Source organism: Heloderma suspectum, chromosome 3 (assembly GCF_057233095.1).
Source record: "Heloderma suspectum isolate Gila_16-S chromosome 3, 16-S_ref, whole genome shotgun sequence".
NCBI lineage: Eukaryota > Metazoa > Chordata > Lepidosauria > Squamata > Helodermatidae > Heloderma > Heloderma suspectum.
In genome coordinates, this window is record NC_139460.1 from 316363973 (window position 1) to 316436061 (window position 72089).

At 42.7% G+C, this 72089-nt stretch overlaps 1 protein-coding gene across 1 annotated transcript; it reads right to left on the minus strand.

Moving 5' to 3' along the window:
• Positions 1-2215: 2215 nt before the first annotated feature.
• On the minus strand, positions 2216-37792 carry LOC146351583 (uncharacterized). Its single transcript, XM_084845706.1, has 4 exons — positions 37612-37792; positions 20060-20116; positions 3353-3391; positions 2216-2554 (listed from the first exon to the last, which is right to left on the minus strand). The coding sequence occupies exons 1-4, from the start codon at positions 37790-37792 to the stop codon at positions 2478-2480; spliced, it is 354 nt and encodes a 117-aa protein (XP_084701832.1). The 3' UTR covers positions 2216-2477.
• Between the last annotated feature and the right edge of the window lie 34297 nt (positions 37793-72089).

Genomic DNA, 72089 nt, shown 5'->3' on the forward strand with positions numbered 1-72089 from the left:
ATTGTGGTTTTGAGTAACCTCCAAGCATTTTGAAGGGATATAATCCTCTTGATTCTCCCTTTCAACTTCCTTTTCACCAGTTCCCTTATTTTAGAGAAGTTTCCTCTTTTGAAGTAAAATGCGACTGTGTTGGACTTCCTGGGCAATCTTCCACTTAAATATATATTAATTTGATAGCACTGTGGTCCCTGTTTCTAGTTGGTTCAACATCATTTACATCTCATACTAGATTCTCAGTGACACCACTTAGGATTAAATCCAAGGTCACCTCCCCTTAGGGATGTACGAATCCCTTACCTGGCTCCGCGCAGGGGCATCCGCGGTGGGGAAAAGAACAGTAAAACTGTGGTGCTGGAGAAGACTCTTACGAGTCCCCTGGACTGCAAGGAGGTCAAATCAGTCCATCCTAAAAGAAATCAACCCTGACTGCTCATTGGAAGGACAGATACTGAAACTGAAGCTCAAATATTTTGGCCACCTAATGCGAAGAGAAAACTCCCTGGAAAAGACCCTGATGCTGGGAAGGATTGAAGGCAAAAGGAGAAGGGGACGGCAGAGGATGAGATGGCTAGACAGTGTCACCGATGCAATGAATATGGACTTGAGCACGCTCCGGGAGAGAGCGGAGGACAGGAAGGCCTGGCGTGCTATGGTCCATGGGGTCACGAAGAGTCGGACACGACTTAATGACTGAACAACAACAACATTGTCATCACAGCGCTTCTGCAGAAGAGTCGGACCCTTTTAGGTTTTCTAGTCTGCTCGTCACTATGCCCTCTTTGACAAACAGAGCAACACCTCCTCCAGTACACCCTTCCCTGTCCTTCCTATGGAGTTTATACCCAGAGATAACCGTATGCAACTGGGTCTCTCCATTCCACCAGTTTTCCATAATGCCTGCTACATCTAGGTTCTCCATTAAAACCAGGCACTCCAACTCTCCCATTTTGGCTCAGAGGCTTCTAGCATTTCCATAGTATGGGCCCCTGGGATAAGGTTCAGCACAGGGCTGCCCCTATGTTTTAACCCAAATGTTGATTTTGGCAGGCTTGCTTTGCAGCCACAGCCATACTGCTCGTTGGATGGTTGAGAAATTTGTCCTGAGTACTAGATCAGAAGAGAGCCTTTTGCTGCTGCTTACTACCTAAAAATAGGACAGGGATTGGGCAGGTAAAGAAGGTAGCAGTGATGCTGGCTCTTAAACTTGAGATGGGGGAGGAGGGATGGAATGCAGGATACAGAAGTGGAAGGACGGAGCGCACAAACATGAGCAGTGGTGGCTATTGAGGTGGGATGGCATGTGGTAACCAACGGTCACCAGTGGGCAGTAAAAGGGGAGGGGGGAATGGCATTACCAGCATCCATTGTGAGGTGGTGGAGGCACGGGGGAGCTGGATAAGCACTTCCTGATTGATCAGCGGTGCCTAGCACAGGCCACATGTCACAGACTGTACAGCTTTGGACAAGGACATTGCAAGTGGCAGCCACACACCTTCACTGTACCATCTCAGCCACCCCCTGCCTCTACTGCTGCCTTATACTAGACAGCAGTAAGGATATCTCTCTTGGTTACCACTTAGCATCCAGTTATGTATATGACATGGTGCTTCACATTGCTTCTGGGATCAAATATGCCATGATATTTATTCCTAAGCATTTATGTGTTGGAACAGCAAGGCTGAGACTGAGGCATAAAGATTAAATTGATCAAAACATCACCACAATAATAATCCAATGACGCTTCCTATGTGTTGAATGCCCCCTGACCCCCGCTCTGAAGTGCTGTGGCTAAACAGCTGAAATAGGCTGTCTAGACACAAGTGCAGAGCAGCCGGAGCACGGAGGAGATGATCCCCTCTGCGCTCTGCCCCCTCTGCATTGAATAGTTGGTTGCCTCTGAGTTCAGAGGTGGACACCTATCCCCATAGGATTGCTCCTTTATTTTCTTAAATGATGAAGGATGATCCAAGAAATGAGCCAACTCTCCATTCCTCAGTAGTTGCATTCACTGTATAATACCTAATTTAACAGAGCATTGCAAACAACCTCTTCAATATCCACCTGTGTTGAAGCTACAGAGAGAGAGAGAGAGAGAGAGAGAGAATGCATGCATTGTTTTAATATTTATACTTTTGTTCTATACAAATTCATTAATTGGACAAATACTCCTAAAACTCATCTGTAATTACCAGCTAAATGCAGGACGAAATGTATTAGCGGTATATAATTTATTGGGGAGGAGAGGTAGAGGAGTATCAGGAATAAACACTACATATTTGGAACAACTTAACTAGACCTGTAAAGTTCACAGATTCAGAAGCTCTTCCAGCATAAAACAGCTAAAATTCCAAGGTCACTGGGAATATTCCTGGGGTATTCTGACATGGCTTATCTTTTCTCACATGCTTTTTTTTTTTCTTTGCAAAGAATAGCCACTTGCAGAGAATGGAAGCCTTAGGCAGGCCTTGTGCCATCCCTTATTCAAGTTCTTTTATACTCCTCTTTTTAAAGAAGCTGTCAAGTTCTTTTCTGGTGCTGACAGGGAAGGCCAAATCTGCAATACAGGAAGAGAGGCAAAAGAGAGAGAGAGAAACTTTTTGTGTTGATGTTTTACTAAGTGAGCTAAGGAGAATTTTAGAATCATGTAATTTACTCTGGAGGCATTTACTGTACATAGCCATAGTGATGGTAATTTCTTTCATTGTTGATGTGAAAAGATAACCATCAATCAGTTGTCAATTGGTCAATTGCAGCAGTGATGAAAAGAAACTGGTAGGAACAATCACTTTCAGTGGCTACCTAGACTATTTGGGGTTTGGAGGAAAATATGGGAACTGGATTAAGTAAAAGCAGGATGAGCCTCAGAGGCTAGCAGTATTAAAGAGTAGAGGATTAAAATGCAAGACAAACTATTTTCTTGAACTTCAGAGAGCTGTGAGAATGATTCAAAACACAGTAAATGGACAACACTCTTCAAGTGAGAGAGACAAATAAACACAAACCAGTTGTGAACTGGAGCCATTTGTTTGCAAAAGTGAAGAATCTGAATGTAAAATATAGCCACATGTTCCATAAGCTTAAGAAGAAGCTAAGCTGCACATGCCATCAATCCTAAAAGAATGCAGAGCTTGCTCTAGAGAGTTCCTATTTATGTGTGAGTGGCCCTCGCTACAGCTGCAAGTAGAAATAACAGAACACCTGAAAACACAGATGGGCCACACTTGGGTGCATTAAGGCTGCAATCCTATATGCACTTACCTAGGAGTAAGCCTCATGGAACTCAGTGGGACTTACTTTTGAGTAGGTGTGTACAGAGTTGCACTGTGAGGCTATCTGATGTTAGTGTACTCACAGAAAGAATAATCGTCCTGTGTTTCAAATACGCAGCTTTCTGTAGTGAACACATAAAATGAGACAACAAGTGAGCATTTGGTTACCCCCATCTATCATCTATCTATCCATTTAGATTCCATAGGCAAAATGTTCATTTTTATCTTGCTTGGGTTACTTTTTCTTCTTCTGGTTTAGGCATTATAACCCTCCCTGATTTGTAGGGTTCTTAATTTTCCTGTTATTGAATTTCATTTTGCTGTGGTAGGTTAAAAAAAGGATTACAGGCCCACCAGAAGGAAGAGATAGCATCACTTTGTAATCCAGCCCATGGTTTCCTAGATACCGTATTGTCTCTTCTGTTCCGCTATGTGAAAAATGTTGAATATCAACAATGGGTTTCAGTGCTGTATTGTTGAGTTTTGTATGAACTAATCTGGGGGGGGGGGGGAGAGACTACAGCTTTGGACAAAAGTCTATAGCCAGAGCATTCGTAATTCCCCATGCACAAGAGCTGACTCTGTCTCTGAGAAGACATTTTACTCCTTTGCTTTCTTATTTCTTAGAGTTTTCTAGTCCTGCTCTCAGGTGCTTGCTACCTATTAGAATGTCACCTGTCCGGGGCACTGTACTTGAGAAAATTCGGCAAGCTGTCAGCTGGTGTAGGTCTCATAAAGAGTAAAGACAGCTCTGTTCAGGGTTTGAAAGGTAAGCTTTTGCTTAACTCCTCTGCTGCCTTTGCTAATGGGATGCCAAGTTGATTGGCCTAGCTGTGAAACTTTGCATTCTCTCTCTGGCTTGTGAGCTAGTGTAGCAGCAATTTCAGTGTACCCCCAAAGACATCTGTGTAGAAGTGGGACATAGAATGGGAGTGGGGTGGGCATGATTGGGATGGAATGTGCCATACAAAAACGTAAAATGGCTGCTATATATATGAACTAATAGCCTCTGTATATTGTTAAGTGAATATGGAAGTACGGAGATGAGGCCTGACTTATGTCACATTTCCTTAAAAAAAAAAAAGCCGAACTACTATCCACCCTTTAAATGGAGAACTTGTTTTTGCCATGTGTAGATTGTGAAGTAAGGAACAGAGGTTTTGGTATATTGACAGCTGCTTGTGTGTGTGTTTGTCTGTGCCTGTTTGAAATTAAGTTGGCAGAGGATAACAAACAAGTTCTTTGGTCAATCATGCAGATGATTTCAAAATTTTGAAGAAATGCTTGTTGTTTCATTATTAAATGGTCATTTTTAACTATTTTATAGAACACTGCAATGCCAGGCATGGTTACTCAAAGTAAGCCCCACTGTGTTCAGTCGTGCTTACTCCCTAGTAAATGTATTTAGGATTGCAGTCTTAGAATTGACAATAAACAAGGCCATTTGTCAAGTTAGTAATAAGTTAGTGTAAGCCACATCACTGGCATTTGTACACTATTTTAGCACAGGGAGGATATGGGAATTCTGATCAATTAAAAGTCAGCTAGTACATAACATACATTGCAAATTATCTGTTTTTTTCCTATTTGAAATAATGATATGGTTTGAATATTTATATGCAGAATGCGTAGGGAGTGTGTCAAGTTTAGCTAAAGTACATTTCTATACCAGCAAATTGTTATCTCTATTCAAGGCAAAGGCACATTTCAAATTCTGTAACTTTAGAACTGCAAATGGGAAGGGAGTCAGTATGAGTATCTCCAGTTTCAGGCAAAACATAATACCAAAAAGCTCATCACCATAGCTTCATGCTGGCAACATGCAAGCATTCCTTGTTCTCACAAATGGTTCTTGCAGCGGGCATATGTTGGTCTGTAAGATCCTGTTCTTGTCTTATACAGCCTTGTTCTTTCAGCCCCCCCCCTCCCCCCTCCCCCCTCCCCTTTTACCCCAGGAATTAGAGGTGAGGGTAGATGATGGTTTCTTAACCCCTGTATTTAGTGCCAAGTAATGATGTGCTCCCTGTGAAACCATCTCTGACCCTCTGCTTGGAGTGGTGAGTTTGAGTTTTTCCCCTTCCTTACCCATCATTGTCAGTCAATTATAGGATGGAACTGAACCAGAAAATCTAGTACAGTCTGGCAATTAGTACAAAGGGTTTCCAATCTAGTGTAAAGACAGAGATGCAAGAGCCCCAGCAGCTAGAGAAATAGTTTTGATTGGCCGTGGACATTGCCTTTTAGTGCTGCTTGGTTACATTCTAAAGATACTGCCCCCTACCCTACAGGTCTTCTCCTTAAAGTACTACATTATGGGCCTACTTTTGAGATGTCTTTTTTTAGTGGGCATTCTTCCCCCCCTTTTTACGCTTCTGCATCTCCCATTTTCAGACTGTCATTTTAACTCATCAAATAGACACATTTTGACTTGCACAACAAAGAGCCAAGTTATCAACATTCACAGAAACTGACATTTTTAATTCAGGCTTCATTATGTCTTTGATTCATGACAATGAACTACAAAGACATTTAAAGTTTTTTCCCTTTATTTTTCTTTCTTTTAAATTCAGCATTTGGGATGTTTGTCTTTCTTCCAGCACTCATATTTCCCTTTCTACCTTTATCCTATCGTAATATATAATTACCACTATCAAAACCATCCGCTATTATCCGCTGTGACTTTTGACCTTTGCTTTTCTCTCTCCAGCAGCCTCCCCCTCCTGCCTAAATAAATTGTACAGGAAATTTTAATTGGCTATATTAAAATTACAGAATATGAAGGGGCAATGGAATTTGCATCCCCAATATTTGCATTCTGAGAGTTTGAGAACATGTTGTAAGTTAGTACCATGAATTGTTTAATAAAGGTAAATATAAAACTATAATCCTGTAAAATCTAGGTTTGAAATGTAAGGAAGAAAGCTGAAGGCTGATAGGGCCATAGCACAGAGATATGTTTTCAGATAAAGCTATAGCATTTGTATCAGCTACCACAGCATTTGCAAGGAATAATTTTGACAAGTATAAAAGAAAGCTTTCAGTTTAGGTATCAATGTGTTCTGTATTTATGAGTTACTGGTGAATTAAATTTTCATACTGATATATTGAAAGAGCCTCAGAACATGTTGGATGTCAGCAATGTAAACAAATACTGAAAACAATACAGAACATGATTAAAATAGATTTTGGTATTCTAAAACACAAACACACGCGCCTTTGGCAGCCAACTTCACAGAGAAGTTGTGCATTCATCTATAAAAGTATCAAAGTTCTGTTGACATAGCAAGACATTTTGTGTGTGCATGAGCCATGTGTTTTCTGTTGTTTGGATTTGGTAACTATGTTTTGGAAAGTAGAACAGTTGTAAAATTGCTAAAAAGTAAAATGTGTCACAGAATATTAAGAATGTGCATGTGTCTAATAAGCATGTTTGTGGATGTTTTGTTTTTTGCTTGCTCGATTTTGCAGATCTGTCCGGTTGGGATCCTTGAAGAGGGCTTCAGACACATGATACCAAAATATTCCATTCAGTAGTTAGTTGCTTTTGCTTTATCAGTGCCTAGAATAATAATAGTGATGATGAGATTAAAGTACTGCCCAGTTCAATTGGTGTGTATTGTTTCCAGAATTAGAGGGCTGGAATATGCCTGGAGGGCATCTACTCCAACTTTGGTATCTTCAGGATCATTTATAGATTATTTCAAATAGATTAGGCTGTATTATAGAACAGTATAACCAATAATAATCCAGATTATTGTATGTTTCTGGAAGGACCAAAGTGTTATTCCTGGAAGAAATGAACCAATATAGTATAAAAAACACTTCTGCCACTCAGTTTCTTTCTCATGCAAGAACTTCCAATTTGTACCTCAAACATAACCTGTCACCAATGGTTTCATTTGCCCTCTGGTTTTGACTCCTGTAAAGGGGAGTGCTAACAAGAATTACCTCTGATTATTATAAGTGATGATAAAGCAGAGGGATTGCAACAGAGTTATTCTGGTACCAAAGCTTTCCACAGGTGGCAAATAGTGTGTCCAGTGTAAGCTAGCTGTGTGTAGTCCTACCTAATATGCAGTCATGGGTCAACAGCTGCAGTTCCTGAAAGGTGTGTTGGAATGAGTTGGATGGCACTGCTATCTTCAAGGAGTATCTTCATAATATTATATTGGCACTCTGTCATTGCGAGTGCTGGCTGCTATAAGTAAACCTGCATTGTGAGTTAATGTCAGCAGAAATAAAAGCTGAAGGTGTACACCTTCACAGAAACATTGAAATGAGATCCCATCAGGTAGATGCCCACAGATTACCCATGCATCTTCCATCAGACCCTTGCAAGTAAGTCTGCTTTACATGAAAGCTGCCCTTTCTCTGGATTTAACCAGGAGGTCATACTTCCCAAACTTTTGCAGCAGACCACTGAGAGGAAACATCAACCTTGATTTCACTAACATCAAATCCAATTAACCTAGAGAAACACAGACAAGACAGAGGAACTGTTGGTCATTTATTCATCTTTCCAGCAAGATGATGTCAAGGCAGATGGATTTGCATGTCCTGTAAAGGATTAGGTTCACAACACAGGGATGCACATTGATCCAGCTCTGTAACTAAAGGCCCAAATGGCTTCAGTGGCATAACATTCCTTTCACCAGCTATGGACCCTCCTATTAGAGAAAGCCTGGCTATAGTTATCCATGCTGTGGTAATCTCCAGGTTAGATTACTGCAAGGTGTTGTATGTGGTGCTGCCTTTGAAGACTGCTTGGAAACTGCAGTTAGTTCAAAACACAGACAATAGGCTGCTAACTGGAGCCAGGCATTGGCAACACATTTTGCCACTGTCCACTAGCTTCCATTCCATTTCCGGGGACAACTCAAAGTGTTGGTGCTTACTGTTAAAACCTTTTGTAAAACCTCGTACTTGTGGGAATGTCTTTTCCTTTATCAGTCTGCCCATGCACTGAGATCATCTTTGGAGGTCCTTCGGCAGGTGCCCCAGCCATCTGACATGGATGGCCGCTAGAAAGAGTGCCTTCTCAGTTGTAGCACATAGGGATGTTAGAGAAATCCACTGCAGATTCAAATGAGGCCAGATTCTTTGGAATCCAGCCTCAGGAATCCGTGGTGGATCGGCCCCACTTACCTCCTCTCCTGGAGGATTCCACGCAGGACAGCAGGGCTGCTTGTTGCACTGGGAGCCCTTTGCCTCCACGCCAATCGCCATTTTTTTTTTAAAGTCAATCAGCGGGATGTGCCCATAGGCTTATATGCAAAATAGAGCCGTATATCTTGTGTATAAGCCTATGGACACATAGGCTTATATGCAAGATTCACGGCTCTATTTTGCATATAAGCCTATGGGGACATCCCGCTGATTCCCCCCCCCTTTTTTTAAAATGGTGATCGGTGTGGAGGCAAAGGGCTCCAGTTGATTCAGGTAAGCAGCCCTTGGCTCTGTGGAATCCTCATGGAGTGGAGCTGCTCCGTGAGGATTCTGGGGCGGAGGAATGGATCCCCCCCCACAGATTCCCCACTGGAACAGACAGTGGGGAATCCATACATCCCTAGTAGCACTTCACTTGTTAAACGCTCTTCCCAGAGAGGCTTGCCTGCAGCTAAGCTGATGTATCTTATAGGCCAGGCAAATGAGTTTTGGTTTTTCCAGGCTTTTAATCCCTGATTAATTTTATTTCTGCTAGGAGTGTATTTAATACTGACCTTTAGAATTTTATTTCTACTAGGGTTGTATTTAGTACTGCCCTTTAGTATTGTCAACTGTTTTATTGATTAATGTTTGTTTACTGTTTTATGACCTATTGTAAACGGCCCTGGAAACTATGAATTGAAGGGCCATATAAAATGCTATCAATCAATCAATGAAATGCACACATACAACCATTGTTTTATAAAGATAGTTAACTACAAGCACCCAAACCAGTGGTGATAATCTTACTACTCTGGCCTCACATATGCCACCAAATGCCACTCATGGTAACAAAGCAGCCTTGGTAGGGGTTTTTCCCCCCTTCAGTGGTCCAGGGAAGTGAATTTTCCAGCTTATACCATCCCATGCTTGGAACTGCAACTCTTAAAGTGCAATCTTATGGATGTCTACTTAGAAGTAAGTCCCACTTAGTTCAATAGGACTGATTCCCAGGCAAGTGTGTGTAGGACTGTAGCCTTAAGGTGCAATCCTATGCATGTTTAGACAGAGAAAAAGCCTACAACTCCCAGCATTCCCCAGATGAACTACCATTCATTCAGCAAAAGAAAACACAGAACTCCTCCCCTGCAACAGGTATCTCCAGATTCATGAAGTAAAATATTCTAGCTCAAATCTGCTCTTGCTGTCTTGCATTGTATGCCCAAGTCTACTTATTTTAACTAATAACTTAGGATATCAGAAGCATAAACAGATATTTTGTTTGCTGTGAAATTATGCTCAGAGACACTTATAGGGACACTTTGTACAAATACAACTATCGCTTACTCTATGGTCACTGCTTAAAAAATACTTTGATTACTGTGGCTGTGTGGAGAGCCAGGCTGTAGAGCAGGGATGGGGAACTTCCTTACCATGGGCTGGATTCAACCTGTGAGGCCTTGTCACATGCACTGCCCCCTCCCTCAGGGGAAATATGTCACTTTCTACCATTTTCATCCCAAAGGAACAATGTGACCGCCTAAATGCAGCAACTATAGACTTTTATCAATCCTTGTTACATCACAGGATCGCTCACATCAGTAGTTGCAAAATCAGACTCACTTCTTAGGGATTGCAGTAAGCTGCTGCAGGATACAATTGAAGGCCCCCAGAACAGTACTGGTAAGTGGCTGCAGGACCAGGATGGATGCTGCCATGGTGATATGGTAAGTATTCGCAGGAGCAATATAGGTGCTCCCAGAGTGAGGTAAGTAGCTGCACAGCCAAGATGGACACACATAGCCCAGTACAGGCAAGTATCAGCAGGATAGGGATGAAGGCCCACAGTGCAGGTAAATAGCTACAGGACTAGGGTGATTGCTGGGAAGCATTAATGGTAAATCGTTGCAGGATCAGAGAGAATGCTTGCATAGCGAGGCTAGCCATACATAGCCTGTACTACTTGCAAAGTCATGATGATCGCATACTGCGTTTGCTATAGAATTAAGCAAGTCTTTTCTTGTGCCTGTGTCTTTCTGCTTTCCTGACTGCTGCTCACTCTCTCCTATATTTCCTAGCAGCCACTCCTCTGCTTCAGCTTTTTGGCCTACTAATGAGCCTGCTGTTCTTGTCCCTTTTCTGCTACCCCTTTTTGTCCCTTCTAGTCTTTGTTCCTTGCCTGGTGCTTCTTCCAGCCACTCTTCCTGAGCCTCTTTGCTCTTGCTTTGTCTTCTCTCCTTGTGCTTCTGGCATTCAGGCTTTTATCCTGTGCTCTTGCCGGACTCCTCCTTGTTCCTCAGAGTTCATGAGCCATTTAAAGAGATTCCCTTTCCTTCTGTTTAATCAGCCTTAGTTGCGTCTAGTTACTATTGCTGGGTAACCAGGGACATCTGGGGGATTGCATAGTGACCCCCAATGACTCCTCACAGGCCTCTGCATGTGACCCTTCAAGGTCCTGATGGATGCTTCCTTCCCAAAGCCCCACTCCTCGGGGGAGGGGGAGGGAAGCCAGCTTCTTTGGGGGCCACCACTTCAAAGTGCCTGGAGTTCTTGAAGAAGTAGGTCCCCATTTGCTGCTGCAGCGGTGATGAAGAAGGAGTTGCTCTGGTGTGTGTGTGGGGGGGGCGCTTGTCTGTGTGTATGAATGGTGTATGTCTGTAGCCCTGAGTTTACACAGGCATGAACACTGGGTCCACGTTCTGAATCCAGTGAAAACAGAAGTTGGATTCACAACTGGAATAGCATCTACAGCCCAAACTGGCCTAGTGGATAGGCCTGCTTCACATGCAACAGTAAGTCAGGTTTAAAAAACAACAACCCTGGGTTACCATGAGCAAGCCAACATTCTAGTGCACACAGCTTGATTGCTCCCACTTAGCTCCTCCTGCCAGCAGGAGTGGCTCAACAAGCCAGGGACACTCTGTCCCTGGCGTGTTATGTCCACTCCCAGAATTCTGGCTAGTCTCTCCCCTGACAAGCCAAAGTTGTAACCCTGAGTTTATACTTGGGTTACAACTCTGGCTTGTCAGGGGAAAGACAAGCCAGAGATTGAGGTTCAGATGAAACATTAACCAAGACAGAGACAGAGTGTCCCTGGCTTGTTTAGCATCTCCTGCTGGCAGGAGGAACCAATGGCAGGAGGAACCAAGTGGGAGCGATCGAGCTATGTGTACTAGCACACTGGCTCACTCATGCTAACTCATTGCTGTTGCAGGCAAACCAGGCCATAAAACAAGGAACTTGGGGGGCCTGGCTCATAATCCTGCAGAGCTATAAATTCCCTGAATATTTTGAGACAAGTCTCTGTCTTTTAGTTGATATTGTCAAGCAGAAAGGCAGTTAATAAATGATGTAAACAGAAAACCTATCTCTGTGAAGATGAAAGGATCATGGGGATATGAACAAAGTGCTAGGTAAGTGAATAATAATAATGATCCCAAACTATGTGGGTCATGTGAGAAAGGAACCGACATCACATTTAGCAGAGAATGAGAGATCTAGAGCAGCCTTCCCCAACCTGGTACCCTCCAGATGTTCTGGACTGACCATTTGCCATGCTGGCTGAGGCTGATGGGAGGTGTAGTCCAAAAACATCTGGAGGACACCAGATTGGGAAAGCTGAACTAGGTCTTGCACAATGCCCATTCCTCTGACCACTCCAGTAGAGTGATATCATTCTGGTGTCCGCTGCATTTGTTAGCTTTAATGTCCTATGTCATTGGACCATTGATCTTGTTCGTTATTAATTGTTACAGTATAATTATAAAAGACTAAAACAATCAACTAAATAATGTTTACAAGGATATATCAGATTGATGAGAAAAGAGGAACACTGTTGACATTATATTGTTCCTTCTAGTATCTTTATATAAATAAATGTTTTTATTAATTTATCTTGTAGTTGTCATCCTCCTCTTATCCTGATATAGATAGATGAAACTGGTAAGTTTCAGCATTATTGCCACATTCCAGATTCTTTAATACCATGCTATGTCATTGATTTTTATTTATATGGAGCTAGCTACCATATGTACTGTACTTCGACATTATGCTCTTTAAGATTAAATGAAGTTTATTAAGAATTGATTTCCATAACCATGTACAGTTTGGTATGTCCTTGTCCCATTTTAACTGAAACATCTATTTATTAAGAACGTGTGTATCCACTCCTAGAACTCCTATAAAAAGCTCCAGGCAGCCCCATCATTTATTTTATACAATTATCCATTTAGATTTCTTCCACCTTTCCCCTTCTGACTTGCTTGTTTATTTGGTTTCATTTTCCAGCTTATTCTGTTCAGCGTATACAGTTCTTGTATACAATTCCCCTAAAGTCTACCCTTTTTGAGAAAAGTGTTATTATCCCATTATGATTCTCACTGGCAAAAGGACTGCAGAAGAGAAATTTTTATGAGCTTTGATTATCCTGTTGGGAAAGGTTGTTCGTGAAATGGGACTTAAATCATTTAGCCTTAAGGGATGGTAGGGTGCATTCACACCTTACCTTAATAATGTAATAATTGCAGTTGTCACTTAATATTGTCAGTGATGGGTTCCCCCCACCACCTGGATCATATCCCAGCAGAGTCATATTTTCTCTAGGAGCCTTGAAAGATGAAGCAGCATGTGTGGCTTTTGAGGTAAAAGCCTGATACGAACTTCTGTGCATTTCTGCAAATTTTTTGCTGCTGTAGAAAATCATCTCACTTTGAGGACTGGCAGATCTGAATGAAAAAGAATGAGCTCACATATTCCACCTGCAAGAATCTTGTCGTAGATCCCAGAGAGTGTTGCATCTTAACACCTATCAGTTCAAGTTCTCTTTACCTCATGACCATAGCTAGCAATCCTGCAAGTTCAGGTTATGAAATGATAGCTATAATAAATTACCAAGTGAACAATATAAAGTGTGAACTCGTCATAACTTACTGAGAGGCTTGACACATTGCTTCATGGGACGTGTAGTCTTAAACTGGGGGTGCTTCCAAATGGAAGGCTCCTAGCAGTACCAATCTACAGCAATTCAGTATTTTTTTCTTGAACGGATTTTCTGCAGTAAAAAAAAGATGGAAGAAGCAGTGGGTAGGTTACAAGTGGAAAATGACAACGTCTGGATCCCCTGTCAAACTGGGTGCTTTCTGGGTGAGCATAACCTTGCTGGCATGTGAAATGAGCGCAATTGTACGGTAGTTTGAACACTCTTTGGCACTGTCCTTCTTTGGAATTGGAATGTAAACTGACCTTTTCCAGTCTTGTGGCCACTGTTGAGTGTTCCAAATTTGTTGGCATACTGAGTGCAGCACTTTAACAGCATCATCTTTTAGGATTTTAAATAGCTCGGCTGGAATACTGTCATCTCCGCTAGCTTTGTTGTTAGTAATGCTTCCTAAGGCCCACTTGACTTCACTCTCTAGGATGTCTGGCTCAAATTCAGTGACCACACTATCATGGCTATCAGGGACATTAAGATCTTTCCTGTATAGTTCTTCTGTGTATTATTTCCACCTCTTCTTAATCTCATCTGCTTCTGTTAGGTCCCTGCCTTCTTTGTCCTTTATCTTGCCCATCTTTGCACAAAACGTTCCCTTGAGATCTCCGATTTTCTTGAAAAGATCTCTAGTCTTTCCCATTCTATTGTTTTCCTCGATTTCTTTGCATTGTTCATTTAAGAAGGCCTTCTTGTCTCTCCTTGCTATTCTCTGGAACTCTGCATTCAGTTGGATATATCTTCCCCTTTCTCCCTTGCTTTTCGCTTCCCTTCTTTCGTGAGCTACTTGTAAAGCCTCATCAGACAGCCACTTTGCTTTCTTGCATTTCTTTTTCTTTGGGATGGATTGAGTTGCTGCCTCCTGAACAATGTTATGGACCTCCGTCCATAGTTCCTCAGGCACTCTGTCTATCAGGTCTAATCCCTGAAATCTATTCCTCACCTCCACTGTATATTCATAAGGGATATGATTGAGGTCATACCTGAATGGTTTAGTGGTTTTCCCTATGTCCATGTGGAGAGTCGCCTCTTGTGCTGTTGGAAAAGAGTGTTTGCTATAATCAGCGTGTTCTCTTGGCAAAACTCTATTAGCCTTTGTCTTGCTTCATTTTGTACACCAAAGCCATGCTTGCCTGTTATTCCGGTGATTTCTTGACTTCCTACTTTAGCATTCCAATCCCCTATGATGAAGAGGACATCTTTTTTTGGTGTTGGTTCTAGAAGGTGTTGTAGGTCTTCACAGAACCGATCAACCTCAGCTTCTTCAGCATCAGTGGTTGGGTCATAGACTTGAATTACTGTGATGTTGCATGGTTTGCCTTGGATTCGTACTGAGATCAGTATATCATTTTTGAGATTGTACCCCAGTACTGCTTTTCCCACCCTTTTGTTGACTCTGAGTGCTACTCCATTTCTTCTAAGGGATTCTTGCCCATAGTAGTAGATATAATGGTCACCTGAATTAAATTTGCCCATACTTGTCCATTTTAGTTCGCTGATTCCCAAGATGTCAATGTTCAATCTTGCCATCTCATGTTTGACCACCTCCAGCTTACCTTGAGTAATTGATCTTACATTCCAGGTTCCTAAACAATATTGTTCTTTACAGCATCTGACTTTCTTTTCACCACCAGACACATCCACAGTTGAGTGTCCTTTCGGCTTTGGCCCAGCCGCTTCACTCTTTCTGGCGCTACTCGGAAATGCCCTCTGCTCTTCCCCAGTAGTATATTGGACACCTTCCGACCTGAGGGGCTCATCTTCCGACATCATCTGTTTTAGCCTTGTGATACATTCCATGGGGTTTTCTTGGCAAGAATCCTGGAGTGGGTTGCCATTTCCTTCTCCAGTGGACCACATTTTGTCAGAACTCTCCACCATGACCTGTCCGTCTTGGGTGGCCCTGCACGGCATAGCTTATGGCTTCACTGAGTTACGCAAGCCCCTTTGCCACAACAAGGCAGTGATCCATGAGGGGGCCTGTGGCCATGCTGGCTGGCAATAATGGAAGTTGCATATCATATTCTCCATCCTGTCCACATGGTTTATCTGCTTTGGGAGAATGAAAATTTTACTTGCAGTTTCTGCCTCCTTAGGGCGGATGGGGTGCTAAGACTTGTGAGCCTTAGCTCACTATTTCCCTGCTTTTTGGTGCTTGGTTGAAAACTGTGTAGCCCTTTTTTGTAAAGCGTAGGTTTTTGGTTTATTGAATTTCATGGCATTGTGTAATGGACAAATTGGTATTATACAGTTGACAGCCAAGACAGTGCCAGCCAGGATATTACACCATGTCAACTTATTATTATTATTATTATTATTATTATTATTATTATACCCCACCTTTTTCCCCAATACTGGGACATAAGGTGGCTTACAAACATTAAAACTTATACAATTAAAACATATAAAAATATACAAAAGTTAAAATATAATTAAACAATACAATTAAAATTATATTAAAACATTAAAACAGCATTTTAGCAGCTTACCCCCAGGTTCCAACTATTTCCCAAAGACCTGCTGGAACAAGAATGTTTTAGCCTGCCTCCGGAAACACATCAAAGAGGGAGCCATCCTAGCCTCCCTGAGAAGGGTGTTCCACAGCTGTGGGGCAGCCACTGAGAAGGCCCTCTCCCGGGTTCCCACCAAACGTGCCTTTGACAGTGGTGGGACTGAGAGAATGGCCTCCCCAGAAGATCTCAGGACACAGGCAGGTTCATAAGGGAGGATACGGTCTTTCAGATAACCTCGACCGGAGCTGTATAGGGCTTTATAGGTCATAGCCAGCACTTTGAATTGTGCCCAGAAACAGGCTGGAAGCCAGTGAAGCTGTTTTAACAAGGGAGTTGTATGCTCCCTGTAACCAGCCCCAGTCAATAGTCTGGCAGCAGCTAATATAAAATCAAAGCCAGGGTTATGAGTTCAAACCCATTTCTAAATAAATGAGCCCCAAAAATTATGCTCTCTTTGACTTACAGCATGATGATACTCATTTGAACTTTACAGTAGCCAGTGTCCAAATGAGATAAAAGCATTTAAAGAATGTATCATGAGAAAGAACCATTTTGCCTTTTGTAACTGTTTGGAGACTGCTTGAATGATGGTTATACTGGAATTAAGAAACCCTGGTTAATCTGCTTGGTTCTATGGAATGTGCCACCTTTAGGTTCACAACATTTTATCCTCACAATGACCCTCTGAGGAGGTTAGGCTGAGAATCTATGAGTCACTTTTGACAGAGGGAGGGGTTTTTTTGCTTTTTGCTTTAACCTGTTCTTTCTCCCTCAGGCATAAACCACTCTTCCTGAAATTTTCAGAGTACGTAAAACCAACACCTCCTTCTGGCACCTGTACATTTCAGGAAGATTGGTCAAACTGTTCCAATTTTATGAAGGTTAGAACAACCCCCCATCACCTCTTATAAGGATAGAATGCTTGTTTTACTGGCCTTAACTATAGCTGCAACAATGGCGGCTGGTATAATCTAACCCCTGTACTCTTCAGTACAACTTAAGGAGTCCTCCCAGCTTTTATCAAGTTCTGTTTGGCGGCTATTTGGCGAGCTGGTGGCGGGGTTTTATCTGTTGGGAAGTCAGAGTGCAAAGATAGTCCACCTCATGGATCAGTATCCCAGCAGAAGCGGGGGGCTCCCCACCTTTCTCAGCAGAGAGCGCCCACACCAACCCGCCAAGCAGTGTCGTTTTCTCTTTCTCCTGAGCCACTGATAATATGAGGTAAACGGCAATTCCCCCACCCCTCTCAACATTCTAAATGAGCTGCGATGGGGGCGGGAGAGAGATCACACTACCGAGCATGCTTGTCCGTATGGTTAGTCCCATTGACTATCATTACATGTTAAAAAAAAAAAAAAAAGCTTATTCTAAAGACTAAATTAAACGGAACTTGGAAAAAATAGTTTCCCACCAACTCTAATACAAGAAGAATACAAATCCTTCATTGTTTCTGGTTAAAATTTTCTGGTGTCTTCAGGAAGTGTGACTACAGAACAGTCACCAACACTTTTGACAGAGGGACGGTTTTGTGTGTTTTTTTACTTTTTTACTTTAAACTATTTTCTCTCCCTCAGAATTTCACCAGTCATCCTGAAATTTTCAGGGTATTGATAATCAACACTTTTTTTCTGGCACCTGAAATTTTCAGAAAGATTAGTCCAATTTTGATTTTATAAAGGTTAGAATGACCCTTCCTCTGATCATTGTTTAAGAGGGTGAAATCAAATGCTAAATTTACTGATGGGCCTTAACGTTACCATCACTGCTGTGATGGTATTAATATGCAGAAGGCTTCTGGACGTATACTTCAGCAAGAGGAATAAGCTGCCTAGGAAGGTGATAGGGTCTGCTTCCCAGCACCTTTAAGGAAAAGATTGGACATCCACAGGACTGTTAGAAATGCTTTAGATGCAGAATATCCTGTCTTGGAATAAAAACTGGATTAAATTACACTCCAAATTACAGTAGGTTTAATAATAAGCCTATTATAACATCTTCTCTTTTGGTTGCTAAATTCAGAAAATTGTTCTTGACTAACTATTGCCCTAGAACAGGAATAGGCAACCTTTTGGGGTCCATGGGCTTATTTGGAGGTGTTGGGGGGGTGTCCCAGGGAGACAGCTATAATTTTAGTCATTTTTCAGGATTTCCTCTTCTCCTGTCCCCCCTCCTCCCCCTGTGGGGAGGAGGATTTCTTTCCTCCTCCCCACAGCATAGGATTTCCTTTCCCCCCACAGCTGCCTCTTCTCCTGTCAACTTATTTCTGCCCCCTTGCCTGCCACGTCTGCTGCCACCCCTCCTCACCCGCTGGCCTCTCACCCAAACATCCACTTGCTGCTCACTTCTTCCTCCCCCAGCTGCTTGCGCTGCCACTGTCCCACTTGCCAGCCACTTCTGCAGCCACCCCCACACCTGCCACTGCCACCATCTCCCCCCCCCGCCATGCATATGTGCCCGCTCTCTCACTTGCTCACTTTTGCCTGTGCCTTCCTCACCTGTCCACCTGCTGGCTTCTTCCTCTCTTCCACTTGCTGCTTCTTTCTACTGCTGAATTCACCTCAGGAGTAAGGAAGAAGGAAATCTACCAACTTCCTCCTTCCTTGCTGTTGAGCTGAACATGGAGTAAGAAGAAACAGCATTAGAATCAGCAGTGGGGATGTGTGGGGAGGGAAAATGGGGGTCTTGGTGGGTATACCCAGGGTCCTGGCAGGCACCATGATGCCCATGGGTGAGGGGCATTGCTGAGCTCTGCCCTAGATCGTAGAGCAGGAAGAGTTCTTGGAGATCATATAGTTAACCCCTCTGCTCAGTGCAGGCTCTGCAATGCAGGATCCAACTACAGCATCCTTGACAGATGGCTGTCCTGCCTCTGCTTAATACCTCCCGTGGACGAGAATTCCCACCTCTTGAGGCAGTTGGTTCCACTGCTGAACAGCTCTCACCCTTAGGAAATTTCTCCTAGCGTTTAGCTGAAATTTGTTTCCCAATAATTCCCACCCTTTGGTTCTAGTTCTGCACTCTGAAGTAACAGAAAACCAGTCTGCTCCATCTTTTGCATGGCAGCCTTTCAGATTTTGAAGATTGCTTCCCTTAATGTTCACTTTTCCAGACTAAACATACCCTGCTGTTTCAATTGTTCCCTGTAGGACTTGGTTTCCAGACCCCTCGCCATTCTGACTGACAACTGAAGCATGTCCAGAGAAGAACAATGTCCTTCTTAAAATGCGGTGTCCAAAACTGAACACCATAATCCAAATGTGGCCAGACTAATACTGAATAGAGCAGAATTATTATTTCCCATGACCTGTTAATGCAGCCTAAGATTGCATTAGCTTTTTTTAGCAGCCACATTGCATTGTTGGCTCATTCCATTTGTGATCCACTAACACACCTAAGTCCTTTTCACATGCATGCCTACCAAGCCAAATGCCCCATCCTATACTCAAAGCCTTTAAGTTGTTGTGCCTAAATGCAAGATTTTATATTTACCTCTGTTGAATTTCAACTTGTTACTTCCAACCAGTGCTGTAGCCTATCAAGATTCTTTTAAATCTTGATTCTGTCTTCTATGCTGTTGGCTATCCCTCCTAGCCTTGTGTTACCTTCAGATTTGATAATTAACCTCTCTGCACCCTCATCCAGGTCATTTATAAAAGTGCTGAATATCACAGGGTCTAGGTCAGAGCCCTGCAGCACTCTACTTGAGACCTCCCTCCAGATTGACTCAGAGCCATTGATGAGCACTCATTGAATACAGTTGCTCAAACAGCTATTAATCCACATAACAGTAGTAGCATCCAACCCACATTTTACCATCTTTTCAACAAGGTCATCATGGGAAACACTGTCAAATGTTTGCTGAAATCAAGACACACAATGTCAGTGGCATTCCCATACTCGATCAGACTAGTGACTCTGTTTAAAAAAGAGAGAGAGGGAGATTGGTTTGGCATGACTTATTTCTGAGAAACCTAGTATGGCTCCTAGTAAACAATGCATAATTGTCTAGATGTTCACAGGCTGACCATTTAATCTGCTCTGAAATAACACCTGCAAGCTCTTTCAGAACCTGGCATGTAATCCATCTGGCCACGGAGACTTGGACTCATTTAAAGTAGCTAGGTGTTCTCTAATCATCTCCTTACCTGTCATGGGCTGGAAGTCTTTCCTTATATCATTTGTTCTACTTGCCCTAGATGCATCTGTAACAATGAAGAAAATTACCAAAGAACTAGTGAACTTAAGAATTTACCTCCTTTACAGAGGATATCCTCTACATATCATTGACTATGATGATCACTGATCAACAAAGCAACCATCGTTTCAAAAGAAAATCTTCTCCATGAAAGATATGTCAGGCAACAAAGAACAATGCATCCCATTTGTTGTAGATTTCCATCCAACATCTACCATTACCTGGCAATCAGGGAAAGCTGCCCATTGTTATCCAACTCTGAATATACTGCTAAAGCACTCAGCAAGCCTCCTGTTAGTCTTTCCACCAGCCTCCAAATCTATGCAGATTACTAGTGAGGGCTGTTCTCAAATCACTGATCAACAATCCTGGATCACATCCTTGTGAATCCAAGCACTGCATCACCTGTGTTTACCTTAGGGAGGCAGTTACCTTCAAGCGTACTGGCAGGACTTACTACATCAAACAAAGTATTGCCTGCAGGTCTTGCAATGTAATTTATATCACTGAATGCAGACACCCAGGATATCATATTCAGTACGAAGGTAAAACAATAACTGACCTATGAACCTATGATTTCAGAAACCACAAATCTGCAATCTTAATTAAAAACTTGGAACAACCAGTTGTGAAGCGCTTCAGAAAATCAGCCAATCTGATCTATCAGTTACTGCCACAGATATGCCATATGATCCAAGAACATTGGAAACAAGAGAAAACCTATGGATACATAGACCTAATACCTTAACATCACATGGTCTCAACCTGGAAGATAATACCTTACATCATTCATCCACAGCAAATGCCACACTTTGGAATATTCTGTCCTCTCTGTTCTATAACTGCCACCTTGGCTACAGGACCCTTTGGTTCATATCTGAGCAACTGAAGAAGGTGGAAGCCAAAATATTTTGCTTTAAGACATTAGTATTTGTGTTGTGTTAGTCACTCTAATAAATATGTTTTAAGGGATTAACTGCGTCCTTCTGGGATCCAGAACAAACTTGTTGAAACTGCTGTTTGATGCTTTAAAAGTCATATATGTATAGTGTACTTGTGTTTAAAAACACATTTGTCACATTCACACTATTCCATGTTCATGTTGGGTTGGATCCAAGAGGACTCTTGTGATGGTGTGCTAGGTCCACTGGTGGGGGTGGGCACATGGTCAGCCCTGCTGGCGGTGGCCATGATGTAGTGCTTCCACAGCCAAATGCCGAAATGAGCAGAAACACTCTCTTCGGGAAGGGGCAGATCATGCCCCTTCCGGAAACAAGTGTTTCCACTCATTTTGGCGCTTGGCCATGAAAGCACTACACTGTGGCTGCCAGCAACAAAGGCTGTGTGCGTGCCGCCACCAGCAGGCCTAGGGCACCAGTGCAAGGGTCCTATTGGATCCAACCCATGTTCTTAGGCATTTGCCTAAAGAGTATAGGGTATGAAGTGGTTCAAGTACCTGGGCAAATCACAGTTTGCATTCTTAGGGGACAATAAAGATGTGGAGCATAACATTGAGAAGTTGCCATGGGACTTTGACAAATAATAGCTCAAACATCATTTGACAAATGGAAGCAACTGGAGCCTCCTCCTTGCATGCATAGATGAGTGTATGTATGTCAGTGCATATAAAAGTAAGTTGAGCTAGTTTGAGCTATTGATTTGAAGGCAGCTATTGCAAAGAACTAGTAGCACTTACACTTTTATTTAATACTCTTGAATATTGTTGCAAATTATAAAATTTAATTAGCTATAAAACTGCCAGGATGAACAAACAGCATGCTATTGTCTTGATATCTTTCCTGAAATTAGTCTCTTAAAGCAAATTTGCCATATTAATCATCCAAAAATATTTTTGATCACTGAATTATTAGTACCACCCCCACCCCGCCGCCTGTTTTCAGGTATTCATTGCCATAGGTGATTGCCTCTTAATTACTACATGGGCGCTTTCTATTCACTCGTATTAATTCATGTTTTCTGGCACAGTCCCAAACGGCAGCCTTGCCCTATATCTTCTAATTACTTCTATAATTGAATTTGCCCACTTTTCCTAACCTATTTTTTTAAACTGACTGTGTTTGTTCATGGTTTATTGTGTCTTTTTTGTGTCAGCCCTCTGCAAGCAGAATGTACATTGATTCTTTCCTCGTTTCTCATTAATTTTCAAGAGCTCTGCTGTATGTCTGTTTTTTTCAGCCTGTCAGGCTTATTGCTAGACCAAAAACGAAAAACGAAAAGAAAAAAAAGGACTCATATTATTAAAGGTTAGGTAAAATAGACTGAAGTTAATTAATTCATTAGTAACTCTAAGCCAATTACTGAAGCCTCCTCTTATTTATATACTTGTTAACAAGACAGAAATGAGAAATATCCATTATAGCCATTTGTCCTTCAGAAGTTGGTCAACCCCCTCTAGAACTTATACATTTAGTTCCACTTTAAAAAAATTAAAAGCTTACCATTCAATTGCCAAATATATTGTGAACTGTTAAGAGTGCTTCCATGCATGACACTTAAAGAACCTTGAGCTTCTGTTCCATTCTAGCTAATTTTAGTTTTAAGCTCAAATTTCAGATATAAGGAATGCAGCAAACAAGGTAAGCATCACTTATTAAAACAGCCGTGCACTGCAATCTAATCCATGTTTACCCAGAAGCAAGTCCCACAGGTTCCAGATGGATTTATTCTCAGGTATGGTTGCATAAGATTTTAACATTAGAGATTGTCCATGTTTCATTTTTGAAGAAAAGGGCATAATGTATGTGCTCCATCTTATCAAAAGAAATCTTCACTATCGGAATTCAGAAGTACTTCCTGAAAAGGAATTCTTTTCAAGGTTGCCAACTGTTCTGAATGGGGAAAATTCTAATGTAGTGAATGTGCATGCATCCATTTCTTTAAAGTTTTGTTTTTCTAAAACCTACCACCAGGGCCAGAAATACTGGAAGAAGGATGACTGTTTTGGCAGTTGGCCTCTGTACACCACCACATTGAAGTTGAAAGGAAACACACCCAGATGGGAACGAAGTCAGGACTTTCAGCTGTAATTCAAGGGGTGTGACAAAAGTGTGGCACTAACCATTCAGGAAGGACAGCCAGTGGCATACACACACACCCATCGTTGGTGGCTCATAAGTAATGGAACAAACCAACATCATTTCAAACTTAAGGATCGCCTTTAATATCTGGATGGAAATCCTTTGCAGTCAATGACCGCCTGAAGTCTGGAACCCATGGACATGACCAAATGCTGAGTTTCCTCCCTTGAGATGCTTTGCCAGGCCTTTACTGCAGCTGCCTTCAGCTGCTGCTTGTTTGTGGGTCTTTTTGCCTTCAGTCTTGTCTTCAGTAAGTGAAAAGCATGCTCTGTTGGGTTGAGAGCAGGTGACTGACTTGGCCATTGAAGAACATCCCACTTCTTTGCCTTCAGAAACTCTTGGGTAGCTTTTGCTGTATGTTTTGGGTCATTATCCATCTGCAATATGAAGAAGCGTTCTATCAGTTTGGCAGCATTCAGCTGAATCTGAGCAGGAAGTACAGCCCTATACACTTCAGAATTCATCCTGCTACTTTTATCAGCAGTCAGGTCATCAGTAAACACCAGTGACCTGGTTCCATTGGCAGCCATACATGCCCATGCCATAACACTGCCTCCACCATGTTTGACAGATGATGTGGTGTGCTTTGGATCATGAGCTGTTCCTTTCCTTCTCCATACTTTTCTCTTCCCATCATTCAGGTACAAGTTAATCTTGGTTTCATCAGTCCAAAGAATCTTATTCCAGAACTGGGCAGGCTTTTTTTAGGTGTTTGCTGTCAAAGGCTAATCTGGCCTGTCCTTGAGCATTACCAGTGGTTTGCACCTTGTTGTGAAGCCTCTGTATTTACATTCATAAAGCCATCTCTTGACTGTAGATGTTGATAATGACATGCCTACCTCCTCAAGAGCATTCTTGACCTGGCTAGATGTTGTGAAAGGGTTCCTCTTCACCATGAGCAGCATTCTGCGGTCATCCACTTTAGTTGTCTTCCGTGGTCTTCCAGGCCTTTTGCTGTTGCTGAGCTTGCCAGTTAATTCCTTCTTTTCCAGGATGTTCCAAACTGTTGTGCTGGCCACTCCCAATGTTTTTGCTATCTCTCTGATGGGTTTATGTTGTTTCCTCAGCCTAATGATGGCCTCCTTCACTCGCATGGAGACCTCTTTGGACCTCATGTTGGGAGTTCCAGTGAACAGCTACCAAATGCAAATGTGGTAACACTCAATGGTAACACTAATGTAACACTCAGAACCACCGCCAGGCCTTTTATCTGCTTGATTGGTCATGGGGTGCCCAGGAAACAGGCCACACCTGGCCATGCAGGTGCTTCTCAGCCATTCATTCCATTACTTATGAGCCAACAATGATGGGTGTGTGTATGCCACTGGTTGTCCTTCCTGAATGGTTAGTGCCCCGCTTTTGTCAAACCCCTTGAATTACAGCTGAAAGTCCTGACTTCACTCCCATCTGGATGTGTTTCCTTTCAACTTCAATGTGGTGGTGTACAGAGGCCAACTGCCAAAACAGTTATCCTTGTTCCAGTATTTCTGCCCTGACTTTATATCCAGATGGACACAAAAATGGTAGTCTGACAGAGTAATCCTGTAGCCCCTAGGCAGCATCTGAGGGGCCATAGGATTCAGTGGATCTCCTCCTCTGAGTCCAGAGACAGTCCTCCCACCTCAAAAGGGGAGATCATAGAATCATAGAATAGCAGGGTTGGAAAGGGCCTATAAGACCATCGAGTCTAACCCACTGCTCAATGCAGGAATCCACATCAGAGCATCCCTGACAGATAGCTGTCCAGCCTCATCTGGAATGCCTCCCGTGTGGGAGAGACCACCTCCTCCCTAGGTAATTGGTTCCATTGTCGTATTGCTCTAACAGTCAGGACGTTTTTCCTGATGTTCAGCTGGAATCTGGCTTTCTGTAACTTGAGCCCATTATTCCATGTCCTGAATAACTGGATGTGCTCCTCCCGCTCCCATCCACTGCAGAAAGCTCTGCGGCAGCCCCCTCTCCCAAGGTCGGGTCTCTGACCTCTGGAAGGAAGGAAATGGGTGTGTTGGGGTGGGCCATTGGATAGGGAGGAGAGAGGTCATGGAACTCCTGGATCCAACTGCATCTCAGTCCCCTTACCCATCCTTGGCAGAATGAGTAAGTTAGGCAGGGTCAGAGGCCCGTCTAACAAAAAATGCTGTACTGGAGAACAGAGAAGCTAAAAAAGCCTCTGGTGTTCCTCCTGCCCTGCTGGCAAGAGCCTAGTAGAACACAAAATGATTTAGGTGTCTAGCCCATCTGTTTCTGCTTTAAGCAACTTAAATATGGACAAGTAATGACCCTCAACACTCCCCATCCAGAGTTCAATTTGAGTCAGCCCTCAGTCCCCTGAATTTATTTTCATAGGGTTCAGCTCTGGGACATGTGTAATAATAGTAAAGACAGGAATATCTCAGAGAATATTCAGAGTGCAGTATTTGCACATCTGCAATTTTGGAAACATTGCCAGATCAGAAGCTGCAGATTCCAGGCATCTTCTCTTGAGCTCTTCTCTTCTTAGAAATTAATCAAAAATCTTACTTGTTACCATGTACGAAAGTTGGCCAATGTCCCTAATGGTAAAAGCTGCATGCGGGCATTTTCAAAAGGTGCAATTAACCCCAAGGCCTATTCATTCTCACATATAATTTTCCAACTAAACACCATCTTTTCCTTTTATCCTGGATCCCCAGCATCTAGTGCATCTCTTCCTTCCCTTCCCTTCCTCCTCTTTGAGACCATCCTTTTTATGGTACTCTCTACTTCTTTCTCAGTTTTAGTTTCTACCTTTTCCCAAATCTCCAGTAAAAAATCTCCACACCACTTTTCTGATAAAATTATAGTGCTGTTCTGATATAATCATTGAGATTGTTTTTCAGTAACATACAGTAAAAACCAACCAGAGCAACAACAACAACCCCGAAACATACAAGCTTCAAAGGGGTCCAGAAATTAAATCTTTACATTTTTTTTAAATGTTGACATGCAGTCCAAATGGTGAAACGCAATCCCCCAATAGGTGAACAGCAATATGCTGCAAGAGCTGTAGCTTCCAAACAGTCTCCACAGGCAGCCCCACATAGAGTATATTACAATAAATGAGCCTGGAAGTCCTAAATGGCTTGGTACTTGGCTATCTGAAAAGAAGCCTTCTGCCATATGAGCCTGTCCAAAATTTTCAGTCATCACTAGGGGCCTTCTTCCGAGTCCCTATGCAACTGGTGAGTGATGGCCAGAGAGGGCCTTCTTGGTCATGGCCCCATGTATTTGGAATGTCTTCCCCAGAGAAGCTCATCTGGTACCCCCAGATGGAGATTTATTTATTTTTAAATGCCCAGACATTCCAGCATGTTCTATAGTTGATTTTAGTTTTGTTTTTATCATCCAGCGGTGGCTGTGGTTTCTAAGTTATTTACTTACTTACTTACAACATGTATAGTATGTCCTGTAACAAAAGGTTCTCAGGGTGGCTTACAAAGTAACATCAAACAAATTAAAATGTGGGGGGCTTGGGGAGTTCAAGTGGACTCACTTGTGGCCAGTCCTATATGAATTAAAATCTTGGATCTCTCAATTGATTTCTATTGGCACCTCTGCCTCGGGGACACTTAAATATAGCTTTTCTGCATAAACCAGGAAATGACTTAGACAATGAGACGGTTTTCTCTATATCCTTTTCATATTTGTATGTCTCTTTCTGTCCTCCCTTTCCAGCTGCTCCATTCCATTCCCCCTCCCATCTGGTTGTCTTTTTTCCCCCCCTGTTCAGTCAAATCAACATTCAGTGTCATTGGGTCCTCATTGGGCTGCTTGGGAGACTTCCTACACCCTTAGGGTTTTTTCTTATGATTTTTGTACTGCTGAAAACCTCTGGGTTACCCAAGTCTGCTGATATCTCCCTCTTTTCTGTGGGTGGTGCAGTTTTGGCTACATTTGCACATGCATGAAAAGATCTGAATCAAAAATAGAGGGAGTATTATGATGCAGCAGAAAACTCAAGAATCAGATAATTGAAAGTGGACTAAAATAGATTTATCAGACTAAAACAAATGACCTGGCACTGAAATAACAACAAATAGATGTCAGGAGAGCCAAAGGCACCTCAGGCATTCCAGAACTGAGACATTCCAAAGCTGAGGTGCCACGACTGAAAAGACCCTTTCAAACAGTAGCCACCCACCACAATGCACCTGATTTTGAGAAGAGCTTCTGAAGATCTCAAGGTCCAAGTAGGTATATGTGGGGAGAGGTGATCCTTCAAGCATCCTAGTCTACAGCCATGAAAGTCCTTAAAGGATAAAACCAGCACTTTAAAGTGGGCCCCAAACAGGCTAGAAGTTAGTGGAGACGATGCAATGTTCACATAACATGTTGGTACCACCCAGCTCCAGTTAGCAAACTCACAGCCATATTCCGGAGTGACTGCAGTTTCTGGGCTATTTTCAAAGCCAGCCCTATGTATGGTGCATTGCAGTAATCCAAACAGGAGGTTATCGGGGCATGGATAACTGAAGAAAGGCTATCTTTGTCCAGGGAGGGTCATGGCTGTCATATCAGCCTAAGCCAAGAGAATGTACTCCAAGCCACAGAAGCCACTTGTGCCTCTAGTGACAAAGACAGATCAATGAGCACCCCTACATTTCCCTCCACAATTGGGTGAACACTCCTAACCCAGAAAGACGAAGCAACCACTAACAGAAGCTCTATCTTGTTTGGAGTGAGGTTCAGGTTATTGGCTCTCATACAGTCCATTGTCACACCCAGGCACTGATCTACTGTAGATTTTTTTCTTTAAAAAATGGTGATTGGCGGGATGTGCCCATAGACTTATGCGCAAAATAGAGCTGTGAGTCTTCTGTATAAGTCTATGGGCACATCCTGCCGATCGCTTTTTTTTTTTTTTAAGAAAAATGACAATCGGTGCGGAGGCAAACGAGCCAGGTAAGCCTCCCTCAAGCCGGGCAGCTCCGTAAAATCCTAACGGAGCAGAGCCACTCCAGAGGATTCCGGGGGGGGGGGGGAACGGATCCCCCACCCGGGTGGATTCCCCACCAGAACGGAAGGTGGGGAATCTGTAAATCCCTAGATCTACACTCTCATTACCTCACCTGAGTTTGAAGAAAAGGAGAAATAGAGTTGGGCGTCACCCCTATATTGAAGACACCTTATTCCAGATATCCTGAGGACCTCATTCAGTGGTTTCATGTAGATGTTAAACAGTATGGGGGAAGGGGAGTAGAATAGAATGCTCTAGGACACCAAAGCATAAATGCCAAGGAGTAGAGGAATCCTCTAGCACCATCTTCTGGAACTGGCCATCCAGGTATGAGCAGAACCTCTGAAAAGCAGTACCCCGACTCAGCCTATCCAGAAGGATACCATGGTTGATGGTATCAAAAGGCATTGAGAGGTCCAGGAGAATTAATTAACAGGGTCTTGCTTAGCCTGTCTCTTTCCCAGTAAAGGTTATCCATATGGTAACCAAAGTAGTTTCTATACCAGTCTTTATATTGTTTTATGTTTGAATTTTATTTTATCTATTATTTTAACTACACTGCACGGTTATTTATCTCTATCCAGGCCAACAGCTGCCCATTATAACTCCCAGCAATTCTTGGAGAAATACCTCACAGATATCTGCATAAGCCCAGCAGCCCCTGGGCATCCCTCTGTTCTGGTGATAGGAGACATTGGCTGGCTCAGAATTAGTTCACTGTTCTCTGGCAAGTATTCTTTCTGCATTTAGCTTTGGCTACACTACTTCCCAAGCAGTCCTTGGGAATCAACACATCCCAAGCTAAATTACATGCCACTTCTGAGCCAGCCTGAAGCACCTCCTCATCCTTCCAGGGCCAGAATGGAGTGTCCCAGAGGATGCATCTCCCAGGAGTTCTGGGAGGGCTAAGATGATACCAGCAGCTCAGAAACAGCCCCCCGCACACAGCTGGGACAGGCATTTCCCAAGTGAGTCCATGGAAAGCAGAAGTGCTTCAACTAACAGCAGCATGCAAATGGCCACTTCTGAACTGACATGTGCTGTGGGTCAGCTTGTTTCACTGGTGGGCTACATGTGACTTGTGAGCTTCTCTCAGCTTTCCCTGATCAACGTTATCAAAGGCTACTGAGAGGTCCAGGAGAATCAGCAGGTTCACATTCTTTATTATCTCTAGATTTGGCTGGTCCATTAAGAACAAAGCTAGTTGTGATAGCATAAGAACATAAGAACAGCCTCCTGGATCAGACCAAAGACCTATGTAGTTCAGCACTTAGTTTCTACAGTGGCCAACCAGCTGCCTAAGGAATCCCACAATCAAGAGATGAGCACAACAGCATCCTCCCACTCATGTTGTCCAGTACTTGGTATGACTAATAGTTATTGACAGCCTTACCTTCTATGAATTTGTCTGAACCCCTTTAAAAGCTGTCAAGGTTGGCAGCCATCACCACATTTTGTGGCAGCAAATTCCATAGTTTAACAATGTGCTATGTGAAGAAATACTGCCTTTTATCTTTCCTGAATCTCCTACCACTCCACTTCATTGGATGGCCCCAGGTTCTTCTATTATGAGAAGAAAAATTTCTCCCTATACACCTCTATCATGTCCCCCTTTGCTTGCTTTTTTCTGAGCAAACCTCCCCCACCCAATTGTAACCTTTCCTCATAGGGAAATTGCTCCAGCCCCTTGATAATTTTGGTTGCCCTATTCTGCACCTTTTCCAGCTCTACAATATTATCATTATTAATTACATTTCTATACCACCCAATAGCCAAAGCTCTCTGGGTGGTTTACAAAGATTTAAAACATTAAAAATACAGTACAGAGATTAAAGGCCATATACATAGAAAAAAAACACAAACAGACAATATACACAGAAGGACACATATCTAAAACAACTTCAAACAAGCAATCTCAAAGCAAACAACCACAACCATAAGACATTCCAGGATCGATAAAACATAATATAAAACCTCTAAAAATTTAAAACAGAATAATAATAAGTAGTAGCGCTAGTTACGGTAATAACAACACGCAGAGTGGTTTAGGACCCAATCCTATGCATGTTCAGACAGAGAAAAGGCCCACAACTCCCAGCATGCATAGGATTGTGCCCTTACAAACGTAAAAAACGAACAGAATGGGTTGGATCCACACATACGAGTAGACCCATAGCCATCCCATTGGTTACAAACTCAACTCCCATTGTCTGTAACCCAGCCTGTCTACTCGAAGCATAAGTAAAGCTGGATCCAACCCCATATAAATAACGAAGGGTATTATAGCAGAGCAATCCTGCACGTGTCTACTCGGAAGTAAGCCCCGTTCTTCCCAATGGCGCTTACTCCCAGGTAATCGGGTACAAGAACGCAGCCTTCGAGCAGTAACAACACGTGGGAACCACGCCAGGCATCTTGCCCTGTTGATGCAGAAAGGAAGCCCCAGAGCCCGTGGCGTCTCCAGGGTCGCAGCCTTCAGTGTCAGGCAATGAGGAGGACTGGGGCCGCTCCTTCCACGGCTGTGTACAGTTCTCGTCACCACACCTAAAAAGGATATTGTAGAGCTGGGAAAAGTGCAGAAAAGGGCAACTAAATTGATCAAGGGGCTGGAGCATCTCCCTGTTAGAAAAAGAGACTCCATAACCGTTGGCGCCTCAGTTACGTAGGAGCCCGAGTGGCGGGAAAAATTGGGCGGAGCAAAAAGGAGAACCATAATGACGCACTCATGACTAATGGCTTGGTAAGCAGATACTGACTGTTTATTGGCTATTGGCTTGGTAAGCTAATGTACTGACTGTTTCGTAGGTTATTGGCAAGAACAATAGAGGTGATAAGGTATAAAAGGCTTTTGCACACGTGTCTCGGGTCCAGACTGCTCTGCACCTGTTTTGCAAAACGTTCAATAAAATAGTGTTGGATCCACTGCTGCCTGCCTGGCATCCTTTTCTTCTAAACCGAAAGCAAGAACTTTTTATCTAACATCCCCTATGAGGGAAAGTTACAACAGCTGGGATTCTTTAGCTTGGAAAAAAGGATGGTCAGGGGAGACATGATAGAGTTCTACAAAATTATGCATGGTGTGGAGAACGTGGATAGGGAGGCATTTTTCTCCCGCTCTCATAATACTAGAACCCGGGGTCATCACATGAAGCTGATTGGTGGGAGATTCAGGACAGATAAAAGGAAGTACTTCTTCACACAGCGCATAGTTAAACTATGGAATTTACTAACAGAGGATGTAGTGATGTCCACCAATTTGGATAGCTTTAAAAGGGGGTTAGACAAATTCCTGGAAGAGAAGGCTATCAGTGGCTACTAGTCCTGATGGCTGTGTGTGCTACCTCCAGTACCAGAGGTAGTATGCCTATGCACACCACTTGCTGGGGAACATGGGTGGGAGGGTGCTGTTGCGCTCATGCCCTGCTTGTGCGTCCCTGGTCAACAGCTGGCTGGCCACTGTGTGAACAGAATGCTGATCTGATCCAGCATGGCTCTTCTTATGTTCTTATGTTCTTATGTTCTAAATATAAAGGCATTATGATATTGGCAGTTTTACTTTCAATTCCTTTTCTAATGATCCCCAACATGAAATCTGTCTTTTCCAAGCCAATGTTTTCAGCAAGCTATCCACCACAACCCCAAGATCCCTTTCCTGGTCAGAAACTGCCAGATATGACCCTATCAGCATATAGATAGTTAGGATTGTTTTGCTCCAATGTGCATACCTCTGTATTTCCTTACATTGAACTACATTTGCTACTTTCATGCCTATTTCCACAGTTTGGAGAAATCCTTTGGAGCTCTTTGTTATCCATTTTTGTTTTAACCACCCTCAATAATTTGGTGTCATCAGTAAACTTGGTGACCTCATTGCTCACCCTTAATTTGAAATCATTTATGAACAAGTTTAAAAGCTCTGGTCCTAATACAGATCCATGGGGAACCCCACCGTTTATATCACTCCATTGTGAGAGTGGAGTTGCATTTTCATCTGGACCCAGTGATTTGTTTGTTTTCTATTTGTCAATAATGTCTAGAACTTCATGTCTTGTCACCACTATTTGCTTCAGTTCCTCAGACACCATTCCTGAAATTCTCCATTTAGGCATGGGTATCTGCCCTACTCAGTAATCCAGTGACGCCATAAGTTATGCTGTGCAGGGCCACCCAAGACGGACAGGCCATGGTGGAGAGTTCTGACAAAACGTGGTCCACCGGAGAAGGAACTGGCAACCCACTCCAGTATTCTTGCCAAGAAAACCGCATGGAACATGGCCACAAGACTGGATAAGGTCAGTTTACATTCCAATTCCGAAGAAGGGCAATGCCAAAGAGTGTTCAAACTACCGTACAATTGCACTCATTTCACATGCCAGCAAGGTTATGCTCAAAATCCTACAAACTAGGCTTCAACAGCATGTGAACCGAGAACTACTGGAAGTACAAGCTGGGTTTCGAAGAGGCAGAGGAACTAGAGATCAAATCGCCAACATTGGCTGGATCATGGAGAAAGCAAGAGAATTCCAGAAAAACGTCTATTTCTGCTTCATTGACTACGCTAAAGCCTTTGATTGTGTGGATCACAACAAACTGTGGCAAACTCTTAAAGAGATGGGAGTACCAGACCACCTTACCTGTCTCCTGAGAAACCTGTACGAGGGTCAAGACAACAGTAAGAACCGGACATGGAACAACCGATTGGTTCAAAATTGGGAAAGGAGTATGACAAGGCTGTATATTGTCGCCCTGCTTATTTAACTGATATGCAGAGTACATCATGAGGAATGCTGGGCTGGATGAATCACAGGTCGGAATTAAGATTGCCGGGAGAATTATCAACAACCTCAGATACGCAGACGATACCACCCTAATGGCAGAAAGCAAAGAGGATCTCAAGAGCCTCTTGTTGAGGGTGAAAGAGGAGAGTGCAAAAGCTGGTTTGAAACTCAACATTAAAAAAACGAAGATCATGGCATCTGGCCCCATCACTTCCTGGCATATAGAAGGGGAAGAAATGGAAGCAGTGACAGATTTTATTTTCTTGGGCTCCAAGATCACCGCAGACGGTGACTGTAGCCATGAAATTAAAAGACGCTTGCTCCTTGCGAGGAAAGCTATGGCAAACCTAGACAGCATAGTAAGAAGCAGAGACATCACTTTGCCGACAAAGGTTCGTATCATCAAAGCTATGGTTTTCCCAGTAGCAATGTATGGCTGTGAGAGGTGGACTATAAGGAAGGCTGAGCGCCGAAGAATGGATGCTTTCGAACTGTGGTGCTGGAGAAGACTCTTACGAGTCCCCTGGACTGCAAGGAGGTCAAATCAGTCATTCCTAAAGGAAATCAACCCTGAGTGCTCATTGGAAGGGCAGATACTGAAGCTGAAGCTCAAATATTTTGGCCACCTAATGCGAAGAGAAAAGTCACTGGAAAAGACCCTGATGCTGGGAAAGATCGAAGGCAAAAGGAGAAGGGGACGGCAGAGGATGAGATGGCTAGATAGCGTTACCGAAGCAATGAATATGGACTTGAGCACACTCTGGGAGAGAGCGCAGGACAGGAAGGCCTGGCATGCTATGGTCCATGGGGTCACGATGAGTCGGACACAACTGAACGACTGAACAACAACAACAATCTGCCCTACATTTTCTGCAATGAAGACAGATACAAATAATTAAATACGTTTCTCTGCAATTTCCTCATCCTCTTTTATTACTCCTTTAACTCCCTTGTCATCCAATGATCCAACTGCCTCCCTGGCTGGTTTCCTGAGTCTGATGTATTTAAATATTTTGTTGTTGTTGTTGGTTTTAATGTTATTAGCTGGGGTATACACTGACCACAAGATCTGGTTCAGGCCTCAATTCAGTGACTAGGAAAACAGCCCAATTTAGTCCAGACCAATTCAGAGGCAGCCTACTTCGACTCATGTCCGAATCTTAATCTGAATTTGGAAATTAAAATCTTCATGCCTCCCATTGACTATCATTGGAAATCAACAAATGGCTATAACATTTCTTCTTCTTCTTCTTCTGTTTGTCATAATTGGATGTCACGTTCAGGCATAATAGTCTCTTAGGGGACTAGACCTGCCACATTTCAGAGAAATAGCTGGGCTGGAGAGTGGGGGTTGTGCTTTAAATTATGGTTGTTGGTGGTTGTATTTAAAGGGAACTGATTATAACTTTTTTTTATTTCTGAGCAGAATTGCGTGAGATCTTGAAGGATAGTTACTCCTGAGAGGAGCAAGCCTTCCAACTTTCAGATAAATAGATGCAGGGAGCTTTGTGCAAGAGTAGCCTTTGCAGTTTAGGGGTTTACCAAAACAAAATGGATGTGCTTATCCCCATACATTTTATGTGAGCAAATGGCATATAGCACAGAGGTGGCCCTAGTTAAGAAACCTGCAAAATTTCAGAAAGATAGGTGCAGCATTTTTTGGTAATTTGTATGAAAATGGCATATATCATAGAGGTGTCCTAGGCAAGAAACCTGTACCATTTCAGAAGGACAAGTGCAGGGCTTAGGACAGGGTTAGTCAACATGATGCCCCCAGACACCTTCCTTGGTGTCCACCGAGACACCCTACTCCTCCCAATACTTATTTATAAATATTTTTCTATTTTTAAAAACAAGTATAATTTTAATGTTGCATTTTAATCTTTTTATTCTTGTACTGTTTTATCATTTCTGTTCACCGCTCTGAAATCTGTTCTAGATATGGAGTGGTATACAAATATTGTAAATAAATAAATAAATATTTCTGGGAGCTATGGTTTCGAAGTCAAGTGGGAGCTTCTAGCTGCTGCCATCTTAATTCCCCATAAAGACTCTGGGCAGATTACATGTCCTTTGTGACTAGCCATGCCCACCCCTGGCAGCCATTTTATCTGGTTGTGCCCAAGACGGTTTCTCAAATTACCAGATGTGCCCACGAGTCCATAAGGTTGCTTACTCCTAGGCTAGGGAGTTATGATGAATAAAAAACAGTTTTAAGACTTCTTTGTTTTCTACCCAGTTTGCACCAAAGTCACAGAAAGTGCATTAGTACGGGGGTGGATGATAGATGTGGAACATACAGTGGCAGAAAGACTGGAACACTTATTTATTTATTTCAATACGGCCCCATAGCCAAAGCTCTCTGGGTGGTTCACAAAAGTTAAAACCACAGAATGCAGCATAAAACAATATAAAATATGAAAGTTTAAAACCACAATATAGCAGTACAACCAGAATAAAACCTAGCAGCAATGTAGACATTTAAAATACAGGTTTAAAACACCAGAGCTAAAAGATTAGGAAACTAAAATGCTAAAATACTGGGAGAATAAAAACAGCCACCAGCAATGCCCAAAATCTGCCATTAGACCAGGAGGAGCCTAGGTTCTCAAGGGTGAATACTATGACGGTATTACCTATGGAGGAAGGACTCTGCCTTAGAAGTGGAGGCAAAGAAGCCAACAAGCCCTCAGGAGAGATGCCACCTGAAAAGACAGGAACTCGGAAGGAATGCTAGACTAATCCAGAGGCCTCCTTGTGAGAAAAGGTCTGGTTACACATAGGAGGCTTTTTCAGAAGGAGGACCTTTTCAGCTGCAGTCACTAACTGTGTATTTTGACCGCTGTGTTGACTGATTCCTGGTGTGAGTACTTCTGAACTGAATTCTGACTATCCTTCTGCCTGCTCCTTGTTTGCTGTGTTGTCTCGGGATGTTGTTGTCTGTCACCTGGACTGCTGAGACCTTCCCTTTTGCCTGATCCCTGTTTGTGTGGACCAGCTTGGAACTCTTGGACCCTTGAATCCGGAACGCTGGAGATGTGACACTTGGAGAGAAATGTATCACGTTTTGGAGTCATGCTGCCTGTGTCTCTGTGTTTCTCTAAATCCTGAATCTCCATGATTGTTCAGATTTGGATTTGGTCTGCTTGGGAGCCCTGCTTTGGTTTGGACACTTCCTGAATCTGTCTGAGTCAGCCCAATTTGGTTTGGGATTTGTCCACACCCTTAGCTATTAACAATATATGTCTCAAACTCCTTTTTTGCATCCCTTATTGTCTGTAGGCATTTTTTGTGGTTGTTTGTGTTCCTTTTTGTTCTTGTTCGGTCAAGACTCCATTTTCTGAAAGAAGCCTTCCTTTCACCAATAGCTTCCTTGACACCACTTGTGATTGCTTCATACCTTTCTTGATCTGCAGTATACGTTCAACCTGAGCTTCTGTTTCAAATTCCTCTTTACCAATTCCCTAATTTTTAAAACGTGTTCTCTTTTGGTGTCAAATATGACTGTGCTGGACTCTACCTCCTTTGAAATTTCTAGTTTGCTTGACCTTCTTTGATGTACAGAGTGACAGCACCCTCCATATGCCCTTGCCTGTCCTTCTTATAGAGTTTGTATCCAAAGATCACTGTATCCCACCATTCCTCACCATTCCCCCAAGTTTCTGTTATGCCTATTATATTTTTTTATTTTTATTTCTTTATTTACAGCATTTATATACCACTTAACATCTAAACAGATTCCAGAGTGGTGAACAATAAAACATAAGATGATAGAAAGATAAAAGAACTGTAACACCATATTAAAAAATATTTAAAAAAACAAACCAACCAGTAACAATAAAACTGTGGCTGATCAATCAAGGAAGGCTTCCTAGAATAAAGCTGTTTTTAAGAGATGCCAGAAACAACGCAGTGTTCGTGCCTGCCTGACTCCAGAGGCAGGGAGTTCCATAGGAAGGGGGCCACCACACTGAAGGCTATTCTCTGAGTGGACTCCAGTTGGACCATAGGTCCAAGCGGAACCATCAGGAGCATGCCTTCTGATGACCTCAGTGATTGAGCAGGTTGATGGGGAGAAGGCGCTCTGTCAGGTATATTTATGTTCTCCTTTAAAAGATGGCACTCCCAACTTCCCCATCTTGGGTCAGAGGCTTCTAGCATTAGCATAGAAACACCTATACACAGTGTCCCCCTCCAATGTCTCTTGCATGTACATTTTCCTCTATACCCTTTTTGCCTCTGACTGGTCAGTTTATCATGCTATTATTCCGTTTTACTAGTGTAAAGCCCACGTTGCCATCAGCATAAGTAATCTGAGAATGGTTGGATGAAAATCTGTTTGGCCCTTTCCCTTGGGAATGGAACAACTTTCAGGGGACATTTCCATCTTTCCTTCCCTCTCCCAACTCCCACATCAGTTTTCCATCAATAAGCACCCCAATAATACAACCTCTTCCCACTACATTAAACCAAGCCTCCCCTCACAAATGGGGTCTTCCAACCCATCTCTCTTGCTCTTATTCACCCACACAATTAGCCTCCTTCCAATAAGAACCCCTCCCATTACATGAAAATATAGAAAAACCCACCCTCCTTTGTTGCAGGGAAAGGGGGTATTCTAAGCCCCCCCAGAAGCCCCCCCCACCCTTACCTGGGCCTGAAAAACAAGAGGTAAGCCTGGGGTGGCGGGGGGAGAAGAAAAAATGCTGCCTTTCACCGGCCCTGTGCCAGAGCCATCCACTATGGTGCTGGTCTTGTGCCCTGCTGACTCCTCCTGCATCACCCTGCCCACAACCCCCACCTCTCTCACACACACACCCCACCTCACCCATGAGCAGGGCATCATGGAAGCAGCCACCACTGCCCCTCCCTCCCCACTCTCTGATTCGTCCCATTTGAAACAATACAATCTGGGCGGGGGGAGTAGGCATTGCCTCCTAGCAACTGCCCCAAGGCCTAGCAGCGCCCCCTGAAGTCTGCCTATGAAGCAAAACAAATAAAAACAAACCCAAATAGAAATGGGGTGGGGGGAGGAAAGTGGGAGGATGCAGGTAATAGAAGTCAAAAACACATATCAGATCAGGTGCTGTTTGGCACAGAGGAAACATACCTGCACTGAACCATAGAGAAAGAGGAGACTGTTTGGCGCAGAGCAAATTAACATACTGCTTTCGCTATTAGAGCTTGAGCTTTGAATTTTTCCAAAGTTTCGAAATGTTTTGCACTTCTACACTACTCAAGCTTCAGTTTTAAAAAATTGAGCAAAATCCATCTGTTAGATCTCTAGCCCACAAATGGTAAAATGCAGTAGAGAAACACTTACGGGAAGGGCCAGTGGTAGAGCACATGCTTTGCAGGCAGATAGTCCCAGGTTCAATGCCCAGCATCTCCAGGTAGGGCAGGGAAAGACCCCTGTCTGAAGCCCTGGAAAGCTGCTATGCAGACGATGAGTTAGATAGCCCAATTCCATACAAGGCAGTTTCCTGTGGTACTTCTGGTTCTTAGATGACCTAGATCAGTCCCAAAATGGATGCAGTATCTGTGTAAACTTTGCTCCCTTTGCTTCTGATAAAGTATCAGAAAAGAAGCTGTTTCTTCTGATACTTGTAACAGCTCTGCATGGTTTCTATGAACAGCCAGATATATCACAATGATCTGAAATGTCATTTTTGGTTTGGTTTTGGAGCAATGTTCCAAGCAACCAGAATGATCTGTGAATATTAAACTTAGCTGGAAAAAGGTGTCTTGAGTTGGCAGGTGTATGTATAATCCTTTTGAATCTTCAGGTTTGGTTCAACCATCAAGTATGTTGGTAGATAATATTTCCTGTATCCATTCTGCACATAGAGAATCCTAAGGTTTTGTGCATGGCTGCAAGCAAAGAAGTCACTCAAAGTGGCTGTGATAGCAGGACTTAGTGTCTTCACACATGTCATTTTCACAGGTCATAGTAAGGTGGGGATAGGGAAGGGTGATCACCTGCTCCAGCTTTCTTGCTTATATTCACTTTACACTTGATATCAGTGAGGACATAATTGGTTGCTCTAGAGATGATGATATCATCAGAAGCAGATAATTATTTTATGTTTGGGGGAAAAACAGAAGCAGTAATTAATTATGGATTTATAATTAAGGCTCCATTGAGAATATAATTTACAACAGGGATAACCCTATTTATTATGTAAGAATATTGTAATAGATCCTTTCTCAACTTCATGGCCCTTGTTTTGGAGTACAAAGCAATGTCTGTGTATATTTTTTTTTTTCAATGGATGTGTTCATGTATTTGAGATACATTTTGAAAGAAGCCTCTTGGTGTTTTACGCTTTCCCCTCCGCTACATTAAACAGCAATAATGCACCAGAAAAATAAATTCTAGGAAAACTGGTATTTAGTTGTTACTCTTTCCTACTTTTAGTAATATGAAAGCATTGTGGTGTTGTGAATGTGCATTAATGTGGTAGGGCACAATCCAGCTATAGTTAAACACATTTAAGCCCAATACATTTCAATGGCAGAATCAAGCATTTACATCTTTGCCATTGCTATCAATAGAACTAAAAGAGCTTAACTTTAGTTAGATCATCCCCTTACTGTTGAACTTAAGATTCCAACACTATTTGCTATGAGATTTGAGAAATATTTGCATTATTTATGATTTTTGTGGTTGATATTTCCATTTCCAGTATTCAAATGCTTCTTGATCTTTTTAAAAACAGTATATGATTAATTTAAGTGCTGAAATAGAATGGAATGATTAAGACATGTAGTTTTGCAGCTGTTCATCCATGAGAATGACAGCAGAGGAAACCTCATTCCTCAGAAGGACTGATTTACTGCTCAGTCACTTACAGAGTAAAATCATCTTCTATTTGAAGGGACTCAGGGGCTTTCAAAACATTTGGATAAACAGAAGTCCAGATAAAAGAAATTACCCTGTTACATGGATTACCATTGGCTGATCAAACTATAAATTTCAGCTGAGACCCAAAGTGCTACTTTAAATGTATCCCAAGACCTGCTAGTGAAATTATTGGTTTTTCTTCTTTGTATAACCGAGGTAAATAGGCAACAATAGTTATCTGGTTCCATGACTTAGGATGTTACAGTCAGGGTCCAGATGGGATCACACCAGAACAGCGTTCTTTACCGTAGTCCCTGACCCAGCTTCCATTACAGTTCTGACAGGTGAAGTAACCAATGAACATACATGTATCCGTATATGGCCAATCAAGAGGTTTTACTATTTTAAAGATCACATTGGGGAAATAAGTTTCAAGGAGGCTTATGTGGCTAGCTGGCTGGGATTCATGTACCGTGTGCTCCAATGCAATGAAACAAGCTATAATTTAGGATTATCAGATATCCTACCCATGGCGGGGATGCAGGAAACATGCATACTCCACTGCTGAGAGGTGACCAAGGGAAGATGAGAGCTAATTTCTTTAACGCTGGACCTTGTTTGGTGGTCGTGGAGCCAGGGTGCTGTTGGGACCACATCATGCAGGGACATAGCTGTTGAACAGCTAGGAACACCCAGTGCTCACCCCCAGTTCTGGGCACTACTGCCCACTCAGCAGCTGCACACCTGCCCTGTGGGGTCCTGTAAACCCCCTGCTTCTGCCACCAAGCAACATGTGACAGAAACGATGCAGGTTCCTACCTCCTTCACTTACTGCTCAATGGTGGTAGATTCTGCCTTTGTCCTCCCCACATACACATTTATTTAAAAAGGATTTATGTCTACACATTCATCATGCATTTTACTTTAAGTTCCTCTTTCCATTTGTTTCTTTGACTAGTTCCATGACCTGTGAATGGAAGAGAAACTACGAAGGGGATGTGGGGGCTACAATGGACAGAACATGAGGCTTGGATATGAGAGCCCAAGGTTCAAACTGGGGCTACATTGTTTAGTCGATTGATCAACTACAAAATCTTAAATCAACCCAAAGGAGCCCCTGATTAATCAGACAGGACATTTAAAAATGTTTAAAATTATTTTTTTATACAACAAGTTACAAAACCCATTGAAGGCAGACATCACCTTAGAAATGACCTGTACCACCATTTGTTTACAAACTGTAAAATCAGTGCAGGCTTTCTCCAGTCAGGGAAAGCCTGTGCACAGCATATCCACCAAGGTGCTGGGTGGAGGACTGCTGCCCAACCCGGCATCTCAGCCAGGGTGACTTCAGCTGCCACACCCCTTCCTCCATTGGGAGGAAATGGGGCAGGCAAAGCTTGCAGCGTGCTACTTACCCTCCCAGTTGGGAAGGTGAGCAGTGCACTAAGGGACCACCACTGTTATCTCCGATCACTGATGAGAGATAACGGTGGGGATTTCTCTCTCCACTAGCCCTGAAAGAGCAGGGTTTGGGGAGGGGCCGGGGCCTCAGCTGAGGCTCTGTGGGCCAGTTGGGCCAAATTGGGCCTGTGGGGCAGAGGTTTCCCATCCCTGCTATGCGTTGTATCAATGTTAGTCTAACTTAAGTCCCATTCATTTCAATCGGTCTAGTCTAAGTGGGACTAACATTGGATACAACCCTATATGTGGATAGCCCTCAGTCAGGGAAGCTGACTGAGCCCCAAATCTGACATGCTTCCCGTGCCAGGCAAAGACTTTTTTATTTGCCCAGATCTCCCAGCATTGTCACTGCAAGCCATTTTAATTGAGATGGCTCTGTTGGTTCTGCTGGATTTTATCACTGCTAGGCTTGTATTGCTTATTGCAGATTCCAACTCTTGAATGGTATTGGTTTTGCTATTTTCTTGTTTTAATGTGTGGTTTTTAATATTGTCAAGGGCTCCTTGGAGGGCTCTCAGTCTAATCCAATAGCCAAGTCCAGACACAGACAAAGGGATTCTTTTCAAAGCTTTATTCTTCTTTTACAACTTAACAGCACTACAGGTACCAACTAGATCTGAGCAGCAGCATCTCTATGCCCTAAGTTAGAACAGTTGGTCCCCATTTGAAAAGCAATTACTGGCAGACCCCTGAATATAAGGACTAGGGAGAATCCCTCCCCTTTTCCCTTGGATCCTCTGGGCACAACCGTTCTTTGAGCGCCAACCGGGCGCTACGCCTCCTTTCCGCGCTCTCCATTTGGCGCCGCTCTCTGCGTCTGCGCCGCACATCCAGCCAGTCTGCTATCGGTGCTGGGTCACTCCCTGGACTGCTTTCTAATTTAGGAATGTGGGTGGGAGGAAACTCTGTCAGCTGCGGGCCCTGGGAAAAAGGGGCGCGCTCCTTTCCCAGGAGCGACTGCTCTTCCTCCGAATCAGAACTACTCTGGGATTCTATGGGCTCAGTGTCCACCCTGACAAATATGAGATATTTAAATGGAAAGGTAGCATATTCTGTTCCCGAATAAATAAGCCAATTGTAGACCTGTCCCATTGTGATGACTCTTTGTATGGGTTAGCTTCATGCTTCCTCCTTAATGCAGTGTCCCTGTTTCCATGCAAAGGTACCAGCAGCTATTGCACACTGCCAGTAGCAGATGCTATGCCATGTGCTTAATTAGGAGGGGAAAGGGCAGAAGCTCTCTGGGGAGAAGTGCTGTAGAGCAGGCAGGAGGGTGCTGACTGTTTGTGTCTGCCTGTCAAGGCTAGTGAGCAAGAGGCACTTGTTCCTGCTGCTGCTGAGGTGGATGAAGTTGTGGTTCCCCCCAAATGGAACGCCCTCCCCAAAGAAATTCACCTGGTGCTAACCTTGATGTCTTTGGGCACCAGGCAAATTTGTCCAGCCATCCCAGTCTGTTTTATAGCTGGTCTTAGTTGCATTTGTGTAGCTTTGCTGGATTTCATTGCTTTTATGGCTGTAGTTTTATATTGTAATTTTGGGTGTTCTTTATTTATTTTTTTACTAAGTTTTATTTTATTTTTATTTTAACAATGTAATCCTATACATGACTACACAGAGGTAAGCCTCACTGAGTTCAATAAGATACTGAATTCAATAGAACTTCAGTGGGATAGGTAAGCACGTATAGGGTTGCAGACTTAATTCTACATGGCCATCGAAGGCTTGTATTGAATGGGGGTTTATAAATTCAGTAATAAATAAAATTAAAAAAAGAAATGTAGGCCCAGTTCTCACTGGTAAATCTGTACCTGGGCTATGTGGGCATACATGATTGAATGTTCCTCTATATACAGATTCCCTGCACATGGAAAATGGGCCTATCAGGGGAAACTTTGAGCTAGAACCCTTCTCCCTTCCACACTAATTTTCTATATGCAGGGAATGATTTTGTGTGGAGGAGCATTTGGTCATGTGACACCCCCACCTGTCAACTGACATGGTATAGCCCAGACACAGGTTTACCACTTTAGTGAGAACCAAGTGAGTCCTAGTCTAAGATTTACACAAGGATGCTCTTTCTTGGCTTCATGGAATATTTGACATTGACTTGTGAATTCCTTTGTTTTAGAAGAAGAGCAGATCTCTCCCTCTCTCTCGATCTCTCCCCCCCCCAATATCTTGCTTATTTTTCAAAGACCAATGTAACTGGTGGTCCCCCAGTTCTGCTGCCTCAGAATAAAGGCACACATCAATGGTTAATATTGTTTTAGTTCTGATTAGGAATAAAATAGGGAAGCAAAATGAGGTCTCTACATCATAAGACATAGGTTATTCTTAAAGATTTCTGATGTTTGGTAATGCTGGATGGATACTGGCAGGTATTGTCTACACATTGGGAATGATATGTTTTTGTAGCCACAGTAAGTGCCATCGTTCAGATGCCAAGCCTGTGCTTAGCACTGTGCCAATTTCTCACTGATAAACCCTGACAGTACATTGTTCTCTTGTCAAGGGGCATTATCCTACCAATTCAGCAAAAAATAAAATAAAATAAATTCTTCATTTGGATGGTACATCTTATGGACATTCCTTTCTTCTATTGATTTGTTTTCTCCTGCCCCTTTCTCCTTCTTTTGTTTTCTTATCATAGCTTCAGGTTATTAAGTGCAAAGTATTGATGGGAATGGATGGGTTTTGGTCGATGGAGAGCTAATGCATCCCTAATCCGGCCATTGTTACAGAGTTGTGCTTTACTCTGGGTTCCTGATGGGGGGGAAAGGTGCAAAGCTGTTGATCCTCGTTTTATTTGTCACAAACCCATCCATCAATCAAGCACAGGCATGTCTGCATGCTGAATGACATGTGGGTCTCAGCTGAAAAAACTCGATAACACTGTATTGTCAGGTTGCTCACTCTTTTTTTCGATAAGAAATATATTTGACTGAAATAGATAAGCATGGGACTACTAAAGGCTTGAAGAGAGCGAGTGACATACATGGCAGCAGAGGTGTCAGTCTTGCATGTGTTAATGATACTTATGAGTAAATAAAATGGATAGCACTCCACATGCAACATGTCTAAGTCAGGGATGTGCTCAGGGAATGGATACTGTAAGTGCATAAAGTAATCATTTTTCATAGCTTGCTGCCCAGGCTCAAGCAATAGTCAAATTTATCCTCTTCAGATACATATGTAGATATTCAGACACAGAGAGAGAGATTGGGAAGGAGAGATAGGGAGAGATAAAAATCTAAGAACAAAAAAATACTTTATATTTAAAAGAAAAATTGCACTGGCAAAGGAACTCATCCACTTGTGTTTTGAGTAAGCATGGATGTCTGCATTTAGTTTTGTTCTTAGTATTAAAAGTTCTTTTTTTCTTCTTTGTCTGCTTGTATATATACACCAAATATTTATACTCATTAAAATGGTCCCTGATCAAATGGGTGCCTTGATTATTCCCTCAGTTCCCATTGTGGTCATTAATACCACCATGAAAAATAATCACACACACCATTTTTTTCCTCATTGCGTGTCAAATATTAATAGTTACCTCTGGGTATACTTGAACATTAAAACATTTGATTGGTGTGATTTTTAGCAACTGATAGGCAACCAACTGAAACATTTCAAAAAATAATATTTACATATTTTGGCCATAAAAGTAAATAGTGCAAGCCGGGAAGATGACCTAGAAATTCATTGGTAATGGTAACTGGCCAGCAACACTGCTTCAGAGGCATGAGGATGAACATGTCGTAGCCCCAAGAACTAGCACACTCTATGAGTAAGCCGTTTCCCCCCCCCATCTCTGCTTAGTGACTAGGGGCTAAAAAACTGCAAAAATCAATGTGAGAGTGCTTTAGATTTGTTTGGTAAATTACTTGTGCTTGGCTGCTCTATTGTATCTGGCCCATATACCATACTAGATATTTTTAGATGGAACTGCCACATAATACATAGACTCACTATTGATTTTTATAGATTTAACAGCACTTGAAGTGGACCCCATGAGAAAGCAAGGAGTTACTTAAGAAATGCAGCTCCTTGAACCTGGGGACGTTCCCATTAATGCTGGTAAACGTTTGTGTCTTGAGAGGTTTTAATTCCAATGTTTCTTGTATTGCCCACACAAAATCCAGCCTAACAAAGGATTCAGAAATCCAAGTATTCTGTGCAACGGTTGCCAAACAGACTTCTGTTTGTTGTTTATTCATGTGAATGGTTTTAAATATATGCACTTTGAAAATGAGTACCTGGCTAGCAAAAAGACTGAGCAGAAACAGAGTAGCAATATATAAACAAGGACATCCAGGGTATAATCTTACTTGTACATTAATGAATTAATTAGGCCATTAATTAATAATTGATATGGCAAGTATAGGCAAAAATATTCTGGATCCTGGCAAGTTACTTACCTGGTACTTGACAAGTGAAATCCAGTATGACCCAATAGGAACAGGAAGAATTCAATGAGCAATTTAGCTGGCGCAGAAATTAATGCCTCTCTTCCTTGTGATGTGGATTGTCAGGCTCATGACACCAAATTTATGTGCTCTGCACTGCGTGTCAGTTTTTGTCTGGGTCCAATTCAGGGTGCTGGTTTTGATCTTTAAAGCACTATGTAGCTTGGGTCCAGTCTATCTGAGGAAGTGCTTCTCCCTGTATGAGTCTGTCCATCTCTTGAGATCTGCAGAGAAGGCCAGAGTCTGTACCCATGCCATGGGAAATGTCTCCTTGCTGCTTTAAGGATCAGAGTTGTAGTCTGAGCTTTGTATAAATGTCTCTCTAGAGAGGTCCAGTTATGCCCGACACTGGTTGTCCTGGTCTTGGAAAGGAGGCTTCCTTTGTACATATACATTAACATATCTACATCTATATATCTTGCTTGTGGAATCAGGAATTTGGGGCATAAATCTGATGAAGTCTGCATTTGAGTGCCACTGCTATCTATCCACACTGCTTGCTCTCCATGAGAAGTGCACTCAAAACTGGTTACCTGAAGGATCGCCTCCTCCCATATGCGCCTGCCTGGACCTTAAGGTCATCTTCAGAGGCCCTTCTCCGTGAGCCCCTGCCAAAGGAAGTGAGGCGGGTGGCTACTAGGAGGAGGGCTTTTTCTGTTGTGGCACCCCCGGCTCTGGAATGAGCTCCCTAGTGAGGTTCGCCTGGCGCCTACATTGTACTCCTTTCGGCGCCAGGTGAAGACCTTTTTATTTTCCCAGGCTTTTTAGCTTTCTAAATTTTTATCTTTGCTGTTTTAAATCTGTATTTTAAACTCCTGTACTGCTGCTAGGTTTTATTGTGGTTGTATTGTTATATTGTGGTTTTAATGTTCTATATATTTTAAATTGTTTTATTGTGTGTTGTTTGGTTTTAGTTTTTGTGAACCACCCAGAGAGCTTCGGCTATTGGGCGGTATAGAAATGAAATAAATAAACTAAATAAATAAATAAAACAATCTCCTGCAACTTGTCAGGAGCAATATGCCTTTTAAAAGCATGACTAAAGTTGGATTGGGATGATGGTCTTTTACGAAGCAGAGTAAACCCCCTACTGTTTAGATAATTCTTTTTTTTTCCCCTATTGCTGCCTGATGTGATGTTTTATCTAAGAGGATTTTTAATGGTTTCAAGTACTTTTAATTGCATAGTTTTGATGTAATTTGCTTGTTTCTAGCTTTGTGTAAACCATCTTGAATTAAGGGCTTACCCCAAAGGAAGGAAAAACATAAACAACATTGTATAGGGCTTTGCAACGCTCAAGGTAGTTCACATAATTACCTTGTTGTAGTTCTTACAAGAACCCTGAAATTGCAGATGGGAGAGGGGCTGAGAGACAGTGGGTTGACTGAGGCAGAAGTGAGATTTGATCCAGGGACTTCCTGATTTGTGCTTAGTCTCTTATTCATGAAAGAAAGAGAGAAAGAAAGAGAGAGAGATGGAAGGATTACCCCCATTTTATGTATAATGCTTGACCAAATCACTTCATATGAAATGAGGGAAGGCAATTTAGGTTGCAATCCTATACACAATTACCTGCAACTGGGAGTGAGTCTCCTGCTCACAGTAACTTTTTCTAGAACATTGGCATTGCTTCATTTTCGTCTTGCTTTAGTTAAGAAAAATTGCAACTAAGGCTCCAATCCTAAACACACTTTGCTTGGAATAAGCACCATTCTTATTTTAGAGTAAACTTGCATGGATTGTGCTGCATGTCTGCAAACTCTTAAACACAGTTGGAAAGCAATCCTGTGGTCCCTATGTGAGCATCCCAGGGACCATAGGATTGTTTGGAGTCCCCCTTCTGAGGTTGGCGACAGGCAGCACTCCGACCTCTGAAGGGGGTGTCGGAAATCTGCCCTCACTCCCCCTCCCCTTGTAGCCAGCACAGAAAGAACCATGTGGGCTGCTCCCTGAGGTTGGAAAAACGATCTCAGAGGAGGAGGAAAGGGGCCATTCAGGTAGGTCAGGAGGGGAGGAGACCGGAGAGGCCAGGATACAAGTTAAACTGAGTCTCTTCCAGCCTCCTTCCCTCCTCCGAAGCACCCTTGCTAGACATGCAAAAAAGCAAATCCACTGAAATCTGCAGGGCAGGAGGATGGTGAGACGAAGATTGCCTCCGCTGCTCCTCCTGCCCTGCACTGGATGATCGGATGCCTCTGAGTTTGGGGGCTTTTGATCACCGAGGGGGCAATTGATAGGATTGTGCCCTTAGGGAGTAAATCCCATTGAACACAGTGGGGTTTTCTTCTGAGTAAGGCTTTCTTCACACGGAGCTTTTATCCTGCAACTGAGATTGCTCCTGCAACTGAGATTGCTCCTTCACGGAAGTTTGTGGGCTCTTTACATGATGCCATGAAACTGCTGTGACCCTCTAGGGCATCTCCTGCACTAAATGCCCTTTATTCCATTTTTAAGTAGATCACAGATAAATGAGCTATCAAATTACCCCATTGTGTTCTGCTTCAGTTTCCTGTGTGAAAAGAGTTAAAGTGGCAAGAAGAGGAGCAAGATAAATGAAAGATAATGGAAAGCCCAGATACAGGGAGAAGTGGGGGGCGGGGAAGGAAGCTCATGTAAAGGGAGTCATTGTGATCCTGCATTTAAAACTCAAGCAGAAAGCCCCATTTTAAATGCAGGATTTTAGGCTGGTGTAGAGATGCCCTAAATGTGCATAGGATTACACAGCATCAAAAACTATCTGATACAACTTATTGGGCAAGGTGGGCAATACCCTAGGCTGGAAGGGAAGCATAGAGCAAAGTGGGGGTGGTGGGGAGGGGGACGCTGCCCAGGATCCTTGCATCCTCCCAAGGATTTGAGGCCCACAGAAATTGGTTCAAATAGCACTTATAAATTGTTAAGATGGAAAACAGGGCAGTGCTGGAGTGTAGCCAGGGCTCACAGGGTCAAAATGTCAGGATGTTTTGATTAGCAGGAACAATGACATCATCTGCCACCCCCCTTGGGCTTCCTCCTGAGCTTAACTGCAATCCTCAGAGTAGCTGTAGGCGGCTGTGTGGCTGTGTGTAGAGAATGGATTATCCAGGCAACAACATAGTTGTGAGCTGATGCAAAATAATGCAAAGTTTTTTCAGTGGGGGTCTTTGTCCTGAATGTACAATTAAGACCCATTAATTTTACAAAGGGTCTGCTCCCGGTGGAAATGAAAACTGCTAAAACTGTTTGTTGATGTAGATCAACAGAGTTGCCTTCATTTTTGGATGTTCCTTAGGGACATGACTATGGGGATGAGTGCCTGCATGTCAGATTAACCACTGCAGGCCAAGAGATCCAGTCCAAGAGCAAAATTGAATTATATATCTTTCCAGGGTGCAAAACATCAAGAACAACAACAATCCCTTAGCATCAGCCCTGATCTGGTCCATTTTTAACCCTCCAGTCCACTGGCCTAGAAGGATTGGCCTTAGTGTTAGACAAAGTGAGGCAACTGCCTCAGCTAGCAGATGCAGAGGGACAGGTAGCAGAAGAAGCAAGGTGTTTGAGGAAAGAGACTCCCCTGCCCTTCCTAATATGTTGCAAGGAGTTCATCCACTTAGTTGATGGACGAGTAAGAGAATGTTTCATGTCCACTTTTTATCCTCCTGTGATACCTTAGGAACATTTTGGTTTTCTTAAAAAAAAAAAAAAAATCCCCCCACCGCATTTGCTTCTGAAGTCTTGCTTTGCATTTTATATGGTATGGATGGATGAGTGACTAGAATACCAAAGGACAGTAAACTGATTGCACTTCTTTGGCCATGTTCTCATAGTCATTTCTTCGTTAACAAACTCTTCCTGGGCTTTTAAGCCATGTATTGTTCTCATTGCTGCAGAGCTTAGATGCACAATCTCTGATGAGGTAAGTTCCATTTAATGTATCCCCCCCCCCCCCGCAACAGTATGTTTGTATTTTATTTGCGTCCCCCTTCTCCTGTCCCACAGTCATTGGAGACATTTCCTCCTACTTTTAGTTTTAGGCATGCCGGTGGAAGCTCTGCAACATTAGCTGTGTACCCAAAAAGCTTAAGATGATATAGCCAGAGTGACCACCTCTTCTGTTATCCAATCACACCATTTGCATTATCCTTTTCCTAGTTTATAGTTGCGGATGAAATCCAATGGGTAATAGAAGCAAGAAGCTCATGAGAAGATGGTTCTTCTTGCTTTAGAATTATCTGTGCCCATGGCACAAACCACGTATAGTGGTGGGCTTACAGGTGGTTGTGATGGGGGAATCAAAACACCAATATTTTTTTAACTTTTAATATTGGATCTCTTGTTGTGACCACTTTGCCTGAATTGCTGGACATGTGTTAAAATATTGGGTCAATATCTTTGCTTGTTTTAATTTTTAGCCTACCTCTTTTTAAAGACCTTTACAGGTTATTGATGCACTTCCTTCTGAGAACTCATGCTATTCACAATAATGGAACATGTTGGAAAATAAGAATACCACTTAGATTCCAGGCCATATGTTGAAGTGCCTGTGCAGAGCAGCCCCCCCACCCCAATACTTAGCAATGATTATCACTTCCAAGAGTAGCTTATTACTACACTTTGAAAATATTTCAATGAAACATTTCAGTATTAAAGTAATCACAGACTTAAAAGATTGCCATGCAGAGAACACAACATGTTTGTCAGTCAGTAATTTCAGTACAACACAATACAAACTACAGTTTGCCAAAAAAAAAATATCCAACTTGTATTTTAATTTGTAACTAACAATAGGCTGGTTTTGGTTTCAGAAACAGCAAGAATTTAACTCAAGATATATCATCTGTTTCACATGCCATGTGTACTTATCTGTGCAGAAATAGAGAATGAACCCCATAAATCTGATCAAATAGCCTTGGCTATGGAGAAACTTTGAGGTAGCAAAACCTGGGTTTGGGATATTGAAAAGTAGGTGCTGGTTTGGTTTGGTTTTTTTTGTCAGAAACTGCCTGATGATCCAGGATGGTCAAATGTTAATGGTTAAGCAGCAAGGAGAAATTAAGTTTCTAGGTGGAAATTTGGAGATGCAAAAGTTCATTTGCAGTGTTCAGATTAATGTTTTTAAAATGTCACTTCACAATATTAATGCAATCTCTAGATTGTTTGTATAAGTAGTCTGGTCAACGGAATGAGAACTAAACTATGGGAAGAACCTATTGATTTTCTCTCTCCTTCCCCATTCATTATCTCTTTTCTTTTCACCTCCACAATATTTTTTAAATCTTTGAACTAAAATTATGAAGAATGATTCTCTCTCTCTCTCTGTTTTGCTAGGGATCTGAAATTATACATCTCAAATATCAAGGTAATATATTTAAGTAATCTGATACATTTATCTGCCTAGTTGACAGAGCCCACTTTAATAGAATGTCATGGTGTTCCAAGAAAGAGGAACAGTGGATATAGCTCAGGAGGGAGTTACTACAGCTGGATGCTGTAGTAAGACCTCCCATTTTTAATGGCACTTACTGAGGTCTTCTAAGGGCAGCAGATTGTACACAGTGAATAAAGTACCCTGCTTGTCCTTTCACCTTTTCTTCCTCTGTTCTCACCCCATTCTGTGAGCCTTGTATTAAAATCATTAGTGCCACCTGCAGGTAGCAAGAATTCAGGATGGCAGCTAGTGTACATATTTATGCTGGTCTGAGCATGGGATCTTGGATTTGCATAGAAGTCATCACCTCTCACATGGACCTGAGTCCTCCAAAGGCTGAGCTGATGGAAGAAGAAAGTATACCAGTAACACAGCTCCTGTCTCCTAATGCATTGATACAGCTCTTTTTAGAGGATCAAATATTTTAGATTTTTTCATGAAGATAAATTAGCAATTTTCCTCTCTCATACAGCATAGAAGAGACTCGTATTTGCTGTTAAAATTTGGATTCTTAAAATGGGGTGTGTGGGTGGATGAGGAAGTAATTACAAACTGAATTTCATTGACATTAAATGTGCTATGTAGTTCATCTCTTAACTATGTACTATTATGTACTGGGGTCTCCTTAGCTTAGAAGAGCCTCGTGTGGTGCAGAGTGGTAGGTGGCACTATTGCAACTAGAACTCTCCCCACGACCTGAGTTCGATCCCAGTGGAAGCTGGGTCCCAGGTAGCTGGCTCAGGTCAACTCAACCTTCCATTCTTCCGATGTCGGTAAAATGAGTACCCAGCTTGCTGGGGGAAAGGTAGTCACGACTGGGGAAGGCAATGGCAAACCACCCCGCTATAGTCTGCCATGAAAACGCCAGCATAAGCGGTGTCCCTCTAGGGGTCAGTAATGACCCGGTGCTTGCACAGGAGGAACCTTTCCTTTTCTCCTTAGCTTGCTGTGTGCCTCACTGTGCGGATTCTGAATCCATCTCTTTCATCCATTAGAAAGTGGCTATATTATACAATCAACTTATTCTTTGGTGACGCTATAGAAAACATTCCTAAGCTCTATGGCAGGATGCAACTCGAGAGTCAACCTCTTAAGGAGATAGCTGAAGCTGTGTTCTTTGCAACCAGCACCTATCAAAAGTCAGCCCAAGTGTCAGTTGGTGGATGTCTAGTGGTTATCCAGGAACACTCAAGAGCTTAAAGACTTTGTGAACTGTGAAAGCAACTTGAGAATTATAAACAAAAGCAAGCAAGTCAGCTCATTTCTGTCTGTCTGTCTGTCTGCCTCTCCTTTTTTTTTTTTTAAAGGGCAAGATGTGCTCTGATTTCTCTATAAAATGGGTGCCATGTAGAATCTTGTTGCAAACATATAACGCCAGGTGGAGAAAAATTGTCTTGGAGCAAAATGAGAGAGCTGCTTATTGAAGCATCAAGGACCGGTTGTTCAGAATGTTGTAAGATACAGCTTTCCTTGCTGACATTGCTGGGAATAAACAGACACAAGACACTCACACGTAAAGTTGCATGCACTGTTTGTCATTACCCATGAGGCATGCTGTGAAAAATAGAGTAATCATCTCAACAGTACTACTGGGTGAATTGCTCAACTATAATTGTGCACTCTGTCTCATCTTCTACTTGCTGAGCAAAGAGCTTCTCCTCTATTTTGACTTGGTAGAGGCCCCTGTTCTCATCAGTGAAGTTCATCTACGTTCGAATCCTGGGTTTAGATGAAGTTTTTCACCAGATCAGCTTTTCTGTGTTCTGGTTCCTTTTTTCCAGCTCACTGTTTAGATAATGAGAAAATACTCAGTTTGTATATACTCAAAATATATTAACCCAGACATAGAAATGAGCAATGATCTTTTCTTCCTTCAGGTGAATAAGATGGCCCTCCTTTGCTCACCTCCCAATATTTGACAGACAGGAATAATTACACTTCCTTTTTATTACACAAATAAAGGGGGTTTGACTCATAACCAGGTCTGGTGACATGTGCCACTAAAGGATTTTTGCAGTACTATTTTCTCCAATCCAGAAAGTGTGTGTGTGTGGGGGGGGGGTGATCATGAATTTATACTCTGTTATCATCATTGTTCACTTCTTAGATATGAATGTTTTCAACTTATGAAAATTCAGTACATAGTACTAATGTCATATGTTCCCACATATGACAAACTGGTTTATATCATTTAGTCAAATGGGAACATAGGTTTCTGGGTGATTATGAACACGTCCAGTATTCACCAGCAACTGATGCACTAGTGAGAAAGGACCGTACTTAATAAATATGGACAGCTGCAAAATATGTAAAGAAGATGAGAACTGCCATGCTGGACCAGACCAAAGGTCTATCTAATCTGGCATTCTTTCTCCAAAGTGGCCAATCAAGTCCCCCAGGAAAGTTTACATGCTCAGCATCATGGTGATAGACATCACCCTGTTGTTTGTCTCTAACATTTGATAATCAGAGTTATATGTCCCTGAACATGGAGTTCCATTCTTAGGTGTCATTACTAAGGCCATTAATAGACAGATCCTCCATGAATTTGTCTAATCCTTAAACTATTATTTCCTGAAATTACCTAATAATACAGACATTAGATCAGCTCATCAACTTTGGGATCCATTTGTTTGAGCAAGTGGGCATTATTTGTATAGTACATGTTTATTGTAAATAATGTTTTATTTTATCTATAAATACATACGTTATTTATTAATGCCAGAAATTGGTAATTTGTGATGTATTCCATACAACTTTTCATTTTGTACTGTAGTGTCAAGTCAAACTTTCACCTTTGTCTCCTTACCTGCCATCTTCAGGCCATTACCTGTCCTGGCACCCCATGTTTCCTTATGCTGTTGCACATATGTGTACATGTAGGGAAACTTTGGACAATGTTGGAAACAGCAAAGGAACATGGGGCAATGAGAGAGGGAGATGTGCGCGTGTTGTGCGTGCGCACCCAGATTCTTTAAAACCTGGGATTGCCTAGGAACCAATGTTGCTCTGGCAGCTTCCCACCGTCTCTCCGTGGGAGCTTTCTCAAACAGCTTTTAAAAAGGTTGAAAAACCTTTTCATCTCCTCCCTGGAATTAAAAGTGTGGGGGGGGGGGCAAGGCAGCTCTGGATAACATATTGGAGAAAAGTATCCCCCACGAGATAGTGGGGAGGCTGGATTCCAGGATTATCTCCCCAGAGCTTTACCAACGCAAAAAGCTGTTCTGAAATTCCTATTTCATAGGAGAAAACAGGGCTAACGTGTTCCATAATAATATATGCTTTAAGAAATATCAACAACTCCTGAGGGATGATTTAAGAAATATTAACAATATTTGAGAACATTTGAGGACCTGCAAGTTCTGTTTGAGAGAAACATGACTACACCGAAGAGAAGAAAGGGGTTGGCATTACCGCCAACTCCCCCCATACCTCCTGTGTCAAAAGTTCCGAAAACAGAAGATATAGGGGAATTTACTCTGATAAAGTTTTTGTCTTCGCAATTTACGGAGCAAGCCAAAAGGCTGGATTTAATCCAAAATGCCATCACTGCCTTGCAAGGAGCTATGGATTTAATTAATGCATCATGGCAAAAAATGGAGATGAAAATTAACGAGCTAGAAGACCGAATGGCAGGGAATGAAACTACGATACAAGTATGTTTTAAAAATGGCTCTGACAGAATTTCTCAACTGGAGGCCTTCATGCGAAGATCCAGTGTACATATTATTGGGATTAAAAATCTATCTAATGATGAAAAATTGCCCATTTTTGTGGATAAACTTTAGCACAGTCCCATCTGATTATTTACTTGATATTGAGCAGGCATTTCGTGTGCCAAATGCTAAAGGGACTGACTATACAATCATAGTCCAATTTACAAAAGCCTCCACAAAGAATTATATCCTCCCTGCGTTTGGCAAGAGAGGGTGGAAGCCTTTCCTGGAAACAAGATAAAGTTATGTTATTTCCAGATTACATCAAAGAGGTGGCGAATAAAAGAAAGCAATTTATCAAAGTGAAAAATATGGCAAAACAAATGAACTTACAATATTACTTAAAATATCCTGCTACTCTTTGTATTGTGTCTGAAGGTCAGATGAAGAAGTTTCTGAATCTTGAAATGGCAGGGGCATGGCTGAACGTAAAAACGCGTGAGATTTCTGTTACAACCCCATGAACTAGAATCTTTAAACAAGCTTTGTTAACTGCTTGTATTTAGTTTACATTATCCAGGCTAGGTCAAAAGATAAATAATTATACATATATTCGATTATTCTCTTCCATCTTTCTTTTTTTCTTGCTTTTCTTTATATTTTTTATTATTTTTTATTTCAAAATAGATATGGTATGCTGTATTTAAATTTATTGTTTGAGGGTAATTGTGCACATACATTTATATATCCAGTATATAATATATTATTGATTGTTGAAGGTTTATTTTAAGTTTTATTATTATATAACACTATATTTCTTTTAATTATTATTATTATTAATAATATAGGCTACTGGGAATGAACTGTAGACCTGTTTCTTTGATATAAGACTGATGATATGATGTTGAAATGTAAGGTTGTTTATTAAACTGTAAGACTGTTAAGGTTATAGATATAGTTTTTAATATAGAATGGCATCAGAGGCCGGTGGGTATTGGAGTTTATACTTAATCCTTTAAAGGGGAGGGAGAGGGGGAGGGAGGGGGAAAGAATCTTCTTTTCTTTTTCTTTACTTCCTTTCCTCCTTTCCTCCTCTCTTCCTTTTTTCCTTTTCCTTTTCCTTTTCTTTTCCTTTTCTTTTTGTTATTGTGGTGTCCTCATCAGAATATTGTATTGCTGGGAAATTGTAGTATTGATCAGGTTGTTGGTATTTTTGGTATTTATTTCATTTATAAAGATAAAATAAATAAAAATATATTTAAAAACCAAAAACAAAACCCTCTATTTCTGCACCAGCATTGACTGGTGAGGGGAACTGTGGGGAAGATTGATCTTAAGCCTTTTGAGAAGGTGGGGAAGGTGTTTCTAGAATGTAGGGCTGTAAACGTTTACCCAGCCTGCAGTCACCCATTCTGCTAGCATATGTCCTTTTCTAGAAGCTTAGACTCCACACTGAAACTTTACACCAGTAAAGTTGCCACACTAGTCCTTTTTTCTGGAATTGCCACCCTTGGTTCACTCACTTTTTATCATGTCCGTATGACATCATTGTTAACCCATTTCATTCTAGTGTTTTCTGAATAATCTTCCCTTGTTTTTGCAGACTGGATGTGTTGAAAATGTTTTTTGTTTTTGTTTTTAGGTTTTGGATGGTAAAGTGCAATTGTAACACCAGTCTGGCCATTGCAGACAAAGTGCTATTATGGCTTTTCATGGGGTGGTGGAGGTAGAACAGTTAGGTCTCCGATCTTTAACTAGGTCTGTTGATTCTAGGACAATAGCAATACCATTAGACTGGACAAGGGGAGGTATTTGGTAATATGGGAGGAACATTCCATCTCACCCACCCACCTCCACCCCTTACCTCCCATTATGCCTTATTGTATGAGCTGGATTGTAAAGTATCATAACTCTCGCTAAGGTAGATTTTTAATCAAGTGCCATTTGATCAGTATTGACCCAGAGATTGATTTTGCATTCTAGAGCTTTGATTGGCTTTCTTTGCATGGCAATTCTGTTTACACACACTTCCTTCATTTTCTGTTCTCCTCTTCTCACCCCAAGGGCATTGTGGTGTTTGTTTTTGTTTCTGATGGATCATTTTCTCTCTAAAGCAGAAACAATGACCCATAGATTAGTCTGCTTTTCACTTGCCTCTTTATGGAAATGGACAAAACAAAGAAAATAGCTGTCTGGTGGGTTGTTCCTATGATATAAATGTACAGTTATGTTGTTATATAATGAACCACATTTATTTTTAAAACCATCTGAAAGTGCGGGGAGTGAGAGGACCTTCCCAGTCTCTTTCTCTAAGGTAGCCTAGGATTTTTTTGTGGCTGTGTTGGTATGACATGCTAAACCATAGTTAGTACTACTTGTATGAACATAAAGGAGCCTGTATGAAGTGCCAGACTAATGTGCCCCCCCCCATACCTTCCTCCCATGCACCTGGAAAGAGGAATAAACCCGATACCACCCTAATGGCAGAAAGCAAAGAGGATCTCAAGAGCCTCTTGTTGAGGGTGGAAGAGGAGAGTGCAAAAGCTGGTTTGAAACTCAACATTAAAAAAACGAAGATCATGGCATCTGGCCCCATCACTTCCTGGCATATAGAAGGGGAAGAAATGGAAGCAGTGACAGATTTTACTTTCTTGGGCTCCAAGATCACTGCAGATGGTGACCGTAGCCATGAAATTAAAAGACGCTTGCTCCTTGGGAGGAAAGCTATGGCAAACCTAGACAGCATAGTAAGAAGCAGAGACATCACCTTGCCGACAAAGGTCCGTCTAATCAAAGCTATGGTTTTCCCAGTAGTAATGTATGGCTGTGAGAGCTGGACTATAAGGAAGGCTGAGCGCCGAAGAATTGATGCTTTCGAACTGTGGTGCTGGAGAAGACTCTTACGAGTCCCCTGGACTGCAAGGAGGTCAAATCAGTCCATCCTAAAGGAAATCAACCCTGAGTGCTCATTGGAAGGACAGATATTGAAGCTGAAGCTCCAATATTTTGGCCACCTAATGCGAAGAGAAAAGTCACTGGAAAAGACCCTGATGCTGGGAAAGACTGAAGGCAAAAGGAGAAGGGGACGACAGAGGATGAGATGGGTAGATAGCATCACCGATGCAATGAATATGAACTTGAGCACACTCCGGGAGAGAGCGCAGGACAGGAAGGCCTGGCGTGCTATGGTCCATGGGGTCACGAAGAGTCGGACACGACTGAACAACAACAACAACAATGCAGTTTGGCAGAATAGATCTTCAAGATTCACAAGATGCTGCATGTGAAGAAACAGGGGAAATAGTTATCTAGCTCAGATTCTTAATACAGGGACAAATGCATGTCTAGATCTTATGTGGATTGAAATGCTCATCAAAGTACTGCACAAGACAAGCTCATACCAAGTACCCTTTTGTGTGGGTGTCTATGGATCAAGTCTCATATCTAACCTATTTATTCTTCTGGTCTCCTTAGAATTTCCTAGAATGTTTAGCTATTCATTATCATGAAACAAGTGTAGGCTGAGAAGAATGTTCTGCACAACAACGTGAAGCTTAGTGAAAGTTGATGGAAGAAAGTGCTTTCTTCTTTGATATGATTGACTCCATATTCCTGGGTGAATACAGGCAGTAGAGGAAAGATATCAGATCAAATCAAAGTCCCATGTCAAAATACTGTCTAGTTCATACATGCAAATACATCGTTTTATTTCTTCCAGTTGATTACTCAGCACTCAATGGCTTACAGCTGAATATGTGAGCCAACTCCATGGAAAGCATTGTGTTAGAGAGGATATAAGGTGGTGTGAAAGTTTGATCTGTCAGGGTTGATTCACACATGCAAGTCATCATTTAACATTACAAATTTATAAGTACTAAAAGTGAATCCCCTTCATGGATCACTGCCTTGTTGTGGCGAAGGGGCTTGTGTAACTCAGTGAAGCCATAACCTATGCCATGCAGGGCCACCCAAGACGGACAGGTCATGGCAGAAAGTTCTGACAAAATGTGGTCCAGTGGAGAAGGAAATGGCAACCCACTCCAGTATTCTTGCCAAGAAAACCCCATGGAACATATCACAAGACTAAAACAGATGACGCCGGAAGATGAGCCCCTCAGGTCGGAAGGTGTCCAATATACTACTGGGGAAGAGCAGAGGGCATTTCCAAGTAGCACCAGAAAGAGTGAAGCGGCTGGGCCAAAGCCGAAAGGACACTCAGCTGTGGATGTGTCTGGTGGTGAAAAGAAAATCCGATGCTGTAAAGAACAATATTGTTTAGGAACCTGGAATGTCAGATCAATGAATCAAGGTAAGCTGGAGGTGGTCAAACATGAGATGGCAAGATTGAACATCGACATCTTGGGAATTAGCGAACTAAAATGGACAGGCATGGGCGAATTTAATTCAGGTGACCATCATATCTACTACTGTGGGCAAGAATCCCTTAGAAGAAATGGAGTAGCACTCATAGTCAACAAAAGGGTGGGAAAAGCAGTACTGGGGTACAATCTCAAAAATGACAGAATGATCTCAGTACGAATCCAAGGCAAACCATTCAACATCACAGTAATTCAAGTCTATGCCCCAACCACTGAGGCCGAAGAAGCTGAGGTTGATCGGTTCTATGAAGACCTACAACACCTTCTAAAACTAACACCAAAAAAAGATGTCCTCTTCATCATAGGGGATTGGAATGCTAAAGTAGGAAGTCAAGAAATCACCGGGATAACAGGCAGGCATGGCCTTGGTGTACAAAATGAAGCAGGACAAAAGCTAATAGAGTTTTGCCAAGAGAACACGCTGATCATAGCAAACACTCTTTTCCACCAGCACAAGAGGCGACTCTACCCATGGACATCACCAGATGGTCAATATCGAAATCAGATTGATTATGTCCTTTGCAGCCAAAGATGGAGAAGCTCTATACAGTCAGTCAAAACAAGACCTGGAGCTGACTGTGGCTCAGATCATGAGCATCTTGTTGCAAAATTTTGGCTCAAATTGAAGAATGTAGGGAAAGCCACTAAACCATTCAGGTATGACCTCAATCATATCCCTGATGAATATACAGTGGAGGTGCGGAATAGATTTCAGGGATTAGACCTGATAGACAGAGTGCCTGAGGAACTATGGACGGAGGTCCGTAACATTGTTCAGGAGGCAGCAACTCAATCCATCCCAAAGAAAAAGAAATGCAAGAAAGCCAAGTGGCTGTCCGATGAGGCTTTACAAGTAGCTGAGGAAAGAAAAGGGAAGCAGAAAGCAAGGGAGAAAGGGGAAGATATATCCAACTGAATGCAGAGTTCCAGAGAATAGCAAGGAGAGACAAGAAGGCCTTCTTAAATGAACAATGCAAAGAAATCGAGGAAAACAAAAGAATGGGAAAGACTAGAGATCTCTTCAAGAAAATCGGAGATCTCAAGGGAACGTTTTGTGCAAAGACAGGCATGCTAAAGGACAAAGAAGGCAGGGACCTAACAGAAGCAGATGAGATTAAGAAGAGGTGGAAAGAATACATAGAAGAACTATACAAGAAAGATCTGAATGTCCCTGATAGCCATGAGAGTGTGGTCACTGAACTTGAGCCGGACATCCTAGAGAGTGAAGTCAAGTGGGCCTTAGGAAGCATTAGTAACAACAAAGCTAGCGAAGATGACAATATTCCAGCTGAGCTATTTAAAATCCTAAAAGATGATGCTGTTAAAGTGCTGCACTCAATATGCCAACACATTTGGAACACTCAGCAATGGCCACGAGACTGGAAAAAGTCAGTTTACATTCCAATTCCGAAGAAGGGCAACGCCAAAGAGTGTTCAAACTACCGTACAATTGCACTCATTTCACATGCCAGCAAGGTGATGCTCAAAATCCTACAAGCTAGGCTTCAGCAGTATGCGAACTGAGAACTACCAATAGTACAAGCTGGATTTCAAAGAGGCAGAGGAACTAGAGATCAAATCGCCAACATTCGCTGGATCATGGAGAAAGCAAGAGAATTCCAGAAAAACGTCTATTTCTGCTTCATTGACTATGCTAAAGCCTTTGATTGTGTGGATCACAACAAACTGTGGCAAATTCTTAAAGTGATGGGGTACCAGACCACCTTACCTGTCTCCTGAGAAACCTGTACAAGGGTCAAGAAGCAACAGTAAGAACCGGACATGGAACAACCAATTGGTTCAAAATTGGGAAAGGAGTACGACAAGGCTGCATATTGTCACCCTGCTTATTTAACTTATATGCAGAGTACATCATGAGAAACGCCGGGTTGGATGAATCACAGGTCGGAATTAAGATTGCTGGGAGAATTATCAACAACCTCTGATATGCAGACGATACCACCCTAATGGCAGAAAGCGAAGAGGATCTCAAGAGCCTCTTGTTGAGGGTGGAAGAGGAGAGTGCAAAAGCTGGTTTGAAACTCAACATTAAAAAAACGAAGATCATGGCATCTGGCCCCATCACTTCCTGGCATATAGAAGGGGAAGAAATGGAAGCAGTGACAGATTTTATTTTCTTGGGCTCCAGGATCACCACAGATCGTGACTGTAGCCATGAAATTAAAAGACGCTTGCTCCTTGGGAGGAAAGCTATGGCAAACCTAGACAGCGTAGTAAGAAGCAGAGACATCACTTTGACAACAAAGGTCCGTCTAATCAAAGCTATGGTTTTCCCAGTAGCAACGTATGGCTGTGAGAGCTGGACTATAAGGAAGGCTGAGCGCCGAAGAATGGATGCTTTCGAACTGTGGTGCTGGAGAAGACTCTTACAAGTCCCCTGGACTGCAAGAAGGTCAATTCAGTCCATCCTAAAGGAAATCAACCCTGAGTGCTCATTGGAAGGACAGATACTGAAGCTGAAGCTCCAATATTTTGGCCACCTAATGCGAAGAGAAAACTCTCTGGAAAAGACCCTGATGCTGGGAAAGACTGAAGGCAAAAGGAGAATGGGACGGCAGAGGATGAGATGGCTGGATAGCATCACCGATGCGGTGAATATGGACTTGAGCACACTCCGGGATAGAGTGCAGGACAGGAAGGCCTGGCGTGCTATGGTCCATGGGGTCACGAAGAGTCGGACACGACTGAATGACTGAACAACAACAAAAGTGAATCAGGAAGTTCTAAGTACTTGAGGCTTTTTAGGGCACAATCTTATTGGGATAGGTGGCTGCCTCTGAACTCGGAGGCAATCACCTATCCAGCGCAGGGCAGGAGAAGTGCGGAGGGGATCATCCCCTCCATGCTTCAGCTGCCCTGCATTTATGGCTAGACAGTGTCAGAAGCGCTCTGGCGGCTTCTCCCAGTAGATTCCAATAGCCAACTCAAGACACAGATGAAAGGATTTCTTTTCAAAGCTTTAATCCTTTTACAACTTAATGACTCTTTCAGATGCTAATCACCAGTGACTAAAGCAAGGAACAGGGTAGCCTAAATTTCAAGTAGTCAGTTGATCCCCATTTGAAAGAGTCACTTGAAGACCCAGAACTTATGGGCTAAGGAGAGATCCTCCCTCTTTCCATTGGGTCCATGGGAGGCAGCCGTTGCTTGCACACCAAATGGGCGCTATGCCTCCTTTCCACGCCCTCCATCGCTCATCACTCTTTGCATCTGCGTTGAGCATCTTAGAAGCCTCTCTCTCGCATTCCCTCACTACCCGAGTTGCTCTCTATCTCTGGAATGCTGGCAGGAGGAATCTCTGCCAGGTGCTGAGCCTGTGAGGGATGAGCTGGCCCCTCTCCCATAGATAGCTGTTCTTCCTCAGAATCTGAACTGTTCTGGGGCTCTCTGGGCTCAGTTTCCACCCTGACAGACAGCCAATTTCGGGTTTCTAGCCATGGGACCTCGGAGTGTGGGAAGCGGCAGCTGGATGACACATAGGATGTGTTATACTGGCATTTCTGACTTCCCCGCCTTGACATGCCCCCAGGAACACCCCATTTTTGCCAGTCTGCACTCTTCTGAGTGTGGGGCTGTTCTGCGCTACCTTCGAGGCAGCACAGGAGGGGGTGGAGGTTGGTTCTCAGGGAACCGACCTATCCTATGGCTATCCTATGACTAGGGGCCATAGGATTGCTCCCTCCGTCTACTAAAAAAAGGCAACTAAGGGGGTACATGGCATGTTAGAAATACCTAGGATTGTGCATGTTGTGGAAAAAGTGGATAGAGTCACTTTTCTCCCACTCTTGTAATACTAGGACTTAGGTTCAGAGGAGATATGACTCTGCATAGTCCAGCTGCCTGGAGGCACACAGTGTAGGATGGCTCTTGCCTTCAAATGCTGCTTGTGGGCTTCCCATAGGGATCTGGTTGGCCACTGTGGACTAGATGGACTTTTGGTCTGATCCAGTAAAGCGCTTCTTATGTTTTTAATCTAGTCTTGTCTAAAATCTTTCCTAAATACGTTGAACTACTCAGTATTATGTTTCACAATGGAAGGTGGGCCCTACCTTTAATCAAAGAGAGGCAGTTGCCTCAGGGACCACATGCTGGTGGGCAGCATCAGCACCCCACCCCCAGCCACTCCCATCCGTTGGAAGTCAGAGCTGTGTAAGCCACATGATCTGTCTTGGGCCCCCTAAACTTGTCTGTTGCCTCAGGTACAGTGAAGGACGCTGTCCCATCGCCAGTGCTGAAATAAGATTCCATTGCCAATCCAATGGGCTTCTGTATGTGGAACGGGGAGGGGATGCCATCCTGTGCCTTGTCTCAGGCAGCAAAGTATCTTGGGCCAGCCCTGCACAATGGCAGAGGAAGTAGGATATAAGCAAAAAGTAAACAACAGCACCAAAACAAAGAAATCTAACAATATATAAAAGAACAATAATAGTAAAATATCAACAATGCGTGAAGTGCAAATGCAGCCATGGCAAACACAAATACAGATGGCATATAAATAGCAAACTTGATACTATGTCATTTGTCTAGAAAGCCAGGCTCATAAAGCCCCTCACACACAAGAAAATTCACACACCTCACCTCAAGCTAAGGCACAGGGGAGGGAGTATAAACCCTCCAGAGCCAAACCCACCATCAACCATGGCTGGTAATGTCCCTTACCCTGCATTTAATGGAAGTTTTGACACAAATGCACCCTATAGTCAAGTATTTCCATCTGAGACCTCCAAGTGATACATGCTACTAAATTAGACATATTCACCTGCACCCCATGCTAGTTAGCTAAGCTGTGGTAGCAGAGTGGCTAAAAGTATGAATTGTGGGACTGGAAATCCCCCATTCAGATCCCACCTCAGCCCTCACTCGATGACCTTAGCACTGCTCCGCAACACTCCCACCCCTGCTCCGTCGGCAGTATGGGGATAATGATATCTTACAGCAGCCTTTTATTTTGTTTATATATGAATTATGTATCACCTTTCAGCCTGAACAGGACCCCCAAGGGGACTTAAAATTAAAACTTTAAAACAATTTAAAAATTGCTTCATACTTGGCAAACCTGGAGTTGTTGTTTTGCCATTGAGTATGGCACTTGAGAGGGCAACTGCCGCCAATCCAGAGTCCCTGACAAGTGCACCTGCATGATGTACAGGTTTGCCAGTATACTGAGAATACATCTTCAGGTATCCCCTTAAAACATCTCAGGTGTACATCTACAAAAAGGTAATGAATAAAGTGGCTCTTGCAGGGTTGCTGTAAGGATAATTGAGATAATATATGTGCAGCACTTTAAACGTTAAAAAGACAGTATATAAATATTAAATATTAATATTGCAATTAATACATTGTTTGCCCTTTGCTTTTTCCTCCTCCATCCATGATAGCTTCCCTCTTTTTCCCCCCGTCTTCTTCCTTCTCACTCTTACTAGCTTCCCATTGGCCACCAGTAGCTTTATAGCTGCACTTTCCATTTAATATTGGTTCCACACACTACAACTGTAGTGAAAATATTGGGCTTGGTCTTTTAAAAATCTCCACAGAAGGCATGGCATTCTCAAATTAACATAAATATAATTTTTCAGAAGCGATGCCACAGTTTGATTAAGTGTAAGAGTATCTGGCCTTGACCAGGTAGATTAGTGGCTAGGAGATCACTAGCAGAGTATTGTTTTAGATATAGGTAAGGAGGCCTCTGTGTTTTAAATGGTTGTGCCAAAACAATAAAAGGGAAAGCATAAATCTCAAAGAGCAGCTAAAAGGAATGAGTGCCTAATTGTTGTACGCTCTATTCAGCTGACATTCAGACAACAGAACAGATATTGCTGAGAGCATCATGATAGCAGTGACAAAACAATGCAATTGAAAAAGGCAAACTAAGAGCTTGTAGCTTATAGCGGCAGCAACAATAGTGTAAATTGCATGATGTACATCTTTGAGAGACCGCCTTACCAGACTGCCCAGTCATTGAGGTTATCAAACGAGGCAGTCCTGGTAGTTCTGCATGGGCCTGCAATCCATTTGGAGACCACTCGGAGTAGAGCCTGTGGTATATTGGCTCCTTCTCTGTGGAACTCTCAGCCTATTGATGTCAGGCAGGCACCAACACTGTTTTGTTTTCAGCACCTGATGAAGACATTTTTATTTAAATAACTCTTCCCTGACTAAGTTTTATTAGAACAATTTGATTGTAAGGGTTTTAATTCTGTATTTCGATGATGATGATGACGACGATAACAACAACAATTTCTCCCCTTTTTATTGTGCACTGCTCAGATATTTTATTAGATGTAAAGCAGTATATAAATCTTGTAAATGAATAAAATAAATAAATGTATGTATGTAACTTAATATAAGTGTGTTTATAGAAGAAGTTGTGCCAATGATTACTAGCTATGGTAGTTGGAAGGAAGCTTCTAAGCAGCAGCGTCTTCTCTCTAATAGCAAATTCAGGACTGACAGCAGTGGAATGAAAACAGGGCCACTGAGAAACAAGAGGGGGGTATCTGCTTGTTATGGGGAACTTTGAGGTTTGCAGAAGTACAAAAAGTCTCTTTAAAAAGCAAACACGAGAGAGCAAAAGCAAACCAAAAAACCCACCACCACCAAACAGCCAGTGAGCATGCTGAGTAGCCATGGAATGTCCATTGCCAGTTGGAATCTTTGAAAACTCAGAAAATGAGGGGCCAGCAAAAGAGTGGAATGCTCTGCTTGTAGGGAACAGCTGGCCAGATCCTGAACAGGAGCACTCCTGTTAGGAAGAAGGAGAGACTTGGTTGTTGGTCCCACTTGTTTCCTCTAATAGCAAACATGTGAGATTCTGTCAGTTTGGATGTGAAACGGGGCCACCCAACAATAAGATAGTGGCTTCTTCATACTCAGGGAACACCCTAGGTACACAGAGGTAAACGTGTTTGTGGTCCATCTAGCCCAGTATTGTCGACACTCACTGGCAACAGCTCTCCAGGGTTTCAGGCAGGAATTTTTCCAGCCCTACCTGCAGATGCCACGTGCAAAGCAGGTGCTCTACCACTGAGCCACAGCCCCTCTAAGACAATGACATTTTAAAAAAAGAAACCCAAACTGCTTGACCATAAGGCGTGAGCTTACAGAATGTTGATGGCAGCTGAGATACTGTGAGAGGGGTGGGGAAGGGGCAAAAGAAACCAGAGGTCAGGCTGTCAGTAGCCCTAGGCAGGTGTTGAGCTAATGGGGGGAGAGGACGTGGGCATCCATGCATGCAAGCAAGCTGCCCCCCACCCCAACATCCCCACCCACTCTGATCTTCCCATATTGAGGGGGGAGCTTTGAAGGGGGCTTCGACTTGACTCTGCTCGAGATGGATGCCTTCTACAGAACTGTATACCCCTGCCACCCCCACCCCCCTATATAGCTATAAGTTAAAGGCTCCTTTTCTAGGGGTGAGGGGCAGGGGAAGAGCCATGGAGGAAAAAAATCTGATTTCAAAGTCTCAGTTTTACTTAAATGACTACAAGGCTGCAGCCCTGTCCCAGCACACCTGGAAGTAAGCCTTATTGAACTCAGTGGGGGTTACTTCTGAACAGACCTGTATAGGATTGCACTGTGAGTTATGCATTGTATGTATTCCTGCATAAGATCCATCAAAATAAATTGGAACAACCATTCATTTAGATGGAGCTTGTAGGGCAGAACTTCCCAGTGATTTGTGCCCTAGCGTCCCAGTGCCTTCTTCTCCAAAGGAAGCAAACCCATTAAGGGCCAAATTACACATTACATGCAAACGTATGCACTTAAACACCAATAGCTGCTGCTTGCCTGCTTCTAGTGAAAAACAGAGCTGGGAGATGGCAATTTTCAATGCAGAAGTGGTGGGGTAGTTAACCTTTTCCTTCTCCCCCCTGCCTCCTTTCTACCACCTCTCCATTAAAATTGCCCCTTCCTCCCAAAGCTGCTTTTCACTATTAAAAAACACACAAAACCAGCTGCTAGAGTTTAATTACACATGTTTGTTTGGGATATGTAGCTTGGCCCTAAGTGTTTCCCCATCATGTTCAACTACTTGGGGTAGAGCAAGCAAGCCAAATCTAAGGTTCTGTAGATAATAGAATTCCTAAAATGCTCAAGGTCTTCACTATAGGAAAACTCCCAGTTAACAAGATCAGCCTCGGATGGCCTTCTCTGTGTCCCATCAGCCAGGACAGCTAGGCTGGTGAGGATGAGGGAGACAGCCTTCTCTGTGGTGGCCCCCACTCTGTGGATCTCCCTCCCTAGGTAACTCCGCCATGCCCTCTCTTTAATGAGCTTCCATCACGCATTAAAAATGTGGTTGTTCAGGCTGGCATTTGGGGTGGGTTAGGGTATTTTTAGAAATATGATGTTTTAATGTGGAATTTATTGTTTTAAACTGTTTATTTATTTATTTATTTATTTATTTATTGCATTTATACCCCGCCTTTTTTCCTCTTGCAAGGAACTCAAGGCGGCATACATTATCCTCCTCCTCTCCATTTTATCCTCACAACAACAACCCTGTGAGGTGGGTTGGGCTAAGAGTCTGTGACTGGCCCAAAGTCAGCCAGTGAGCTTCCATGGCCGAGTGGGGACTAGAACCCGGATCTCCCAGCTCCTAGTCCAACACTCTTGCCACTACACCACACTGGCTCTCTGTTAAAATATAAAATAATATAAATATAATATAATATAATATAAATAATATAATATAAATAATATAATATACTATATAATAGTATAAAATAATACTGTTGTATTATTGTACATTGCCCAGAGTGACTGGGTGACTGGCCAGATGGGTGATTAAGAAATTTAATAAATAAATAAGTAAATAAACATTACCAGATACATTTATTTTGATTTTGTACAAGAGTAGTCTAGTATATCAATCCAAAGCTCAAAATATCTATGTCACAAATTGCTTTTTGTTTAAAGAAAGAGTTGGCAAAATACAGATATTCCCCTTTCTCCCTTCTTTCTAAAGAAAATAATATTCTGTGATGCAGCTGGTCTCTGAGTGCCTATCACCAGCTGCGGAACTGAATAACCTTTTCTCCATGACAGTGAAGACTTAGCACAATTGGCAGTGAATCTTTTGGACATACCTGCTGGATGTTGCTTTCCTCAGCTGTGCAGTGTCAGCTCCTCAACCTTATTAAGATGGAGTTCTAGCTGTTCAGCTTTCAGTGGTATCCCACACCTTCAGCCACAAGAATGCTACTCACCTTCAACCAAAAAAACTGGCATTCAGTAACACGGGCTGCATCAGACGTGATAGTGTCATGCAGCACTGAATGGACAACTCTGCAGCTCTAGGCCTCTTAGATTGCAAGTGGATCTGCATCAGTTGCATCCCACTCTTCCAGTTTGAAGATTTAATGCTACGTTTCAGGCAGGTCAATGATAAGCACAGTGTGAAGTATGTGGGTCCTGTGCTAATTGGATGTACATATGGCTCTCATCCCTCTCATGGCCCAGGTATATGTCATGACAGGAACATGTTTCAGAACCAACCAGTGCCAGCATTGCTTCTGAAACTGCACAGGCAGTCGGATAGCTATGGCATCAGCAGTGCATCATATATTCCCTGCTTACAGCTGGCACTTCACCAAAATCACGACAGAGACCCCAAAGTTGTGTTATTCAGTGATTATCATTCAACTAACCTGTGGATTTGTGCCAAAACATTGAAACAAAGCTTATAAAATAATTACATGCAGTTTAGTTTTATTTCCTAAATCTCTCAATAGGCACAACCCACCAGAAACTGTGCATGCTCCTTTAAAGTAAATAGGAATTATGCAGCTGTACAGCACAACTGGTTCTAGATTCTGACTGAGACGAGCCATGCCTCCCATAGGGTAGGGATGGATGAACCGGTTTGTTTCACTTTCTAGAATGTTCACATTTTTTTCAACCACAAGACCTTTCTGTTCCATTTCCACATCAGTTTGTGAATTTTTTAAAAGTCTGCACAAATAGTTGTATGCATATTTGTGTGCATTTCCTTTTGCATGCAAGCAAATTTCCCTAATATTTGTCTTTTGTATGCAAGTTCCCTGAATGTGCACATGTTTGTATGCAATTTTTGACTGGAGAACTGCATTACAACATTTGGAGAAGTGCAAAGATCAAAAGATAATTGCATTCCAGTTTGTGTATTAGTTCAGGAAATGCAAACTGGGTCAGCCTGTATTAAGATGTGAACCAAATTATTCCCCTGTCCTAGCATAGCATATGTGTATGTTCCTCCAAAACAGCTCAATTTCAGCAGAAGTGTTCACATGAAAAGATTCAAACTCCAGGGATGGTATATTTAGGTTCTATAGTATGCCTGCATTATTTCCTTTGTCCACATTTTAGCAGTATAAGTAACTATGTTAAGCAGTCTGTCCGCAGTTTACCTTCAGGAATGGTACAAGCACAAATCCTGTGGTGTGCACCAAATACCCAGTCACACAAGGCACCCCAGCATAGCTTTAGCTCAGGGGTGGGCAACTTTAGGTGGACTGGGGACCAATTCCCCCCCACCACCACTACCAGACATCCTCCTGCAGGCTATCCTTCCTCCTTCCATGGCTTAAATTTGGCAGCAAACTGTTATGAGGGCTTAAGGCCCAGTTTAGCTTCTTTGAAAACAAGCTAAATTAGTCCTTGGTATGTCTCCATAATGTTTTGCCACTGCATTTTGGTTCTAAACTGTTATAAATAATTTTAAAAATTCCTGACTGGGGGCAGCAGAGGCTGCATGCAGTCCACAGGCCATGTGTTGCCAATCCCTGCTTTAATTCAAATTCAGAGAAAGACTTGGTTCACACCATCAGTGCAGCCCGCCATTACTTATTTAAGACACGAGTGCCACATTGCTAATTCAGGCCCCCACTGCAGCTTCTTGTGTTGTCCAAACCTGGAGAGGGTTGCTTAATAACCCCCCCCCCAACCCGACAACAGGCTATGGGTTCTGAGTGGTTTGTTAACCCAACAAGCCACCCTCTCCAGGTTCAGATGACACGAGAAGCTGTGCCTGGTGAGGGTAAATATGCAAATCTGGCTGGAATGCAACCAGCATGCTGAGGGTGGTTAACAAGCCACCGTGGCTTATTATCCTTGTCACACAAACTGGCCCAGCCATTGCCCATGGAAATAAGGAAATGTTTTACAGTGGCCTGGTTTGCACATCACAACAACCCATGGCTTGTTGTTGGATTATTAACCCATGTTGTTGGTTCTATGGTCATGGATTCTTCTGAGGAAGTCTGAAGTGGAGATGGGGATCTTTAAGCATCCATACAAAGTTACAATTCCCTTTGTTGTTGTTGTTTATTTGGTCAGTCGCTTCCGATTCTTAGTGACTTCATGGACCAGCCCACGCCAGAGCTTCCTGTCGGCCGTCGCCACCCCCAGCTCCCCCAAGGTCGAGTCCATCACCTCCAGAATATCATCCATCCACCTTGCCCTTGGTCGGCCCCTCTTCCTTTTGCCTTCCACTGTCCCTAGCATCAGCATCTTCTCCAGGGTATCCTGTCTTCTCATGATGTGGCCAAAGTACTTCAGTTTTGCCTTTAATATCATTCCCTCAGGTGAGCAGTCTGGCTTTATTTCCTGGAGTATGGACTGGTTTGATCTTCTTGCAGTCCAAGGAACTCTCAGAATTTTCCTCCAGCACCACAGTTCACAATTCCCTTAGGGGCAGACTATTTACATTAGTGGCCTTAACCATGTCATTTTTTTCTCATTCTTTGTTCCCTACTGGAAATATGGGCATCATGTTATAGGGATGAACAAGTTAGGAAATATTGTTGCTCCACAAAATAGATGGATGGTAAACAGAACCAAAAGTAGAAACGTAGGGAATCTGGGTGAGGGTACAGATCCACACCTTCCCTCTCTGGATGTATATATCACCACTCCACTTTCTCCCCCTCACCAACATGGTTGAGGCACCCCCAGTGCTATCTGCACCATCGCTGCATCTCCTCATTCCTCTCCGTTTCCAAGCTCACATTATCCCCCTTTCTTTCCTGGAAATACACTGACATTGCCTTCTCTTTCTGCCTCCTCTCCTTGAACTAGCCTGCTTCTCTTCTTCTGCAGTGGCAGCTCACACTTTCCACAAAGCCAATCTCAACTAGACCTATGCAAGCTGAACCTGTGATGAGGGATGCCAGTTGGTAAACAGACTGAGTAGCTCTGTTATTATGAGTAAATTGAATTACTTCTCTTTCCCTTTCTTTCAGGGAGCAAAATTGCAAACCTGTGGCCCTTAGAGCAAATCCAGAACAGATTTTGTGAGTGTGTGTATCTGTCTACATATCTGTTTCCTTCAAGCCATCATGCTCACATGGCATCTTTGCTTACTCCACAAAAATCCCTTAACAGACCTCACAACAGGATGCTGGAGCAAAGTGAATGCTGGAAATCCACACAATAGAAAGCTGTTAAATCATTAAAAAGAGGTGTAAAATCCAATGCAGCAAGGTCCACTTTTCTTCTTCCTCTCCCACCTTTCCATCTTTTGGTTTTGTGCTTAGGCCCAACCTAAGAGAGTGAGGAAGCGAGCACCACAAGCTCCGTTACAGATATAGAGCACAATCTGCTGGGAGGTTCTCTTGTGTAGTTCCCACCAAAATTAATGAGAGCTGTGCTCCTCAGTGCAGGATCTCTTGTGCAGTTCCCCTTCATTTCAATGGGTTTTGCACAGATGAACTTCCCGGTGGATTGTGCCCTTATTCAAAAGGCACTCTATTTCTTCCCTGACCTGCTTTGCCTTCTCTTTCATGTGATTCTAAGGCATGCAAGGGGTTAATCCATTAGCTTGCTTGTGAATAGCTGCCATCCCAGGGATTGTGTGAAAAGCTGAGAGCACTTGGGATTCTCCAGTGGGCAGCTGCAGTAGCTGCTG

What these genes read in the sequence shown, in the direction of transcription:
- LOC146351583 (XM_084845706.1), bottom strand. Translation starts at nt 37,792, where the DNA reads ATGGGTGAGGTGGGGTGTGTGTGTGAGAGAGGTGGGGGTTGTGGGCAG. An exon ending in CTCTTGTTTTTCAGGCCCAG is followed by an intron (nt 20,117 to 37,611) that starts GTAAGGGTGGGG and finishes TCATTGTTACAG; the next exon opens with ATGCATCTAGGGCAAGTAGA. An exon ending in ACAGGACGATTATTCTTTCT is followed by an intron (nt 2,555 to 3,352) that starts GTGAGTACACTA and finishes CCTGTATTGCAG; the next exon opens with ATTTGGCCTTCCCTGTCAGC.